Source organism: Mus caroli, chromosome 14 (assembly GCF_900094665.2).
Source record: "Mus caroli chromosome 14, CAROLI_EIJ_v1.1, whole genome shotgun sequence".
Lineage (NCBI taxonomy): Eukaryota > Metazoa > Chordata > Mammalia > Rodentia > Muridae > Mus > Mus caroli.
The window spans coordinates 23,795,855-23,858,524 of NC_034583.1; the positions used below are offsets into that span (position 1 = coordinate 23,795,855).

The 62,670-nt window shown below is 46.0% G+C and overlaps 3 protein-coding genes across 9 annotated transcripts in view; 1 reads left to right on the forward strand and 2 right to left on the reverse strand.

Annotated features, from left to right (window-relative positions):
• Nucleotides 1-7,976: 7,976 nt before the first annotated feature.
• Nucleotides 7,977-26,295, reverse strand: Mettl6 (methyltransferase like 6). 5 transcript variants are annotated; one of them, XM_029469034.1, is made up of 6 exons: nt 26,156-26,293; nt 24,850-25,211; nt 23,570-23,704; nt 18,927-19,097; nt 14,003-14,144; nt 7,977-8,053 (listed from the first exon to the last, which is right to left on the reverse strand). In XM_029469034.1, the coding sequence occupies exons 2-6, from the start codon at nt 25,072-25,074 to the stop codon at nt 7,992-7,994; spliced, it is 735 nt and encodes a 244-aa protein (XP_029324894.1). In that variant the 5' UTR covers nt 25,075-25,211; nt 26,156-26,293; the 3' UTR covers nt 7,977-7,991. The 5 variants fall into 5 exon arrangements, with proteins under 5 accessions (XP_029324894.1, XP_029324893.1, XP_021037693.1 ...); XM_029469033.1 differs by lacking the exon at nt 7,977-8,053 and adding an exon at nt 10,350-10,528 and having other exon boundaries at nt 26,156-26,294; XM_021182034.2 differs by lacking the exon at nt 7,977-8,053 and adding an exon at nt 10,630-11,106 and having other exon boundaries at nt 26,156-26,294.
• Eaf1 (ELL associated factor 1) lies at nt 26,243-39,513 on the forward strand. The gene is made up of 6 exons (XM_021182036.2): nt 26,243-26,634; nt 28,978-29,072; nt 31,364-31,500; nt 33,485-33,675; nt 35,523-35,756; nt 37,816-39,513. The coding sequence occupies exons 1-6, from the start codon at nt 26,271-26,273 to the stop codon at nt 37,860-37,862; spliced, it is 1,068 nt and encodes a 355-aa protein (XP_021037695.1). The 5' UTR covers nt 26,243-26,270; the 3' UTR covers nt 37,863-39,513.
• A 15,422-nt stretch (nt 39,514-54,935) lies between these two features.
• Colq (collagen like tail subunit of asymmetric acetylcholinesterase) overlaps nt 54,936-62,670 on the reverse strand; it is a 54,468-nt gene continuing 46,733 nt past the window's right edge. Inside the window, exons 13-17 of one of the 3 annotated variants that reach the window (XM_021182123.1) lie at nt 61,678-61,817; nt 60,954-61,073; nt 60,464-60,584; nt 57,815-57,917; nt 54,936-56,331 (exon numbers count right to left, since the gene is read on the reverse strand). In XM_021182123.1, the coding sequence (XP_021037782.1) occupies nt 56,262-56,331; nt 57,815-57,917; nt 60,464-60,584; nt 60,954-61,073; nt 61,678-61,817 (554 nt within the window). In that variant the 3' untranslated portion in view covers nt 54,936-56,261. The remainder of the gene's footprint in view (nt 56,332-57,814; nt 57,918-60,463; nt 60,585-60,953; nt 61,074-61,677; nt 61,818-62,670) is intronic. The other 2 variants (XM_029469126.1, XM_029469125.1) reach the window with 2 other exon arrangements.

The window sequence follows — 62,670 nt, forward strand, 5'->3', positions numbered from 1 at the left end:
TTTATTTCTGATCATGAGTTATCGAAGTTGCCAAAGAAAGACTCTCTCTCTCTCTCTCTCTCTCTCTCTCTCTCTCTCTCTCTCTCTCTCTCTCTTCCTTCCTCCCTCCCTCCCTCCCTCCCTGCCTTCCTTCCTTCCTTCCTTCCTTCCTTCCTTCCTTCCTTCCCTTCCTCCTTTCTCTTTTGTTTTGTTTGTTTTGAGACAGGGTCTCACTATGTATCTTGGTTCCAGCTTTCCTTATAACTCAGTCTGTAGACCAGGCTGGACTCACAAGAGACCCACCTACCTCTGCCTCTCAAGTGCTGGGATTAAAGATGTGCACCACCACACTGGGCTTGGAGGCGTTTTCTTTATTGAAGTTCCCTCCCCTCAGGTGACCTTAGCTTGTGTCAAGTTTACATAAAATTAGGCAGCACACTCCTGTCCGGGTGCTTGTGTTTGAGCCCCTGCTCTGCTACTCCATGAAGCCAGAGATGATGCTATCCCTATCCCCCAGCCTGTACCCACACTGCCATCTCTTCCAGCCTTGTGACCCAGCTACAGTGACTGCACAGGGCCCTGGACCCTCATGGCACCCACTGAACACGGAACAAAATCACACATTTGAAAAGAGTAGATAGAAAGGAAAACTGAAGAAGTGTCTTAACTTTATTTGGTTTTGTTTTCGAGACAGGGTTTCTCTGTGTAATCCCTGGCTGCCTTGGAACTCACTCTGAAGACCAGGCCTGCCTCTGCCTCCTGACTGCTGGGATTAAAGGCATGTGCCTCCACTACCCAGCCTAACTTCATTTCTAATAAAAGGTTTGGCCTTAGAAAGAGAATGTGTGTGTGTGTCTGTCTGTGTGTAGGGACTACTTTCTCTCAAACAGAAAACATGGTTCTTCAGCGTGCCCTCTGCTTTCCCCCTTTCCCATTTCCCTTCCTTCTGTGGCAACTGTGGAGTAGGAAACCAGCTGCTATGAAAGGCTACTGGGGCAAGGAGAGAGCTCAGCTCATCAAGGCGTTACCATCAAGTCTGAGGGTCTGAGTTCCATCCTGAGATTCACATGGTGGAGAGAACCAGCTCTTGGAAGTGGGTTCTTATGATTCCAGTCTGTGTACCCTTTACCACCCCCACTCAACACACAAAAGAGCACTATGACGTGTGAGGCAGACCTATATCCAAGACAGCCCTGACCTTGCTTTACCTTAATCTCAAGTACAGCATGTCACAGAGCCATTCAGAAGAAAAGAGGACTATGGAGTATATTATATTTATCCACATGGAAAAGTTTCAGATTGTTCATTAGGTCCCTCAGATACCACGTTCTACAGTGTGCCTCCCTCAGACACCATGTTCTACAGTGTGCCTGGAGGCCTTGCAGACAGCAGAGAGATTGCCTAGGAAGGTGAAACGTTAGTTGAAAGCAAACTGACCTTAGGAGACAGAAGTGGACTGAATGATGGGTAAAAAGTGGTTGCATTTTGTTTTGTCTAGTGAAGCACAAATTATTCTTGCCAGCTGACATTCAAAAAAATGTTCCCTGTATACTATGTACTATAATTAAGAAGGCGGTAGAGTCGCTGCTGTGGTAGCACACAGCTTTAATCCCAGCCCAGAGAGGCAGGAGGATCTCTGAGTTCAAGACCAGCACCAAGTTAGCCATAGGAGCAAAAAAAAAAAAAAAAAAAAAAAAAAAGTCAATTTGAACATTGAGCATCTATCGCCACCTTGTGGTTGCCCAGATATTTGCAAGGATTCCAAAAATTAAGCCTTCTTGAAGAGGAGCTGGTTTGTGAGCTGTTTGGAACATTTGGACATAATCATCATGTGGGAGGCAGGAGGCTGAAGGCTAAATATATTAGAAATACCTCGCATATGACTGAGTTTCATACTGTTTATATTTTATATGGATGGTCTCACCTAGCCCAGGTGGCAGCCCTAGGTTCAGGGACATGGCTGATTGCATGGGGCAAGTCCTCTACTTGCTCCTGGATGGTCAAACCCAAAGCCTGTTGTGTTTTGTTAGTATTCACGTGTGCAGTCTGTTTAACTGTAGTATGAAGCATCTGTTACATGTGCACATAGGGTCTTGTAGAGACCGGAATTTATATTGTGAGGTATATTTTACACATAACACCTCCAACTCTGACTCGAACTGTGGGCACAGCATCTTCTGAAGTGGTGTTAGGCAGAATTCAGTACGACTCTGGGCTCTGTTTTGTATGTATAAGGCAATGCCATACAAGTTGACCCTTCTGTGATGGCTCAGTATAGAGGTGCTTGCTGCCAAGCCTCATGATCTGAGTTCAATTCCTGAGACTCACATGGTAGAAGGCGAGCACCATTTCCAACAACTTGTCCTCTCACCTCCACGTGTGCACCATGATGTGTGCACCATCCACATATATACATTTAATTAAGTAAGTGCAACTTTAAAATCCTTGCTAAAACCTTTATGGTCTAGGTTCTTTCACCTGTTTGACAACTGTACTTTATTCCTGGGTTAAGTTAAGGTATATGTGTGCTGAGAGCCAACATTGCTCACTGTCAGACATGCCACTAAACTAGATTGAAATATTCCAAAATTTGCAGCCTAGTTTTACTTTGTAAAAATCTGGGGTGTAGCCTAGAGACAGGGCTCTGCAGCACTCTGTCTGCTCTCCCAGAGACCCCAGGACTACCTGCACCCACCTGGTGGAACTGTCTGTAATTCCTGTCCCATGGGGATCCAGTGCCCTCTTCTGGCCTCTGGGGCACCAGGCATGCATGTGGTGTGCAACATTAATGAAGACAAATCACCATACACATAAGCTAATTATTTTCTTTAATAAATTAAAGAATCTTGTAATATTGTGGAACCCCTTTTGGGTATATGCCCAGGAGTGAGTGGTATAGCTGGGTCTTCAGGTAGATCTATTTCCAATTTTCTGAGGAACCACCAGATTGATTTCCAGACTGGTTGCACCAGTTTTCAATCCCACCAGCAATGGAGGAGTGTTCCTCTTTCTCCACATCCTCACCAGCATCTGCTGTCACTTGAGGTTTTGATCTTAGACATTCTGCATTTTTGCATTTTTGTTTGCATTTTGTTTTGATTTGCATTTCCTTGATGACTAAGGATGTTGAATATTTCTTTATATATTTAAATATATATATATATATATTTCTTTATTAATATTAAGGATGTTGAATAAGTGCTTCTTGGCATTCAAGATTCCTCTGTTGAGAATTCTGTTTAGCTTTGTAACATCCTCCCCCCTCTTTTCTTTTAAAGATTTACTTTAAGTATATAAGTACAGTATTGCTGTCTTCGACACACCAGAAGAGGGTATGAGATCCCATTACAGATGGTTGTGAGCTACCATGTGGTTGCTGGGAATTGAACTCAGGACCTATGGAAGAGGAGTCAGTGCTCTTAACCGCTGAGCCATCTCTCCAGCTCCTGTACCCCATTTTTAAAATTGGGATATTTGGTTTTTTGGAGTATAACTTCTTGAGTTCTTTATATATTGTGGATATTAGCTGTAGGCATATGTTTTTCACAGCCTACTTTAATAAGGGTCCCACCTCCCCTCTAGCTCACCACCTGCCAAGTGATAGTGGAAAAGAAAGGCTATCAGGATATGGGGGGAGTGGACCTGTTTTAGAAATAGTTCTTTGGGGGCAATTTCAAGCTTCCTTGTTCTCAGTCCAGTCCACTATCAAACACCAAACACGAACCAGCAGCTGGAATCAGCAAGAATCAGCAAGAATCAGCAAGGGCAGTGCAATCTAAAACAACACAAGGCTTGCCAACAGGTAGCAAGAAATTGCAGGAACCTCACGAGTTCTTTGGTGAGTTTCTTTCTATGAAGTGCCCACAAGTGAACTTCAACAACATAGTGTAAGGTAAACCAATACATGCATGCAGTCATCCAAGAATGTCGAGGTGGAGCAAAGCAAACCAATGCTTGAGCTCCTACTGTCTATGAGGTCATATCTATATTCCTTCTGAATATCATGCATCCTTTCACGTGTTTGCTATAGCAAAATATGCTTTCACCTATGTGCCCTAGAAAAACATCATTTGACATAACTGACTTTCTAAGGAAACCAGAAGTTTCCATTTCAGTTAGCTCTCTATAGGATATAGGGTTAGTGAAGATCTTTCCCTAATCTGTAGGCTGCTGTTCTGTCCTATTGACAGTGTCCTTTGCCTTACAGAAGCTTTTCAGTTTCAAGAGGTCCCATTTATCAATTGTTATCTTACAGCCTGAGCCACTGGAGTTCTATTCAGGAAAATTTTTCCTGTGCCAATGCATTCAAGGCAATTTCCCACGTTCTCTTCTATTAGATTCATTATATTTGGTTTTTTTTTTTTTTTAAGATTTNTTTNTTTATTTATTTAATGTAAGTACACTGTAGCTGTCTTCAGACACTCCAGAAGAGGGAGTCAGATCTCGTTACGGATGGTTGTGAGCCACCATGTGGTTGCTGGGATTTGAACTCCAGACCTTAGGAAGAGCAGTCGGGTGCTCTTACCCACTGAGCCATCTCACCAGCCCTATATTTGGTTTTAAGGTCCTTGATCCACTTGGACTTGAGCTTTGTGCAAGGTGATAAGTATGGATCAATTTGCATTCTACATGCAGAAGACCAGTAGTTAGAACAGCACCATTTGTTGAAGATGCTTTCTTTTTTCCACTGTATGGTTTTGGCTTCTTTGTCAAAGATCAAGTGTCTATAGGTGTGTGGGTTTATTTCTTGGGTGTTTGATTCCATTCCATTGATCAGCCTGTTTGTCTCTGTGCCAATACCATGTAGTTTTCACCACTATTTTTCTGTAGTACATCTTGAGGTCAGGGATGGTGATTCTTCCAGAAGTTCTTGTTCATAATATTCATAATATTATTCATAATAGCCAGAAACTGGGAGCAACCCAGATAACCTTCAGCTAAAGAATGGATACAGAAAATGTGGTTCACTTACAATAAAATACTATTCAGCTATGAAAAACAAGGACATCATGAATTTTGCAGGCAAATGGATGGAACTAGAAAATATCCTGAGTGAGGTAACCCAGACCCAAAATGACATGCATGGTATGTACTCACTGATGGATAACCATGGTACAACTCAAAGACTATATGAAGCTTAACAAGAAGGAAGGCCCAAGTAAGGATGCTTCAATCCCACTTAGAAGGGGGAACAAAATAATCATGGGAGGCAGATGGAGAGAGGGACCTGGGTGGGATGGGGGGCAGGAAGGGAAAAGGGGGCAGGATTAGGTATGCAAGGGGGAGTTAAGAGAAATGATCAGAGGGCCAGGAGAATGAATGAAAATATGCAGTTGCTGTGTGTGGGGTGGAGGTAACCTCTAGAAAGTCCTAGAGACTTGGGATGGGGAGGTTTCTAGGATTCAGTGTGGGTAACCTTAGCCAAAGTGCCTGATAATGGGGATATGGAAACTGAAGGGACCACCTCCAGTAGTTAGACAGAACCCCCAGTGGAGGTATGGGGACACCAACCCACCTTCAAAATTTTCAACCCAAAACTGTTCCTAAAAGAAATGCAGGGCCTAGCAAACACAGGAGTGGATGTTCACAGTCAGCTATTGGATGTATCACAGGGCTCCCAATGGAGAAGCTAGAGAAAGTACCCAAGGAGCTAAAGGGATCTGCAACCCTATTGTTGGAACAACATGATGTACTAACCAGAACCCCGGAGCTCTTGTCTCTAGCTGCATATGTATCGAAAGATGGCCTAGTCGGCCATCAATGGAAAGAGAGGCCCATTGGACTTGCAAACTTTATATGCCCCAATATAGGGGAATGCCAGGGCCAAAAGAATGGGAATGGGTGGGTAGGGAAGTGGGGGGCGCTATGGGGGACTTTTGGGATAGCATTGGAAATGTAATTGAGGAAAATATGTAATAAAAATATTAAAAATAAAAAAAAAATACACACTGTTTAGTCACAGAGAAAATTTAATATGAATAAATACAAAATAGATACTTTATGATAAAAAAAATAAATAAAATAAAATAAGATTTGTAAAAAAAAAAAAAAAAAAGAAATGCAGGGACAAAAACGAAGTAGAGACTGAATGAATTGTCGACCAGTGACTGGCCCAACTTAGGACCCATCCCATGGGCGGGCATCAATCCCTGACACTATTACTGATGTTATGTTATGCTTGCAGACAGGAGCCTAGCACGGCTGTCCTCTGGGAGGTTGTACCATCAGCTGACTGACTCAGATGCAGACACTCACAGCCAAGCATTGGACTGAGGTTGGGGAGCCCTATGGAAGAGCTAGGGAAAGGATCAAAGGAGATGAAGGGGATGGCAACCCCATAGGAAGACCAACAGTGTCAACTAACCTGGACCCTGGGGAGCTCCCAAAGACTAAGCCATCAACCAAAGAGCACACACAGGCTGGTCCAAGTTCCCCAGCACATATGTAGCAGAGGACTGCCTTGCCTGGCCTCAGTGGGAGAGGATGTGCCTAATCCTGTGGACTTGATGCTCCAGGGAGGGGGGAGTACTGGGAGGGGCACCTTCTCAGAGGTGAAGGGGGATGAGAAAAGAACTCTGCAAGGGGGGGGGATGAGGAGGGGCAATATTTGGGGTATAAATAACTAATAATTAAAAAAAAAGGTCAAAGAACTGGGCCAGAATTCCCGGGTCAGCTTCCCAACCACACTGACGTTTCCACTTCCCACTTTATTCTGTCTTCACCAGGCTCAGGCACAAAATCTGAGTGACCTCTGTTAGACCTAGAGGGCAAGAACTTCCTAGAAGAGGCTTTGGACAGCATCCTGGGCTAAGCCAGCACAGGATTTCTTTGGTGGAGGCCAGGGACTGAACTGAGACCCTAGAGCCCGACAAGACCTGGGTGATTTCTTATAGGCTTCCATCCTTTACAAACCCATTTCAACAAAAACAAACAAATAAACCCCCAGAAAACAAACTTGTATGCTATCAGGTTTGTTTTTGAGCCTCCAAAGAGAGAATACACAGAGCAACTGACAGCAGGAGAAGAGGACTTCTCTCGGGTTGAAACAGATGGCCCTAAAGGTCAGCCAGCACAACTGAGCTCTGGGTCAGAGCCTCCTCTCTTCAGGACTGGGGGATTTATTCTGACTGGACAGAACCACTGTGAATATTGCCCCGCCTCGTCCCCACAAGGACCACCCCTCTTCGAGATATGGCTGAGGTTGAAAGGCCCTGGCCAGCCATGTGTTCAGGATGGGGTTCCCACCACCAACTTTCTGCCACCACAGAAAAGGCTTGCAGGGAAGAGCTTCAATTCTGTGTCATAATTTAAAAATCACATATGGCAGTGCCCAGGAGGAGATGGGTCACTGGACCAATTTAGGGAGTTCCCCATAGTCTACGAAATTAGCTTTGGGCCTTAGTAATCCTCTCTAGCCACTGCTTCCCCACGGGGAACTGGGCCCAGTCCAATGCCCTTTCACAGATGAAATGCAAACTCTGACGTAGGTAACAACTGTGTTTCTGGAGAAACTGCATTGGGCAGATGGGGAGATAGGTTTTGGCCTTCCCTTTCCCCTCCAGGGCCACTGGCCAATTACAGAGGGCATCCACAGTCAAGACAAAAGGGCTGGCAAGGATGGCTTAGCAGATGAAGCTTGAGACACTTTTGTTTTTTAGTGGTTTTGTTTTTTAAAAGGATTGGGGATTAACTCAAGAGCAGAGTATGTGCCTAGCACTTGAGGGCCTGGGTTCTAAAACAAGACACTAAATAGCTTAGCTAGGCATGGTGGTGTATGCTTTCAATCCAAGCAGAGGCCAGCCTGATCTACAGAGTGTATTCCAGGCTAACCAGGGCTAATAGCTCTAGTGACACCCTGTCTCTATAATAGCAAAATTGCTTTTAGATTTATTAATGTATATGAATATGAATTTTGCTTGCATATATGTATGTACACCATGAGTGCCTGGTACCAGAGAAAGTCAGATGAAACTGTTGGGTCTCCTGGAGCTGGAGCTGCAGATGGTCGTGAGCTACCAAATGGGTGCTGGGAATTGAACTTGGGTCCTTTCCAAGATAACCTGAGGTTGACCCCCTGAAACAGAGAGCAGAGAACTCCTAAAAGTTGTCTTATCACTTACATGTACTGCATCAGCTCCTGCCTTCAGGTTCCTGGCGTGTTTTGAGTTCCTATCCTGACTTCCTTCAATAATGGACTATGGATGTGGAAGCCTAAATCCTTTCCTCCTACCCTGCATTTGGTCTTGGCGTCTCATCATAGCTATAGTAACCCAAATTAAGACATCAAGAAACAATGGTTTAAGCCGGGCTTGGTGGCGCACGCCTTTAATCCCAGCACTTGGGAGGCAGAGGCAGGCGGATTTCTGAGTTCGAGGCCAGCCTGGTCTACAAAGTGAGTTCCAGGACAGCCAGGACTATACAGAGAAACCCTGTCTCGAAAAACCAAAAAAAAAAAAAAAAAAAGAAACAATGGTTTAATTATGCTAAGCTTTTAATAGTTTCCTACATCATTCCCCAGCATCAAATTACTATTTCTTTAAAATTGCATTGTTAGGATGATTTTTAAAATTACTGTTTAGGGGGTCTGGAGAAATGGCTCCATCTTTAATAGTTGCTGTTTCCCAGGACCTAGGTTTGGTTCCCAGCACCCATACGGTGACTCAAGACTCAGCTGTATCTTCAGTCCTAGGGACCTGACAACCCCTGGCCTCCGTGGAAACCACACATGAATATAATAGTATACAGAGATATCTGCAAACAAAATACCTATACACGTAAACAAAAATGTATTAAAGGGTTTAGTGCTTAAGGGTGAAGACACAGGACTTGGGGTCAAATTCTGAGCATCCATATAAAAAAGCAGGGCATGACCCTATAGCACCAACACTGGGAAGTGGGCACTGGGGGGGTCTCAGAGCCCAACGACAAGCTCCAGGTCAGCAAGCGACTGTCTCCAGGATAGAAGGTGGAGAGTCAAAGAGGAAGGCGCCATGTCTTCCTCAACTCATACCCACCCACGTGTTTATTCATCTCTCTCTCTCTCTCTCTCTCTCTCTCACACACACACACACACACACAAACACACACGTGAGCGGCTGACTTGAGTTTCTTAAAATGTCATTACGTTTTGGGTTAGGACTAGGACAGAATTCCCAACAATTCCTCAAACAGCCATAAACCTGCTCCTATTTTGTACTGCACATTGCAGAAAGCATCAATAACGTATGAAAGAACTGAAGATGCCCGACATCCTACTGTAGGAAGTTTCAACCACGATTCACTCCTTGGCCTTTTGTTTTGGTGCTGGAGTCTCACGTAGCCCAGCCTGACATCAAACTTGCTATGCAGCCAGGAATGGCCTTGACTTTCAGATGAAAACTTTGGAGTGGCATGGTGGCACACACCCTTAATCCCAGCCCTCAAGAAGCAGATCTCTGTGAGTCGGGGCCAGCCTGATCTATACAGCAAGTTACAGGACAGTCAGGACGACACTGTCTAAAACAAACAAACCACTCTTTTTAACACTTACTTTGTGTACATATGGGCCATGGTGCTCATATGGAGCTAAGAGAACAGTCTGTAGGAACGGATTCTCTCCTTCCGCAGAGTGGGCTCTAAGTATTGAACTGAGGCAGCAGGCTTCTTGGCAACTGCTTGTATCTACTGAGCCACATTACTGGCTCTCAACTTACTTATTTTTTTGTGTATTTCTAGACACGATGCATGTATACACATCTTCTGAGAGTGGACATGAGTGTTAGGACTCAGTAGGAGGTAGGATAAGCTCTGGGGTTAGACCTTCTACTTTGCACCAGGTTATCTCTGCTCTACGTGGTTGCATACTCCTGGCTAGGTGGCCCTCATACTTCCCACTGCTGGGATTACAGATGTATGCCATTCCCAGCTATAGGCAGATTCCTGGGATTCAACTTAGGTTCTCACTTGCATAACTCGCACCTGCTGTCTCCTCAGCCCCAGCACTGAACGTCTTTCTGCCTTTATCCTTCACGTGCTGGGGCTATGGGTGACACCACACCTGGTTAATTCAGTGCTGGGATGTAATGTCAGCAAACGTTCTACCAACTGAGCTACAGTCAGTCTGAACCCAAGACTTCATTCTTTATATAAAAACAAAACACATCCACCCGGTGTGCACATTTGCTTTAGTCTTTAATAAGTGGTAAGCCTGTATGCACACCAAAGAACGTCTTAAATGTATCATCAGCAGATGCTTGATCTGCGACCTGTTCATGTATCTCGTCGGCTCCCTTGCTTCCCTTTGTGGAGATGGATAATCATACAACACAACTAAGCCACAAGACTTTCCTTTCAGGACTTACAATTCTGTTTTTCTACAGTGTGCAAACAGATTCACTTTATTTATTTATTTGTGCCCATGTGAGGTCGAAAAACAATTCTCATTGGCTCTCACTCTCCACCTCCCTGAAGCCCCTCTCCTAGGTCTCCCACACCGTGTACTCCAGGCTGGCTGCTCCTGAGGCTTCCAGATGGTTCTTCCGTCTCTGCTTCTCATCTTGAGGTAGGAGTACTAGGATAAATTCAAATCGCCAAACCTGGATTTTTTTTTTTTTTTTTAATTTTGTAATTTGGGTGTTTGCCTGCATGTATGTCTGTGCACCACTCGCAGAGGTCAGAAGAGGGCACTCAATACCTGGGACTGGAATTACTGATGGAAGTGAGCTGCCATGTGGGTGCTGGAAACCGAACCCAGGCCCTCCCCAAGAGCAGCCAACACTCTTGACCACTGAGCCACCTCTCCGGCTCAACATAAGACTGCTGATCCACCCAGGTTGCTAAGCTTGCACAGCTAGCACCTTTACCTGCTGAGCCAACTCCCCAGTCTTCACTTGTTCTCAGTACAAAAATAACACATGCAATTTTCAAAAATTCAGAATATAAAAAAATACAAAATAGTTTAACGTCCTTTTCTTCAAAGTGAAGCAGAGTCACTGGTAGGGGCTGGGTCCTTCGGAGGCTTCCGGAACTTGCTCTGAAGGAAAACTCGAGGCACACACAGGCCCTCTTTTTTATTCACTGTCTCTCGAAACACATACTCGTTCACCACTTCTTCATAACCTGCATCCACAAAGAGCTGCGCCAGGAATTCTAGAAGGCAAGCAGGGTGAGCTCTGAGGGCTGGAAGGGTTGTTTCTGTAATGAAAACTTCAATGCTGAATTGGACTTTGTTTTTAAACTTTTCTTCTTTGATTTTCCCCTCTGAGACGGAATCTCACTTTACATCTCTGGCTGGCCCGAGCCTCTTTATGCTTCTGCCATAGCTTGCCCGGTGCTGGGACTTCAGGCCTGTGCTAGCGCGCCAGGCTTGCTTGCTTTGTTTTCATTCATTCACTCACTCATCCACTCCTTGTTTACATTTCATTAGTTCACTCTATCTTTAACACACACACACACTCCAAACATATTCCTATTTCTCATGGTCTTAGCACCCAATCAGAAACCTCCAGTTAAAGAATCAACAAAGATGTACATATCTTGGCTTACTCTTGTGTTAGCAAATACAGAAGTCTGACTAAAAGAAATAAAGCCCAAGCTAGCTATTGCAAAGGCCTGCACACACTCTACCTGTTTATAGAAAGGAAGGGCGTCTGTGACTAGAATGGGGGTTGGGGGAAGATTACCAGCTAATGCTAACTTCACCCCAGCAAAACATCACACAGGTTAAGTAAACCAAACTAGTATAATAGAGGGCTGTGGAACACAAACATAGACCCCACTAAGGGCCTTACTGTGCTGTGCGGCTGTGCTCTGGAGCACTGTGCAGACCCCACTGGAGCCTCCTGATAACTTCTAAAGCATTTATCGCCATTTCACACACCTTAAATTCATCTTCATTTCCACCTAATATGGCATATTTACTTGTAAACATTTGTTCTTTTAGTTTTAATATCTAGAATAATATCAAAAAATAGAAATATGAGACAGACACAGAACTGCTATAAGGTTAAGAATAGCCTGGACTACTGGACTGTGGTTTTATATATATATAAATAGAGTGAGCTGCAGACACCCAGCTCAGCAGTTGAGAGCACCTGTTCTTGCAGAAGATCCGGGTTTGGTTTCCATGGTGGCTCACCACTACCCATAACTTCAGTCCCAGGAACTCTGGCACCTCTGATGACTTCTGCACACACCTAACATGCACATGGCACACAAACACACATGCAGACAAAACACACACACATAAAATTAAAATTAAAAATAAAAACAACTAACCAAACAAAAAAGCCTAAGCCTGAACTAGAAGGTAAAAGATCTTGGAACACAGATTAGTGGTAGAGCACTTGGCTAGCATGCTTGACCCTGGGTACAAGACTCAGCATCGTAAAAATAAATGAAGCCCCTCCCCTCTAAGCTAAAAAGGTGACAGTCATCTGAGGTAGACTTAAAACTAATGCTTGAAACACTTAGAAACTGAAATGATGTTTGGCATTTTCTGATCCCAAATGCCTTTTAACGTCTTTTGCATTATTATCTTGTATGTGGAATATGTGTTAGGTATGTGTGTGCATAGCATGCATACATATAAAGAGGTCTCATTCTCCAAAAATATTTTTATTTCTGTTCACGGACGTCTTGCCATCATGCATGCATATGCATCACATGCATGCTTGGCACTTATGGCAGCCAAGAGGTGTTGGATGCCCTGAAATGAAGTTACAGACTTCATTTGTTAGTCACCATGTGGCTGCTGGGATTCAAATCTAGGTCCTCTGGAGGTATCCTTAACAACAGAGCCATCTTTCCAGCCCTCCACCTTACTTTCTTTTGGGGGATGATGGTGATAGGGTTTCTCTGTGTAGCACTGGCCGTCTTGGAAGCTGCTCTGTAGACCACTCTGTTCTCAAACTCAGAGCTCTGCCTGCCTCTGCCTCCCAAATGCTTGGCTTGACACTGCAACTCTTAACCAAACACAAGGGCACACTTTTTTTTTTTTTTTTTTTGAGACAGGGTCTCTTTAATATAGCCCTGGCTGTCCTGGTCAACCTTACTTTTTGAGACAGGATTTCTCACCAACATGGGCCAACAAAACTAGCCGACCATGGATCTTTCCTGTCTGTCTTCCCAGCACAGGATTACAGGTTCCTGTCACCATACCTGGCTGTTCACAGGGATGCTGAGATGCTGCAGCACACACTTTATTATTAACTGAGCCTCTTCCCAGTTACAAGCATCTAACTTTGTGACTGTTCTTTGAGACAGGGTCTCATGTAGCCCAGGAACAAGCTGAGGGTGAGAGTGACCTAGGGTTTAATTTAATTCCTGTGTAAGAGAGCTCCACCTGCGTGAGGCATTTGCACCATGAGGGTGCCTGGTGCTTACAGGGCCTGGTCAGGGGAGGTGTTTAATCCCTGGGAACTGAAGTTACAGCTGGTTAAGCCATCATGTGGGTGTAGGGAACGGAACCAGGCAAGTACAACACGCGCTTTTAACTGCTAACCATTCCTGCAGGTGGACTTTAACTCCTGAGCTTCCTGTCTCTGCCTCTGGATGGCTGGTGTCAAAGTCTTGTGTAAAACCACCCCAGTTTACGCAGGGCTGGGGACTGAATCCAGAATCTGAGCAATGCCAGGTCAGCACTACACCCTCTGAGCTACATTCCCAGTGCTCTTTGACAGCAAATTTAGTCAAGGAGTTTTGCCTGTGGGTCTGGAAAAGTGCCCTCAAGTGCCATGGTGAACTCAAGGCACTTATGTGGAAGCTGTGACTTTCTGGTCCTACTTCCCCGTTTCCAGCACAGTTCCTGTTGGCATCACATGACAGATCTGAGGACTGTCTACTCTGCGGGCCTCACTCACTAGTCACTGTCCCCACAGGCCAGGGTTGGGTCTGTGGTGTGTATCAGAACTTGCTCTAAGGACTTGGGACTTGTGTGTTAGCATGGCCACACCCCTGCCCAGGCAGCACTCCACTAATGGTGCAGTCAAGTATACAGAGCAGAGAAAGACACACTCTAAGGAGACAGACACTCCATTCCTCTTACCATCAGTAAAAAAATACGATCTGGTTCCATCTTGCCTGACATAAAAATTTTCTCCAAGTTTGCTTCCGGCTTTAAATCTAAGCATGGCGTGATCATTCAGCCCGTAGTCACGGAACAAGACACTTCTGCCTGGTTTTAATACCTACAAAAGTAATAAAGCAGGCTGTATAAACCCGGTCAACTAAAATATAATCTGATGACACTAGGAATTAAAACACAGACCCGTGGGAGTGCTGAAAGAAGGCATACAAAATATCCTTAGTATGAATGGTTGCTCTTTAAAAAAACCATGTCAGGTGTGGAGTCCATACCATAATCTCGGAGTTCAAGGGAGGCAGGAGTATCATTTTGAGTTTGAGGTTAGCCTGGCCTACACAGTACCTAGCCTACCTGGGTTTACCTAGCAAAAGGATCCTGTCTCAAAAAAACAATAAATAAATAAAATGCCTTAGAAGTCACTCTTTTTAGATATGATGGAGCATAAAACAGTTTCAAGCCCCACATAAAAGCAAGCACATAAGACACACCCTGCCTTGTGCAAGGCACGGACATCTCCTTCACTAGGCCGAGTTCCCAAACATCTGCTTCTGACAACTTAACCTCTGAAGCCGGGTGTGGTGGGGCACGCCTTTAATCCCAGCACTCGGGAGGCAGAGGCAGGCGGATTTCTGAGTTCGAGGCCAGCCTGGTCTACAAAGTGAGTTCCAGGACAGCCAGGGCTACACAGAGAATCCCTGTCTCAAAAAACAAAACAAAACAAAACAAACAAACCAACTTACCTCTGAAGGGCTCTGTGTGAGACTCTCCACTGGGTCCCAACACTGACCTCCCCCTCCCTGGGTTCTGGCCTGACATCTGCTCACGTCTGCAGCTGTGGGAAGAGTAAGGAACGCGATCCTTTCCTTTCCTCAGAGCCTTCTATCTGCGGTGTAGACAGTGCCACATATACACTTCAAGGGACACCTTAGAGATGTCCCACAGACCCACACCACCAGGCCGAGCACAGAGCACTTGCTTTACAATGAGAGAAGCCCTCTCTTGTGACAAGTTTTGCTTCCTTCGGAAAGCGTGTGGTGGCACTTGTACAGCCATATCCTCCCTCCACTCTCTGTTTTTTGGGAGACTCTTGTTGTATATGGGGAAGCCTGCCTGGCGCTGGCACCCTAGCGTGATGGGTGGAAAGCGTATGCGGTACACTGGTCACATGGGCTTCGCCTGGGCTGCTGTCCTGTCTGCAGAGCCTGCTGATGGCTTCTCTCTCTAGGACTTTGCCAACAGAGCACACACTTTTAAATTAGCCAACCAATCACTGTGATGGCAGGGAGAACGTAATCAGACTGGGCTAGGAAGTCATTGGGGCTCAGCTGACAAAGATCTGTAATGGAGATTAAAAACAGGAGGACCACCAAAATGAAGGAAAGCTCAAGAAAACTTTACAAATGTGACATGTCAAACCCACTAAAATATAGATATTCTATCATTTATGACTGCAATAGTGAGGAGAGGCTGGTCTATGAAGACAGAGTTGGGGCACTAGGACACACAGATGCTGGAAGCACTCAGCATCTAGGTGGCCCCTCTAATCCTTAAGATCAGGGCACTGATCACAGGAGTACTAAGCCTCAGGAAAGCAGAGACAACACACAGAGCTGTGGATTCTAAGTTGAGTCTGCTGCGCAGCCTAAGAGCTAAGACCCCCAGTGGACCATGACCTGCCACCAGGCTCCCGGCACCACAGATCCAAAAGGAGACAGTTGGAGCTCAGAGGGCTGTAAATCTTGTGTAGAAACTCAAGGCACGCCTCTATGTTTAGTGCTTCTCATGGGAATGTGCCATGCCTTTATGCCTTTAATACAAAAGCCGTGGAAGTGCATTGTGAAAACATCCTCCTATCATCGCACAGTTCTTTTTGTAATTAAAAAATCTGTTTTAGACAGGGTCTCACAATGTTGCTGTGGCTGGCCTGAACTCATTAAAGAGACTAGCCCCAAATGACAGAGATCTGCCTGCTTCTGAACGTTCAGTTCCTTTCAAGCTGTTCTCACAGAAACCTGCTGTCTATGTGGCCAGTTTCCCTCCAAGCCAGGCCGTGCTTTCTCCCGAGACTGTGTCACTCATGGACTGGCGTCCTCCTGCTGTGTCCCGTGTATCCTTCCTTTCTTCTCTCTCCTCCTTCTCTCTCTTCTTGTCATCAGACAAAATGCTTACTATCCTGTTAATCCCAGGGCTACTTTCCTACATTCTGCAAGGACTGTCTTACTCTGGCTTGTCTTACTCTAAATGCCATTCTATTTTGATTCTGGTCATCTCAACAGACAAGTACATTACCCTTCCAATTATACTGGTCTTGTGCACCCCTCCCCATCTCTGTGTGTTTGTGTGTTGTGTATATAGGCGTTCCTGTGTTTGATTGTAGGCATATGTGTGACTCAGATGGCAACTTTGAATGCTGTCCTCCCCTCCCTCTCTGCCTGAGGCAGGGTCTCCCACTGTTCACTACTGCCCACAGCAAGTTAGCTGGTCTTCCATTTTCCCGTGTCTGCCTTCCATCCCACCAGAGGAGCCCTGGGACTATACATATGCACTGCCAGCTTTACATAGGTTCTTGAGATCTGAACTGAGGTTCTCCTGATTGCACGGCAGGCCCTTAACTCTCTCAGCCATCTCCTCAAACCGTTCGCTGGTTTCTTTATAATGCCACCCCCAATACACTTATTTATATGAGTGTGCATGTGCGTGGATGCCATGATATGGGTGTACAGGTCAAAGGGCAGCTTGAGGGTTGGTTTTCTCCTTCAGAGATAACTCAGGTCATCAGAGTCAGTGGCAAGTGTTTTTACTCACTGAGCCATTTTGCCGGCCCTCCTCTGGCCTCTTAATGACTTGAGTTCTCTGTCTTCCACCTACGTACAGAGCACTTATTGACACAGTGAGGTTGCAATGCTCTGTCAACACTAAGTAGTATACGCTCCATACACGCAGTGCCAGGCAAGCCTACCTTTCTTAGCACATTCTCTCTCTTTTTCTCATGCCCTATTTCTAGTAACCTTCCACTCTCACTTGGGTCTGAATCAGGCAATATGCTCATCTTTTCTTTGGGGCCTCTCTTTTTTTTTTTGCTTTTCGAGACAGGGTTTCTCTGTGTAGCCCTGGCTGTCCTGGAGCTCACTTTGTAGACCAGGCTGGCCTCGAACTCAGAAATCCGCCTGCCTCTGCCTCCTGAGTGCTGGGATTAAAGGCGTGCACCACCACGCCCGGCCTTTGGGGCCTCTCTTCTGTCTAGCTTAAGTGCTATGGCCATTTGGGGGCACACTCTGAGTTCTTACCTGCTCAGACACTAGGGACAGAACAAGAGGAAACTTTGTGAAACTCGCAGGCAGAGATAAACCTATCATACAAGGGTATACTTTAAAATACACTACTGTGGAGGAGAATAATTCTCTAACAGTTTTCCAGTGCCTTTTATCTTTATTTAAAGCCAGCGTTAAGGGCTAGCGAAACAGCTCAGCGAGAAAGCCTGTTGCTTTCTCAGGACCTGGGCTAAATTCCTGGCACACACACAGTGCTTCACAACCTCCCATAATTCTAGTTCCAGAGGCCCTGACACCCTGTGCTGACCTACTTGGGTAACAGCATGCACATGCTGCACACAGACAAAACACACACATAAAAGAAACGAACAGACTGCCCAACGCAGACTCTCCCATCTTTGTTCATTGCCTTGTTTGATTACTTTGTCTTTGATCTAGAAACTAATCCTATTCCCTGCAAGTGCCTAGAGTGGTACACAAGCTGCCTGGAAAAAATAAAACCCGCCTCAGCACTGGCTGGAGTCCTGTTAGAGTGCTGTCTAATTGTCTTTGCCTTTTCAATCCTCACTCCCTCCCTTGAGACCCCGCTGACCGGCTGAGCTGGCTTGGTCCCTTGACTCAAAGTAGGCTAGGCTGCCCTTGAACTCATAGCACCCCTCTACCGCAGTCCCAAGTACTAGGATTACAGGCATGCTACAGCAGCCTCCTAGTGGCCACAGCAGTTTGGGTCCCTGTCATGCTAATAGTAGTAATGTAACAATGGCTGGCTTTGAGGCACATTTGGCAGAGCAGAGGCACTGTGCTGGGCACGTGCCACACATCTTTTTAAATCTCCCCTAAATGCTGCTGTCTCAGAAGTATTATCCCAACATTTCTCAGGTATAGAAACAAGTTTGGAGAGGTGAAGGAACTTGCCTAAGTAGTGAGCCAGCTTAGGAGCTAGGCTTTTGACCACGTTCTTGACCATTTAACTACATGTTCTCTGTTAGCACTCTAAGCTCCTCCCCACAGTTACCTGGCAACAGCTGGGTAGGCCTGGCCCAGTATAAATGAGGCTGCTTGCTCCCTCCTCCCTCTCTTGCCACCCTTTCTTGCCTCTTGTCCCTTTGTTCCCTCTCTTCCCATTCCCTTCCCCCCCTCTCTCCATGTGGTCATGGCCAGCCTCTACTTCTCTACTCTCTCTCTCTGCCTTTCTCTGTCTCTACTACCCTCCTCATGCCCTGAATAAACTCTACTCTACACTATAAGTCGTGTGGCTGGTCCCTCAGGGGAAAGGAATGCCTTGGCATGGGCCTGCTGAGGCACCCCTTCCCCCATACATCACCACACCCCCATAGAACATATTCTTATATCTCTTTATCTTTTTATAAACACATCACTCTCATCTTATGGATCCCAGGAAACTGCAACACCTTCCTTGCTCTGGGGCTGGCGATGCTCTGACGAGCAGCCACAGCACTGTCCAAATCCAGCGCTACAGGAGATGCTTCATGCCAGAGACTCCCTTCCCCTAGACTGGCTACAGTCTACCCTCTGGATATGGGAAGATGCTAGGAAAGCAGTACACAAGCCTTGCAGTGAAGGCAGGCAGGAACAAACATCTAGTCACTAACCTTGTACACGTTTAGTAAGACAAGGCGCATCTTCTCAGGGTGCACAGCTGAGAGCACAAAGATCAGTGTAACGGCATCCACAGACTCTGGTGGGACGTGGTCAAGAAGGTTGTCTCTAGTGAGGTCACACTGGAACACTTTGCATCTCTCTGCATTGTACAAAGGATGTTGCTAGAAAGGGGAAACAGAAGGAGCTTGTGATTTCAATCAGCCACCATGCTGATGCATGTGTGACCATGTATGACATGCTGATGCACGTGTGACCATACAGCACCGGAGAGAGACCCTGTTTCTACTCGTTTACTGACACACGGAATGGTCACTTGTTTCTGGGGAAGTAACAGTCATTACGGCTACAGGGAGCAGACAGCACTTCAGCAACCTTCCTTTTTTTTTTTTCTCCGAGACAGGGTTTCTCTGTGTAGCCCTGGCTGTCCTGGAACTCATTTTGTAGACCTGGCTGGCCTCAAACTCAGAAATCCGCCTGCCTCTGCCTCCCGGGTGCTGGGATTAAAGGAGTGCGCCACCACACCCGCCGAAAGTCAACTTTTAAGATGAAGGAAATAGATGTTGAGAGTGACTGTCCCCCAAACCAAGTAATTGCTATTTGGGAGAGTTCAGCTATATACCATTGCAAAAGGATTAGCCCAGCTAGGCTTGCTGATTGCTAACACCTCATCACGGAAGGGTGGGAGCTGCATAACCTCACCGGAGTATCCAGCTGCTCCCCACTTTAGGGGCATGGGGCAAAGGAAGGAATGTTCCATTTAGTTGGCTAAAGGAAAACTCTCACCCCTGCTGGGTAAAGGCCTTCCAGGTGCAGCTGCTGGGGGAGCAGCACTCAGAGCTCTGCAAGCAACCCTCCCTCCCTCTCCTATGCTCTGTAAGAAAATCCAAGAAATTCACTGGTTCCCAGAGTGAACTGTGGCAGACTGGTTTGATATGTCACTGAGATCACAGAAGGGAGCAGTGGGCATCATTAAGGCCCCCCCAAAGGAATTCCACCAATAGAAGGACATATACCACTAGACATCAAAACATACAAAATATAGTAATAAAACAATATGGTTTGAGAATGGTAGCAAACAGTTCACCAAGTCAGACGATTCCTAAATAGATCCATGTGTATGTGTGAGAATTGGGTATTTTATGACCAAAGATGGCAATGAGATAAAAAGGTCAGTAATGATAATGAATTGTGTTCTGAAAACTAGCTACTAGATTCAAAAGATCTTAGCTTAGAGACGAACACAAATGGAAAGGCATGGCTCCCATACTTACTCCCACTTAAAAAAAAAAGAAGACGAAGAAGAGGAGGAGGAAGAGGAAGAAAAAGCCACGAGGATAGAGAAACACAAGCATCTTCAGGGAGACTCAGGCCACAGCACTTGCTTACCTGAGGCAGAAGTCTACAGTTTGGAAAAACAAGTCTCCAGTTGAAAAATTAACATCGGGTGGTGGCAGTGCACAATTTTATATGAGTACACTGAAGCTACAGTGTACTCATGTACATAAAACAAGTAAATCATTTAAAACATACACACACACATACACACAACACCAAACCCTCCTCACCTCTCTTTTTAAAAAAAACCCAGCAAGTGCTCTGGGGATGAGAGGGCAGTACAGGATGAAGTCACAGGGGCTGTTTCTGCTGAACCTGCTTCCACCAGTGATACTGCCAGGATCGCACAGAGGATGCTGTTCTTTCTGGGGCTGGCTTTTCCTATTAGCAAGAAAAAGTGACTATGCAGGAATAAAGTAACTTGAAGCCAGAGCCTATGGCTACCACTGACGTGCCACGGCAGCTCTGGTTAGAGGGTAGTGGGGACTTTCTCTGCCTAAATCCAAGAATATGCTCAAGATGACAGGCAGGGCATTAGATTCTCTCACAGCTGGGAGAGAGATGGGCAAGGAAAACTGCCTTTTCAGACAAACAGAAAGTTCACGGGGCTAGAGGGACGACTCAGCACAGCTAGGAACATTGGCTGCTTTTCCAGAGGACTTGGGTTTCAGTCCCAGCACCTACACGGCAGCTCACAAATGTCTTCTGACCTCCATGGGCACCAGGCATGCATGTGGTGTACATACATACATGCAAGGAAAACATCCATGCACATAAAATAAAACCCGTCTAATAAAAAAATGAAAGGAAAATGTACAAGTCCATGCTCTGAGACATGAAGCTACTGCGCAGTTCAAATCCAGAGGGGCAAGGTAAGAAGGATTCTCACTCTTCACCCCAACAGAAAGCCCCCAGTGAGCTCCGTTATAGCCAGGAAGAGACAGGCAAGGGGCACAGAGAAGACCTAAAGCTAAGAAGACATACAAAAGTCCCCACAGGAGTTTTAAGTGTCTGGTAGGATAAGAGTAAGTGTATCATATAATACCCAACCCTTGGTTACAAATCCGTATGAACTTCAGTACCTACTGTCCTATACTACGTGCAACTTAAACAAAAAGCATATAAGGGACACCAAGAAGAAAAAAAAAAGTCTGAAGAAAGAAGGCCCAGTATCAGAGCCCAACTCAAATATGGCATCGAATGAGAGACTAAGAGTTTAGGCATTTAAAATAATAATTATCAAAATGGTATAGACACTGGGGCTAGGGAGATGACTCAGTGGGTAAGGGTACTTGTTGCTAAGTCTCACTATCTAAGTCTATCCCCAGAACCCACACCATGGAGAGAATCAACGTTAGCATGTTGTCCTCTGACTTTCACACATGTGTAATGACATGTGCATGCCCACATACATGTATATACACACACGATATAAAAACAGACAAACAATGTTTTTTAAAAAGAACACTAGGGGCTGGAGAGATGGCTCAGCAGTAAAGGCTGCTTTCTCAGAGCACCCTGGTTCGACTTCCACTAACCCTATCAGGCAGCTGCCGATAACTCCAGCTACAGGGGATCTGCAACTTCTGACCTCCGCAGGTATGCCTGTGTTTACACGCACATGCAGACATATACACACTATACATAATTAAAAACAGAAAAATAGCTGGGCGGTGGTGGCACACGCCTTTAATCCCAGCAACTTGGGAGGCAGAGGCAGGCAGATTTCTGAGTTCGAGGCCAGCCTGATCTACAGAGTGAGTTCTAGGACAACCAGGGCTACACAGAGAAACCCTGTCTCGAAAAACCAAAATAAATAAATAAATGAAAAATAAATCTCTAAAATCTAAAAGAAAACTAAAATGGTACAGATGCAAATGCAAAAGAGTTGGCTCAGCGGTTAAGAGCACTTCTGCTTTTCCAAAGCTCTGAGTTCAATCCCTAGCACCCACATGAGAGCTCACAACTCTAACTGCAGTTCTAGGGGATCCGGCCTCTCACACACACACAAGCAGGCAGAACATACATGTACATAAAATAAAAATAAATAAGTCACTAAAAACAGAGCAATGGAAACAATAAATGATTATCTAAGTACCAGGTGTAAAGATAACTTACACATGAAACCTGTTACCTCAAAAGTAAAATGCTAATAAATTTGATATGAGCCAGGAATGGTGGTGCACACATAAAATCCCAGGACTCAGGAAGGCTGAAGCAAGAGGATCAACAGTTTAACCCGCCTCAGCTTGGGCTATCTAAATCCTGCATTAGAAAAGGGCTACAATTAATAATATTAAAAAGGAAAAAAAAGAGATGCTTGTAACATATGCATGATTAACAAACATCCTTACTATATTCTAAAAATAAGAACAGAAAAATAGGCAAAAGGTCATGCACAGATGAACTCTTACCACTAGCACACAGTAAGCTCGCACTGAACACACGGAGAAGAAAGAGGTCACGGTAGGAAAAAAGGTATGTGTATTTACGAATTTTAGTCTTCAATATCTCTAGTAATGAGAAAAATAAAATGCTCAGACTTATTTTTCTTATAGATTGGTGAAAGAAAAGAAAAATAAACCTGAGGAAACAATTATTGGTAAAACTAAGAACTGTGGCCCTGACACAGAGCCACCAAGGGCCCACCAGGCACCCATCTGTGCTAAGGGCCCCAGGCTTCCAGAAGCTCCCAATGCAATAAATACAAAATCCCTTAAAAAAAAAAAAAAACCCTAAGAACCGGCATGATCCTTTGAAAGGAAATGTACCATTATCTATTAAAATGTAAACATTCACATCTCTTTTTTTTGGAGGGGCGGGGGTTGAGACAGGGTTTCTTTGTGTAGCCCTGGCTGTCCTGGAACTCACTCTGTAGACCAGGCTGGCCTCAAACTCAGAAATCCGCCTGCCTCTGCCTCCCAAGCACCGGGATCAAAGGCGTGCGCCACCACTGCCCGGCCGGCCACATCCTTCTTTCTAAGGGATTCTGTTTCCTCCATTACTCATCACAGAGGACTGTGGTGCCTATGAGTTTTGTATACAATCCTAGTCACAGTAACCTATCTTAAAAGGGCACGCAATCAATCAGACACCAACCTACAAAGTAAGCCATATGAATCAAGCACAGAGACTGTTTAGTAGTATCTCTGCTTTGCTTTGAATCAAATATTTTCATGTGCACAGGCTACAGAAAACAGCTTCCGTGGCGCTCATGGCTGGTGAGCTCCTGGAAGAGGACACGACTAGACAAAGGTGTAAGGAAACAAACAGCGGAATACATATATGGTGCACCAACCTTCACGTAGTCAACTGCCCTTGGAGAAAAATCACAGGCATAGGCAAAGAGATTCAAGTCTTCTTCTAAAAGTGGGAATAAACAGTTCCCAACCCCACAGCCAGCCTCCAACAAAGTCAATTTCTGACCTTCATACTGAGGAATGAGAACACAGAAGTTATAGCACATTACATTTGCATAATAAACACACCAAGCTAAAATGTTCAGTAGGCCTGAGATGTCTCTGACCTCAAGAGGCAGATACTAAACAATAGAGCTAGTGAGTAAAAGTTAAACACTGGCACCTCATTTATAATCATCTGACAATGGGCAGTTAGTTCAGTGTGAAAAATAAGGCAGCCATAGCACAGTGCATACACTCTGGGCTAACCTCCTCCTCAAATCCCAACTCTTCTTTTGCCCCTGGATTCTATCCTCGGGCAACTCACTTCTATAGCTCTGTGCCTCAATCTTTTTTCCTGCAAACAGGAACAACACGAAAGCACTTCAGAGAGTTGCTATGAAGAACAGATGCAAAATTCTTAGAAAACAGTACAGCAAATGTTCATTCACTACCAAGTAGCTTCAATCTGTCACTAAAGTGCGCTCTGAATATTTACTATTTCTAACTTTCATATCAGCTTTAACTAAGCAGAAAGCATTAGGGGGCTGGAGAGACGGCTCAGTGGTTAGGAGAACACGCCGCTTTTCCAGGACGCATGTTCAATTCCCTGCATTCATATGGCCACCTACAACTGCCTGTAATTCCAGTTCCGGTAGCTCTAACACCCTCTTCTGACTTCCACAGACACTAGACATGCATATGGTACATAGACATACATGCAGGCAAAACACCCATATGCATAGTAAAATAAACAAATCTAAAAAGAAAACCTTAAAGCTCTGTTTTCTATTAAACAGCCCAGACATTGCTAAGCATACTTGAAACGAATCAGAACTCTCCTTGGGTACATTCAGACAGACGTCTTAATTTTCTTTAGGGTAGCTTAGTCAGTAAAGTGCTTGCCACACAACCACTAGCACTCAGGTAAAAAACTGGACATGTGCCGAACAGTTGGAATCTCATTCTAGGAAGGCTCCCTGGGGATTACTGGCCATCTAGCCCAAGCTAATCTGTGTGCCCCAAGTCTAGTGAGAGACCCTGTTTCAAAAAACAAGACAACTCCTGAGAAATGGCACCTAAGGCTGCCATCTGGGGTCACTCTCTACATGAAATAAAGGACCTCTCTTCTAGGCATCATAAATGAAGATGGCTCGGGCCAGGAGAAACCCCAGCCTACCTCCCTACATGATCTCAACTCCTCAAACTCTCTGGTGGTCCAGTGTCTGTCCTTGAAAAAATTGGTACTGTTTCTTTTATAAAAAAGGTCCCAGTTCTTCTGAGCTTCTTTTTCCAGTTTTTGCTGTTTAAAAGCAGACACCAAAGCTTGGTCTCTTTTCAGTTTCTCCTCTTCTTCAGTGCTAAGAATCCTTGCTTGCAGTCCTTTCCTTTGGAAAGAAGCCATTGTAGTTGCTGGAAACACATTCAATGCTGCTATAGGTCCTCTGTTCTTCAACCATCTGAACAATCGATGCTGAGATTGTAGACACTGGAGTTTCTCTGATGCAGTTTCCCCAGGTGACTTTCCAGCAGAATACGATGCTACTTAGGAAAGAGAAAGGGGGGGGGATTGATTGATTGATTCTGACTAGTGATTCTCTAACAGCCTGCCAGCTTCTCTCCCCATCCTGTTCATCTGAGCCAGGGGTTGTCCCTGAAGCCCAGGCTGTCCCTTGCCTCATCCTCCCAACTCCTGTGATCAGGGCCTCATCAAGCTAGATCGTTCTTTATTACTTCCAGAGTTTGGGTTCTAAACGAGTCCAAGACTCGGGGAGAGGTTCCCCCGGAGGGCTCTTTAAGGCTCCGGGGTCAATTCACTTAACACTCCCGAGATGCTGACTCTGCCCAACAACCCTGCTGGGGTCTGGAGAGGTCATAAAGACCAAGACAGTCTCTACTGAACAGAGCTTACTCAGAGACCAGAACTCTCACGGACCGGACTCCCAATTCAAATCAGATGAGCCAAGTACTACAAGAAATAGGTTTACTTAGGGTAAAGGGACGCCTCCACGAGTTGACTGAGAAAATGTGAGAAAAAAAAAAATTCTCATCAAGGTTCAGTACACGTGGGAAACGTGACTTCAAAACAACGGCAACAACCGCCCTAACCGAAAGCGGGTAGACGATTGCCGGACAGACAAGGGATCGCGGTGGGCTAAGGAGGTGACGGAGCTGATCCGGGAGAGGCCGGGGTTTCCGATCGTACCCATAAACTGAAGGAAGCGTCGTCGGCCAAGAGAACTGAAATCCTCTCATCGCAACCATGGAGCGAAGTAGGGGGAAGGACCGAGTGACGGGTGGCTGAGGTCCCGAGAACCGTCATCGCTCTCTGGACCCTCGGATAAAGCAGGCCGCTAGGGTCTCGGGCATGTCCAGGAACACTCATACCCAAATTCAAACTCGCGTCCACTCAGTTCCCCACGCTCTGCGCTCCCAGCCATCGGTTCACAGGGTCCCCAGCAAAGAACAGGTCAGGGCGCACTCACCCGTCAGTCAAGCCCAGGCGTCCGCAGCAGAATCTTCTAGCTGAACTGGGCTCCTCCTAAGACCAGAAATCGTCCAGCAGTGTGGGCTGCAGCAGTCCTGGGGAACTCTCTCTCCATGGCACTGCCCCCGCTATTTCCGTTGGGGAGACGGAAGTCCCTCCCCAATGCCGGAAGTGCAGCGGCCTTACTTCCGCAGAGTCTCTTGAGACGCGAAGTAGATTGGTTTCCGGCCCCGGGTGGGCGCGGACTTGGTTCAGTGCGCGCTTCGGAGCGGTGTCCCGGGAGCGCGGTCCTGCGGGCCGCTTGCGCGGGGATCCGGGGAGACTGCGGCCGCGCGAGGAGAGCTCCGATCCGGGTGCGGGGCAAGTGCAAGGCCATGAACGGCACGGCGAACCCGCTGCTGGACCGGGAGGAGCACTGCTTGCGGCTCGGGGAGAGCTTCGAGAAGCGGCCGCGGGCCTCCTTCCACACGATTCGCTGTGAGTGAGCGCCCCTCCAGGTTCACTTGGGGCTCCCCGGCCGCCACGTGCCAGCCCAGACTCCCCTGGTTAATCCCGGTTCTCGAAAGCGTCGCTTTCCTTACCTCTCATCCCTGAGCCTCTGGAACTTCGATCTGCTCTTTTACTTTCAAATCGCTTCTCCCAAACCAAACCTCTGGTTGCTGCCAACTATTCTTCTACTTTACCGTCTCAAATACCACTTCAGAAAGTCATAGCCCCTTTATTTCAAATTCCCCTTCCCAGCCCTTAAGCCAAACTTTCCTCCTTTAGTAGCGATGCCCCTTTCTCCTCCCTTGTGTCCCCGTTCTCTTTGTCGAATTCTTCCATCAGGGCTCTTGCCCTGGAAAAGCCTTCCCGCTTGCTATGAGCGTCGTTTACTCCATTCCTTCCCTTGCTCTCCTTTCCCCTTGCTCTTGGTCTCCTCCACAGCCAGGGAACCTGCGTTCTTCGTGCCACCCATGAGGTTTCCTCTTCCTCTCTGCTTATGACACTGATTTTGTTGTTGTTGCTGTTCGAGACAGTCTTACGGTAGGTGATGCTGGCCTAGAAGTTACTATATAATTCAGGCCAGCGCTGAACATGCTGCAGTCCTCCTGCCTCAGCTTCTGTGGTGCTGAAAATATGGACCTGATTCCACCATACCTAGCTAGATTAATGTCACCTACATCACCTTAACTTCTGGGCCAACTCACTTGTGGGTGAAGAATAAAATTAGAGTTTATGCATCTGGCATAAATTAAAGCCTGATCTATGTTTGGAAAACGAAGAAGGCAGCATAAGGAATGTGGATAGAGTCATTATGTTGGGCCCTTTCCTACATGATTATAGACTCTGAGAGGGGTATTGCTACTGTGTGTCCTGAGTCAGGACATGGCTGACCAAACCAAGCACATCCCTGTGATTCACAGGCGTCGGGTTTCCGGTAAGCGTTAGTGTGGGTTAAGACCTGCTTTGTCATGGGAGCTAATCGATGTGACTCAACACACAGGCAGGGGGGTGTGTTAGATATTAAAGTCCCATCTCTGTGTGGCCTCTTGTCACACAGCTGCATCTGTGCTTTGCACCGACAGCAGATTCAGCTGTTGCAGAGAGACAGTACTGGGGAAACGATAAGATTGCCATTTCCCAGTTGACTAATTTGTTCCTCCACAGAAGGGCAAGTGTAAGTTTTAAGTGCGATTCTGCACATGTGCTCCTGGCCTGCAGTTTGAGTCAGGTGCGAATTAAAATGGCTCTTCCTATTGTGTACGTGTAATTTGCAAGAATAAGCAGGCTAACTTCTGGAGTTCGCCAGTCTGCTTCTGAACATAGCCAGACTTTTTTCCCCCACCAAAATGAGAACTTGAATGTGGCATGTTCTATTTTTGAACATTTCTGTGCAAAAAGAGGCCAACCTCATGTGGCCTGCTGTGTCTTATGTAGGATTTATAGTTAAGAATGTCTGCTGGAAGCAGGCAGAGGTGTCGCATGCCTTTAATCCCAGCACTTGGGAGGCAGAGGCAGGCAGATTTCTAAGTTCGAGGCCAGCCTGGTCTATGAGTTCCAGGACAGCCAGGGCTACACAGAGAAATCCCTGTCTCGACCCCCCCCCCCCCAAAAAAAAAGAATGTTTGCTATCACAGTTCTTATGTACACAGTTCTGGTAATTACCTTATTATGGATGGTGAGATGTTAATTGTGTGCCTGACACTTGGAAGAAGGGATTGTCTTGCATTAGCATAAGAGTGTAAGTTTCAGAGGGTATGTAAGTTTCAGCTCCCTGCACTAAATGATAGTATAGTTGAAGGCAGCATATATAGAGGTGTTTCTGAGTTGGTTAACTATTGGGTGAGAGCATTTGGGGCTCATTATACTATGAATGAAGTATATTAAGTTTTCTATGACAAAGTCTTTTAGAATTGTAAATGATAGGGCTGGGGAGTTGGTTCACTCTGTGAAGTACTTGCTATGAAAATATGAATATCTGGGTTGGAATCCACATAAAGGAGCCACAGGATAAACAGTTTCTATCTCAGTGCCAGGAATATTGAGACAGAAGGATTACTGGGGACCCACCGGCCAGCTGGCCTTGCCTGTTCAGTGAGTTCCAGGCTAATGAGAGACCCTGTCTCAAAAAAAAAAAAAAAAACAAGACAAATAGTACCTAAGAGATTATCTAAAGCTGTCCTCCATAGGTACCTGCAGATATTTGTACACATGTACCTATGCATATACAGGCACATAAAGGCATTCTCAACTGCTTTTATTTAATCTGAAATTAAAATGCCCAAGAAGTCTTCATTTTCAGCCACCCAGTGGGAAATATCCATTGTTTCCTTTTAGATGATTTTAAGCCAGCATCGATAGACACTTCCTGTGAAGGAGAACTCCAGGTTGGCAAAGGAGATGAAGTCACCATTACGCTGCCACACATCCCTGTAAGTTGTTTCCAATGTTGATCTAATGTAACGACCTTGTGTTTTATTTACAGTTCAGATTTCCTTCTATTTATTTTTTATTTTTTTAGATGTTTAGAGAGCTAATGTAAGTAAAAAAGGAATTTAGGAGTCAGATGGGTTCTTACTCATGTGTCTTAGGACTTGGTTTAAGGTAGTTTTTTGTCTCTATTCTTTACTCCCCATCTCCGTCCAATATATAGTATAGTAGGCAAGGTTCCGTCTAGACAGTGGCCCCTTTGCTAGTCATATATAACACTTATCCCAAGCAGTTCTGGAGAAAAGGGCCCTATGTGCCCTGCGTAGCAATAGCAGCTCCTGAACATAGAACAGCCAGAAGGCAGGCCAGGAGCCAGAGTGACATCTCTATATTTAGTAAGGGATCCGGTGCAGGCTGATGGTCCCAGGCAGGAACCAAAGTTTGGAATACTCAGCTAATTTAGGGGTGAAGAACTCAGTTAAAAGCTGCACCAAAGACTTGGAAGAGAAGACTTTGTACTGTAAGGCTCTCTTCAGGGCAGCACTGTGAGTCTGGGGTGGTAGCTCAGTGAGAGAGGGCTTGCCCTGCATGCATGAGGTCTTAGGGTCAATTCCCAGTTCAGCCAAAGGAAAACAGAAGGGAGACCTGTGTCTGCGCTCACAACACCTTGGACTGGGGAGATGGCTTGAGGAAATGAAGTACTCAAGCAGGAGGACTGGAGTTTTGGTGCCTCAGAACCCATGTAAAAAACCTAGGCAGACATGGCAGCTGTTGTGAGCCCACAGTTGCAGGCAAGGACATGCTACCCCCTGGGCACGCTGGCTAGCTGGACTTAGTTGGATTCAGCAAAGACCCTGCCTCAAAAAAGAAAAGTGGAGAGTGATTGAGGAAGGAGCCTGATGCCAGCTTTGGGCTTTTAGGTGCATGTATATACACACATGCACCTGTACATGTTTCTGTCCACACACAGAAAACATGAGAAAACATGCACACACACACAGAAGAAATAAACAGAAAACAGACTAGAAAAGCTCCTTAGTACGTGTCACAGCTCTGTCCTTAGACACAGCAAGTTCTGTAACTGGTGACAGAGTGCAGACTGCAGCAAACCTGGAAGCCCTGGAGCAGAGGAAACAGCCTTTTCATCTGAACTCCTGTTTTATTACATGTTGCCCATGGAAGATTACATCATCTCCCATTGGACCTGAGTTTCCCAAGTGAAAAACGAAGGGGTTAGGTACATGGTCCCTACGCGCCCTTCAGACTTAAGTTTCTACTGTGCAGTTAAGGGGCTGAAGAGCCAAGCAATTTAGTTTGTTGTTGTTTTGTTTTGTGCTTTTATAAATTCTGAACAACAAATTAAATCTTATATTTAACAAATATTAAATCAGTGTCCAATGTACAAGCCCATTACTGGGCTCTAAGAATTAACTTTAAACCAAATGAGTACATTTCCAGATGTTGTGCAGCTTAGGGTCTGGAATTTAAATATAGGAATATATAGTAGCTGCTGGATAGGATGCTTTCCTGTAATCCTAGCCTTTGAGAGGTGGAAGCAAGGTGGTTGAGAGTATAAGGCTAGCATGGGCTACGTGAGACCCTGGTTCAAAACCAAACCAAAATAAACACTTGGGGCAAACCAGAGAAGGGTTATTTGAACTTAACAGAAGGTTAATTTAGGAATTTAGATAGTGTCAAAATATAGCAGGCAGAAGGCCAGTTTCAGCCCTGAGGCAGGAACAAGAGCCTCTTACTTGCTAAAGACCTCAGAGCCCTGAGATGGTTGGTGGGGTCAGGCCCTGCCTTAAATACGACATCCTTTGGCTTGCAAGCAGCATGGGAGCTGTTGAAAGGCTTGGGGTGATGACTAAGTAACTTGGGCTCGCTTCCACTCCCTCACCGGGCTGATGGGCTGGCCACCCTTGGAGAAAGCTGCCTTGGTTATTTGCATGAGGGGGAAGCCCTGGGCTCTTCCATTACAAAGAAATACAAAGATCACTCCCTCCTCTAACCAGTTAGTCATAGCTCTGTGTAGTGTAGGGCAAGGTTAATTGTCCTCAGTTTGGGCATTGCTATTCTTTGAACTAGTTGCCTAGTAGCTTAAAGTTTTTATGCTCTATTTCTCGATTCCCTAAAACCAGGTGCTTACTATATATAACTGCTCCTTTCTTTTGCCTGGAAAGCTAGGGGAGTCAGACAGAGATCAGCCATCTGCCCCTTCTGCGCGGTCTGATGAAGGATTAGCGCACCGTGCATAATTGGTGTACTTATATTAGACTTTTGTGGCAAACAGGGGTCCACGCCGCCAATGACGGTGTTCAAAGGGAACAAGCGGCCCTATCAGAAAGACTGTGTGCTCATTATTAACCACGACACTGGCGAGTATGTGCTGGAGAAGCTGAGCAGCAGCATTCAGGTCAAGAAGACAAGGTATGGCCGACCTCCGCCTCCTCCCTTCCTCTTGTACGGTAGGGATCGAAACCGGGGTCTCCTGTGCCGGCAGATGCCCGCTCTCCTAAAGAATAGCCTTAAGTGTTGAGAAATCTTTGTGGCATTCAGTCCGGTTTTATAAGAGTGAACATCTCCTTGCTCATTAGTGTTCAATCGGTAATATTAGCCACTCCTGTCTCAGACACATCAATAATAAAATGTACATTTTTTTCTCAAATACAATAAAAAGAAATAATGCTTTTGAAAGCTAAAACATGAAGTCTTTGGGGAGAACAGGGTATTTATAATTGAGCCAATTTTGTCAGACTCATAACTGCTCTTATACTATCAAGTAGGGCATTCAGCTTATATGTATAGACTGAAAATTACAAAATAATAATTGCATGACTTTATTAAATTACTGCTTGTAAATTAGGATATATTTGATGTGCCTATACTATCAAAATAAAACGTCGTCTACTACGTATGGTGGGTCCTACTGTAAGTGCAGTACTTGAGAGTTGGAGCACCAGGATCAAGAGTTCAAGGCCCTCTGCAGCTGCAGAGTAACTTTGAAGCTAGTCTGAATTGCAGGAGACCCTGTCTCAAAACAAAAACAAATAACAGTGGTCTTGCAAGATTGCTAAGTGAATAAAGGCGTTTGCCACCAAGTCTAATGACTTGAGTTCAGTCTTCAGGACTCACGTGGTAGAAGGCCTAGCATAAATACAGCTTTAATTTAAAAAACTTAAAAACAATAACAAAAAAAAAACCAAAACTTTCCTAACTTTTAAAATAGTGAACTTTTGGGATCATTCAATATTAGAGTTTATTTGAAAGTCAATACATTCTATAACTGGAATACAATAATTATTGTAAGATAATGATTAAGGTTCTCGTCGGGGAGGGCACTAGGCATCAAATGCAGAGAGAGAGCTTTGTACATGATAGGCGAGTGCCTTCACCACTGAGCAAAATCACAAGTCCACTAAAGAAAGGGGGTTTTCTTCATTAATATATTTATATGTGTGTGTGTGTGTATGTATTTTTTTTTAACATCCCAGTCACAGTTTCCCTCCCTCCTCTCCTCTCATTCCTCCCCCTCCCCCTCCTTCTCACAGAACACTAATTAAGAGACTATATTGCAGCTTGATGTCTGTTTGTTTTTCTTTCCCTCATTTCTCTAGAAAAGGAAACAGCTCCCATTCATTGAGATTATCATGGGCCAGTATGTTGTAGGTGTAGCACACCTAAACTTTACCAGTAATCGTAGCAAAGTGCTATTCTTTTGGGTTACAGAAGTTGTGATTTATGTAATTTGACTTCGAGATCTAAGCCCTCACCTCAGGCGAAGTGCCCATGGTACCCGTTCCTGTCCTTTCCTTTGTTGGTTTGTATCAAGGCCTGTTTTAAACGTGCTCCTTCTGGGATATCCGTTGGTGCTCCGTCCTCTACTCTGTGATTGGGGACTATCACCATACCTCCTGGGTATTTGTTATGCTCACAGAATCTCAAGACTTACTAGGTCAGAACCTGCAGAGACGTCTAGGGAATTTGTGTAGATGCTTAGCTAAGAAACATTAGGCTAATTCATAATCCAGTTTATCCAGAAACTTGTATATTTATTATAACAACTTTATATTGAATTTAAGTCTGTAAAAATGCTTAATCACATTGTTTTATCTCCTTGCTGAGCTTAGATGTGGCACATCTGAAATCTTAGCTCTTGGAAGGCTGTAGCTAAAGGATCTTGAATTCTAGGGTGAGCGCCTTGCAAGCAGAGTCATTTCACTGACTCTGCATCACTGATGCATAGTTCAGTTCTGGGATGCAGTAGACATGGACATTGAGTTCATTCTTGTGGTGAAATTAAACAGTTAGATTTTCAGTCACCTGGAAAGAACATTGGTTCTGCAAACGCTGCCTGTGTGCTTGGTCATCCTGAGCAATACTGCTTTACCTCTTGATGTGATATCTATTTCAGAGCTGAGGGAAGCAGTAAAATCCAAGCTCGAATGGAGCAGCAGCCCGCTCGTCCCCCACAGCCGTCACAGCCACCCCCTCCACCTCCACCCATGCCGTTCCGAGCCCCAACGAAGCCTCCAGCTGGACCCAAAACTTCTCCCCTGAAGGATAACCCCTCACCTGAGCCCCAGTTGGATGACATCAAAAGAGGTAGAGAGCCAGAGCTGGGCCAGCGTGTGGGGTGGGCAAGGTGCTCTCGGAGCTCGCTACCATACAGAGTTCTAACAGAGTTCCCTGCTCTGGAGCTTGTGAGGACTGAGACTTTATTGTGGACATCATTGGACAAGAATGAGTCCAGGTGTGGTGGCTCGAGTGTGACTGTCTTCTTAGAAACTTAGGGTTTAAATACGCGTTACCGTCAACCAAAGCTTTACAGGGCTGTAGAGTCCAAAAAGAATATTCTAGGTGTGTTGCTTCTGGGCTCATCTACTGATGAGTATGTGCAAATATAAGCGCTTTACTAAGGGAACTTGCACAAGCGCCAGGGTTAGATGCTCTTTTGCTGACTGCATGTAATCCTGAAAGGCCGAGGCCAATTGACAAATCTGGTCCAGAAGGACTTAGAGGTCTGCCATGAGCCTTTTGCTCTTTTGCGAACTTCAGACAAGCTTACCTTGGTTTTTGTCTCACATGGTAGAGTGTTCTAGTCCTCCAGACTCTTAGGTATTATGGGGCTAAGCATATTTCACATTTATAAGTTTAATGGAACAGTTGCAATCCCTAATAGCAGAAAAGAGGAGTTGAAGGTTGGTTCCTGGGAGTTTGCCTTTCTTACTCTGTAGAAATCTGCCTTCTCATAGGCACAGTCACCCTGAGTTTTAAACAGCTGTGGCACCTCTTGACTATTTTCCCTCTCTGATTCTAGAACGCTATTGTGTAAGTTTCCACTGTAGTATAACGGGAGTTAGGCCAAGAGTGGGCCGGAGTCACGTAAGGCCATGGTGATGTTTGGACAGGAAAAATCTATGGCTGTATTGTTAGCCCCACACGTATTCAGGGACATTGGATTGATTAGGGAAAACATGTTTTTTTCACTTCTGGTAGACATCCACAAAGAATGCAGGACAAGCGAAGCCATGATCAAATGTGTGAGAGTCAAAAAGAGGGTGTGGCATCTCACCATTTGTCTCCTGTGCCAGGGCTATTTACAGGCTTCTTTGGGGGTCAGAAAGGACTGGGGTGACTCTGGCTGCCCAGCCTTGGCGTAGAGAGTCCATCGTTGACATTGATCTCGTTGTTGAGCAGCTGTGGTGTTCAGTGCTGTCAACTTGCAGGATCTGAAGCCCCTAGGGACTCGCCTATTGGCACTCCTATGAAGGCTCACTTAGCCTCTGGGCATGCTCTGAGGGGTTGTCTAACTTAGACTGAGGAAGGTGCACACAAGCGCGCAGCAACGGTCCCTGGGACTGCGTCCCTGGCATGAGCAGAAGCTTCAGCTGCCTCTGCTCAGCGTCAAGCCCCTGCCTCGGTGACGTCCCTTATAGGCTGGACCTGGAACTGTGAGCCAGAATAAATCCTTTCTTCTGCCAGAGTTTTTAATCTCAGTGACAGAGAGAGAAACAAAGACAGGAGGATCCTTAGACTTGCAATGGCTAGATGAATGCTTTTCTATTCTTTTTCTCTTGGGGTTTTACACAATAATTCACGTTTTTTTTTTTGTGTGTGTGACAAGATCTTGCTCTGTAGCCCAGTCTGGTCTTGAACTCAAAATCTTCCTAGCTCCAGTGCCCAACTGCTAGGTTATAGCACACATCACACCCAGATCAAAGTGTTTATTTAAGGGATTGATGATAATGAATAACCCTGATGTGTTTCTTACACCGAAGAGTCATTCTAAAACAGGCCTTTTGTTTATTTTGGTGAATTCAGTATTACCATCAATTCTGGAGACAGAGTAGGTACTCTTATTGGTTTGGGGGTTCATTGTGCTTCCTCGGGAAGCAGGGAGGATAGAAGTCCCCTGCGGCAGTTGGGTCATCTCAGCTGTGTCCTTGCAGAGCTGAGGGCCGAGGTGGACATCATTGAGCAGATGAGCAGCAGCAGTGGGAGCAGCTCCTCCGACTCCGAGAGCTCCTCGGGAAGTGACGACGACAGCTCCAGCAGCGCAGGCGAGGACAATGGCCCAGCCTCACCTCCCCAGCCCTCACACCAGCAGCCCTACAACAGCAGGCCTGCGGTGGCCAATGGAACCAGCCGGCCCCAAGGAAGCTCTCAGCTCATGAACACGCTCAGTAAGTGTGCCCTCCTTTGGGGGCTGAGATAGGGAGGGCCATATGCAACTTCTTTGCCTTGTGCCAGAACCTATCAACTATAGGCAGGTGGGCACAAGAAAGGTCTTGATGAAGACAAACTGGGGAAGCCCAAAACTCCCAGTCTTTTCTTTTTCCTCTTACTTGTGGCTATGACTTCTGCAAAATGCTTAAACTTAATTGTGTAGGCTCTTTGGTTTTCCATATACCAGGTTTAAGATATGCCTCCATTGCCTTCCTCCTGGCCTTTAAAAGTTAATTACCTTCTTTGGACACCTCCTACGCTTTGGCAAGAGAAGAGAAGGAGTGTTGTCATATTTGGGTAGCTGTTCCTCCAATCGATATAAACCAGGAAAGCCAGAATAAAGTTGGCTTTGTTTGAGAGTGGGGAGTTCTGCTCTCTCCCTGGAATCTTACCTGGTGACTAGTCTCCCTCCTGGTAATCTTCCTTTGAGGGACTTGGAAGGCCTGGCAGCAGAAGTGGGATTGCAGACCTGGTTAACCCTGCAGTGTTGCCCAGACAGCCATTAATAGTCTCAGCACCATGGACATTCCAGGCTGGGTAATTCCTTCCTGCCATGCAGTGCCTTGGTGTATGTGTAGGCCATGTCTGAGCTCCACCCACTCAGGCCACTGCCGACCCCTCCAGCTGCCGACCTCAGGCACCTTGGCATTGTGCCTGGTGTGCCCTATCTGCGGTACAAGTGAGGCCCGGGTAGAAAGTCTGTCCTCACAGTCACAAAGTAAGTCCTTGGGATGGGGATGGGACCTCTGGAAGGGTTCCAGGAACAGAAAAGCTAGGCTAGAAGTTAGAAATACAGACCTTCACTTTCATCCAGCTGATACCAGCTGTGGCTCTTTTGTACACATTTCTGTTTTGTGAGCTTACAGTGTCGAGTCCTCTTACATCCTAGGTACCTACATACTAAATAAGAAACTAGAGTTTCCTGAGAGCTGACTGGTTCAAACTTGAGATTTAAAGTAATATAAATACCTTGGACAGAGATGGGCAGAGAGGACGTTAGACTAGTGTACGGCAGATGTAATAGCACTCAGCTTCCAGAATGGAAGCCTCTCCTTAGCTCTTTTGGTGTTTGGGATGGTGGTGTAGAACCAGGCTGGCCTTGAGTTTGTCATCCTCCTGCCTCAGCCTCCTTGGTGCTTAGCTTTTTTTAAAAAGAACTTAATGAAGCTGCAGAGATGGCTTAGGGGTTACAAGCACTTGTCCTTCCCGATGACCTGGGTTCAGTTCCCAGCACACACATGGCAGCTCACAACCACTCCAGTTCCAGGGGATCCAACTCCCTCTTCTTACCTCCAAGGGTACCAGACACCCACATGGTGTACAGACGTGCATCCAAGCCAAATTCTGATGTACATAAAATAATCTAATTATAAATCAACGTAATGTGAACCCGTCTGACAAGTGCTGTATGTTACTTGCATTTTTTGCTATTTATTAACACATTTAAACATGTTTTGCTGCTCCTCTTCAGTACTAATAAGCAGTACCAAACTGTATTTTTCACATGATAAAAATAGTGTTTCTTTCAAAAGTGCGACTGCACCAGCCTTTTCTGTGAGCCAAAGAGATTTTCCTGCCTAATAAATTGGATTAGCAAAGTTTTTGGTTTTTTGGTTTTTTTTTCATTTGTTTCCTTTTTAATTTTTAAATTATATTTATTCTTTTTATCTTTTATGTGTTTTGCCTGCCTATATGTGTTGCTCCACATGCACTGATGCCTGAGGAGGCCAGAAAGGGCACTGAACCCCCTGGAAATGGAGTTACAGATGTCTGTGCTAGGAATTGAACCTCGATCCTCTGCAAGAGCAGCAAGTGCCATCTCTTACTGTGATGATAGCTGAGCCAGCCAAAGAATCTTAAGGAAGTCTTGGTATTTTAAGTGAAGGCAAAATAAAACATTAAAGTGCAGTGAGCTATGCTGCAGGTAAAGCACGAGGAAGTGGAGAGGCAGCGGAGCCACGGAAGTCGCTAATGACCAGTGCTGTGCTTTCATTTTGATTTTGTTTTCTTCCCTAGGAAATGACCTGCAGCTAAGTGAGTCTGGCAGTGACAGTGATGACTAGCACCAGGCTTTTGAAATCTGCTTTCTGGAACTCAAACATGCTGCAAGACCCAGCTCCACCTGCCAGGACCACATGTCACAGGAGGATGTTGCAGATCAGAGCCAATAGGAGTTAAGGCCTGGAAGCACTCAGATACTCAGTCTTTAACTTGGTGGTGGTGGGTAATTTTCTCATGTAATTTTTAAACAATCTCTTGATTCAGAGTTTATTTATAGGAGAACTAACAGCTTTTATTTGGTTAACATTGTTAATGAAAAGCAGACCAATGTACCCTGGTCTAGGATACTCAAAATCCATATTTTCATAGGTCAGTGATTGAGCAGCTCAGTTAGGCTGGGTGATCTCTATCAGTAAAATACAAGTCTTTTAAGGGCACGGAAAGAAAAGAGATCCTCAAATTGTGTCATAGAAATACATTAAGACCACTTTACAGTGTTGATACAAAGTGGTAAGGAAGTTTGTGACCTAGTTTGACCAGACCATAGAAGTTGGCCTTGGCAGAGTCTTTGGGTCAGTTGGGGTGTGTGTGTGTGTGTGTGTGTGTGTGTGGCGCGCGCTGGAGATCCAATAGCTCAGTCCAGCACAGCTAGGAAAAGGGACGCACACAGCAGGGAACTGCCAGTCACTGTCCCTGGGCGAGCTTGCTCGCGACTTCCTCTTTTGCATTACACTTGCTGGCTTCAGATTCTTTGGCATGGAACTTTCTATTGGATTCCGAAAGACAAAAGCATTGCTGGCATTCAGCTTGGGTTCAGACTCAGAATGTGCTGGGCAGTTCCAGCACATTCAAGGCAGAGTGAGCAGATAGCACAGCTGCCGTCAGTCGTGCTGACACACACCCTCAGCTCATCTGAGGAGTTTGCTTCTGTGCAGATCCATCCCTAGGTTGTTCTTCATTCCCAGGATGTTAGCAGAGGGTAGGAATCAAAGAGGGATGTGGTGAAGAACCTCTGAGCACATTAGCCAGCAGCAAGGCTCCACAGGTGAGAATCCAGACAGGAGTTGGGCAGTATGGAACAGTCTTTAGAAGCTGTTTGCTTTGTGCCGCTGTTGGTGCCTGACTCCCAGTCTCGTGGGTTATTTTTATAGAAGAGAATCACAAGATTGCCTTTTGCTGTGTGCCATTTCCAAATAAATGTTCTTGCTGGAAACTGGTCACTAGTCAGTGTTGCACATTGAGGAAGTATGTGGTGACTTATGTGTCTGCCCATCTTTGTGGTCTGAATGAATATATCCTAGGAAATCCCTATCTTTTCGCTTTAAGACATTAACAATGCTGTTCTTTCCTCCTGCATAGTGGAGGAAGGTGGTCTGGACCTGGTGGGGCCTTAGGTCATATAGATTAGCTTTGTGGTCGACACACCATACAGATCAGCTGATCCTCTCAGAGACTGAAGTGAACTGAGATGGGTGGGGCCGTTGCCCAGCAGCACACCTACCCCTCTCTGCACAAGCTCAGATGTCGAGTGTGCACCCATACTCTCTGCTCAGTCTCAGCCCACTGGGAGATGCTCTGTGGATCCATGGCAGGTGGAACCTATTTATAGCAAATAATTGCTTTAATAATTCTTTGGTAATGCCGGGCGTGGTGGTGCACGCCTTTAATCCCAGCACTCGGGAGGCAGAGGCAGGTGGATTTCTGAGTTCGAGGCCAGCCTGGTCTACAAAGTGAGTTCCAGGACAGCCAGGGCTACACAGAGAAACTCTGTCTCGAAAAACCAAACAAAACCTCTTTGGTACTGATAGCTCAGGGAAGATGAGGGCTGTGACTGGGTGACTGAGTTGTCACCAGATGTGGGGATTGAACTGTTTTACTGCTCTTCACCTGTTCAAACTGTGGCAGGTTCCAGGAACTTGAACTAAAGATGCCTATTTAAGTCTCCCCTTGCCCCGCTTTTCTCCAAAAGCCTTGGTTTGTGTAGACAGAACTGTGGTGTTGGCATTCTAGTTGGGGACTGTTGCCATAGGAAGTACTTGCATGTGGCACTGGGCTTGATAAATTGAGCTTTCTGTGCCTCAGACTATCTAGTCACCCGCTTACCCAGCACCACAGGTCCTTCTGTAGATGGCTCCAGGTTTTGCTCTCTGCACAAATCCTCTGGTGGTTCTTTCTGCTTCCCTCACCAGAGTAAGAAAGCTATTTTTGGAAATCCAGAATGTAGCCTCCCAGATGGCTTCTCAGGGGTATCCTTGTGCCAACCAAAGGACTCCTTCCTGTCGCTGTGCCTTTGCTGTCCCCTCCTCTTCGCCCACTCTAAACCTCTCTCTAGAGCGCCTATCTCACAAACTCTTCATTTCTTTCCTGGTGTACATACAAACTACCATTCTACCTGGTCTTGGTTGGTATTAGTGCCTCAAAAACAGGGGCTGTCATCACGGAACTAGACATGCAGGTGCTCCTACTCTGCTTAGGAAAGAGATGGAGACAACTACTGGTGAAGGGTGGAGGGTAAACAGGGAAACATTCCAGGCATTGAGACAAAGCTGGAAATCTGTACGCAGTGCCCATGCAGGTCTCTACCGAATCTGTCAATGACCTTTTATTTGCTCTATGCAATGTTCACTTGGGCAAGGTGGAAGGACTAATTCTGCAGAGATGCCATGGCAATCTTTGAAAACCATTGGGAAAATGCAATACAGATAAACTAGAGATTTGTATAATGCCGCGTGTTAGCTTGTTTCTGTAGCAGAATAACTCTCTGTGGTGACGTGCTGGAGTAATAGGGAAACTTGAAATTCCAAAGTCCTTCCCTTTTTTGAGAGACTGGTTGTGTGTGTGTGATATTTATTAATTATTTTAAAAGAGAATTGTTTTGTAGATAGATATGTATTAAGAACAGCCAAACTGGATCTTTCCACTTGGCAAGGAACATAAACTTTTTGAAACTCAGGCCTTAACCAGTAGCTTGGAAGAACGACTCAAGCGTTAGGAACTGTGTGTTTCTGTTTCCTGTTATTCTTGTCTTAGATCCTTTGTGTCCTTTAATGATATTTAAAATCTTGTGCCTAAAAATTTATTTTGCTTAATTCTGATATAGACATGCATGTTTACATTTATATAAAATATTTTCTGTATAGTTTACTCTCTTTCAAGATGAATATATTTAAATAAAAATGAAGGTCAGCAATATATTTAATGCCTTGTTTTATTTTAAACTGAACATCTATGTGAAATAGAGTTAAGAATCCTTTGTGGCTCTTTAAGCTTTCGCCTTTCTTACTCCCATCTCTAGCCCTCCTTCTCTCTCTCCCTCTTTCTACCTCTCTCTTTCTCCCTGCCATTCTACAATAAAGCTCTAAAACCATTTAAAAAAAATCCTTTATGCATAAGTCTAATGCATTAACTTGGTTCTTTTTCATTTTTGTGTCATGAAGTTCCCCTCAGCTTTAAGAAGATCTAACATTCTAAAGTAAAACATGAATTTTGGTTTTAAAAAGGTATGAAGATCAGGGCCCAGAACTGTTCTGTCTAAAAGAACTGCAGGGACAAAAATGGAGAAAAGACTGAGGGAAAGGCAGTCCAGTGACCAAGCCAACCTGGGATCCATCTCAAGGGAAGGCTCCAAGGCCTGACACTATTACTGAGCTATGGTGTGCTTACAGACAGGAGCCTAGCATGGCTGCCCTCTGAGAGGCCCAACAAGCAGCTGAGACAGACACAGATACACCTGACCAATGGACTGACTTGAAGTCTGGGACCGTTGTGGGTGAATTAGGGGAAGGATTTAAGAAGCTGAGGAGGAGCGTGACCCCACAGGAAAACCAGCAGACTCAACTAACCCAGACCCCTGAGATCTCCCAGACACTGAGCCACCAACCAGGCAGCATACATGAACTGGTCCGAGGCCCCCCAACACATATACAGCAGAGGACTGCCTGGTTGGGCCTCAGTGGGAGAAGATGTGCATAACTCTGGAGAGACTTGAGGCCCCAGGGAGTGGGAAGGTCTTCCGGGGGTGGCAGGGGGTTGCATCCTCAGTTGGAGACAGGAGGAAGGAGGAATGGGAGGAAGAACTGTAGAAGGGGAGATGGGGGTGGGGAGGCAACGACTGGACTGTAAAAAATTAAAATTAAAAAAAAAAGGTATGAGAGTCAGGGGACTGGAGAGATGGCTCAGCCATTAAGAGTGTAGCTACGGATGATCAAACACTTCCTTTTGGTCCTGATCTACACTGTGTACATGTGATATATAGACATATGTGTACATGAAAGCAAAACACTCATAACTTCAAAAAAATGAAGTTTTGGGGTTGTATGAAGATGGTGGCTAAGATCGTCTGGTAGTCAGTCTCTTTCCCCTATACACATCAAATTGAACAACTAGTCACACACCAACATGTCTTCACAGAGCTGAGAAAGTCAGGAGAGACCATGGTGCCTACAGTTACTGTAACAACATGATCTGTCCATGTGGGAAGGGTTGCCCACAGCAGCTGGCTCTCAACTCCAGGGAGGAATGGAGGAAGGCATGTCCTACTAAAATGAGGGAAATGCGACACTGTAGACTTGAAACCTGTCCCCAAAGCTCCCACACCCCTGGAAAACCCAGTACACTGCAAAACCCCTTGACAACTGCTGGACTAATATTTGCAGAAGAAATGTCTAAAACTAGGTTAGATCAGGCATCAAAGAGAACACCCCACCCCCCAAGAGCAGCGCTCCTTAACTTGTGGCCTGAAACCCCTTTGGGAGTCAAAACAATTCATAGGAATTGCCTAAGACCATCAGAAAACACAGATTTTTTTTTACAATACAATTCATAACAACAAAATTATAATTATGAAGTAACAACAAAAATAATTTACATGAGGAACCATGTTAAAGGATTGCAGCATTAGGAAGGTTGAAAACCACTGGAGACTCAGCAGCAGAGGCCAGGCAGAATTGACTTCACTCTGGGGAGCAGGATGCCAAAACACAGGGCTTCCATGGAGCAGAAAATTGCACTGTGCAGAGGCCAAAGCTCAGCCTCAAGACCTGCTTGGGCACCAGGTGGCTTCCTGTGCACCCACAGGACAGACTTGTTTTCAGCTACATTAGGCCTTGAGTGGGAATACCTGCTCCCTCCCAAGGTGTTAAGTCATTATGACTAGACTCAGATAAGACCCAGGTTTTTGCTGGTTAAGGCACCTTTTCTACAAGCTGCCCCCAGCCCAGTGGTTGCTGATGGTGTTCTCCATTGTCTTTCACTCCGCAGAATAGACTTCTATCTGAGCATGGGTGTCACCAGGAGTGACATGAGCCTTAGAGCTGGACTATGTAGGGCCTTCCTTTTTGATTTTTATTTTTTCTTACTTAAAATAATTGTTAAATATATTTTGATCATATTTCCCCTGCCCCAAATCTTTCCAGATCCTCTCCCTATGCACCCTACTTCAAGTTCTTTTGCAAAAACCCAATACAACCCCCCAACCCTGCTAAAAACAAAATAATGCCCAAAAAGGAAGAAACAAAACCCCACTAAATTGACCAAGCCCCTACACACACACAAACACACACAAAGTGTGTAGTCTGTCATACATTGGTCAACTACCTAATGTGAGGCCGTTCTGGAGTGGTTGATAGACCAGTGTGTATCAACTCTATTGGAGAAAATGAATTTTCCCTCTCCCAGCAAGCATAAAGGACAGCTCAGTTGTTAACCCTTACCCTAATAAAGTTATAACAAAATATAAATATATTAACATAAAACAAAAAAATCACTTCAGAGTTGTACAAAACAAACCAACAGAAGGAAGGAAGCTCAGGAAAAGGCACGGGAGGGTCAGGAATGGCGCGAAGACAAGATGTACCTACTGGTATTTCCTGGCTTATGGCGAATGCGCCAGGATTCGCCACTGGAGAAATTAGATTTAATAAGGTTTACAAGATTAGGATCCTAGTTGTTGCACCCAGAGATTGAGTTGCCATTGTTTCTGAACTAAGTTTGTGTGGTGTATTTCTTCTCACAGCGATTCGACTGGGTTCCAGAGAGAAAGGTGAACCTGTAGCTAAAAGAAAAGGAAAAAGGAAAGGAAAGGAAAAAGAAAGAAAAGGAAAGGAAAATAGAAGTGTGAATCAATTGTTTTAAACATGGTATGGTAAAGTCTGCAGGAGACTCATATTCTGTCTAACATGGGCTCCACGGGAATTTTGGGTTAATATCCTGACATGACAAATTAGAAAGACCTAAATAGGCTAAAAATGTGTGTGACTTTTGGGTATTGTGGTTATTTTATTGTCCTCTGGGACAGAGGGCAAGCTGCAGGTTTTCCTGGTTACGGCTGAAGGATTTGCTGATCTGGGGGAAAGGTTTGTCTTTGTGGTTTTGGACAAGGTGACTGAGGTAGTCACACCTTCCAGAGTTCTGTGGATCAGATTTGGTAGACGGAGACCCCTGAGAACTAGATTCCAGAGAATCAAACAAAAAGGTTATCTTGATGATACTAAAATTTTGTTTTGAGATTTATATATTACAGAATATACAGCATTGGTGACTTTCATCATCAGGCATGCTGAACTGACCTGCCTGAATTCTTGATGTCTTGGGTTTTCATCCGGATCCAGTCAGGGCACAGATATCAGAGACAATCATTGGTGTGGACTTCTTAAGGCCAACTAACTCGCCCATTTCCCTACCCTTCCCTCTCCCTTCAAAAATATCTCAACGCCCATATTCAGCTTGAAGAAATTATGAAGAGTCGTCGTCCCAGCTCCCCAGGCTTTGGGGCTGGGGGTGGTTATTATAGGTTGTCTTTGATACTAAAAATATTTAAGTACAGGGCTTGGACCCAGTCCTTCTATTGCTGTTGTTATAAACCGATATGAGATGTTTAAGCCTGTGAGTGAAGGGCCAAATAGGGAATTCATGGCTCTGAGTTTATTGTTAGGGTGTTTTCAGTTATTTTAATTAGAAATGGCTGAGAGTAGTTTCTAGAAAGAGTCTAGATTACTTCACGTAGATAGTTGGTTTTCAAAAACGTCAGAAGTCCACAGAACGTGACGTTTAATGTTATTTATTCATTTGTTGTTGAGACCAGTCTGCTCCTGACAGCTTTTCCTGTCTTGGATTCAAAGAAGAAATTGAGCATCTTTGAGTTACTCCAGTTGTGGCGAAACAGCCACTAGGCAAGAATTGCCTCATTTCATCTGCAGACATAATACTGTCCAAAGAAAGGACACAATTACAGGTTAGGACAGCTTGATTCTGCCAAGACAGAGTAGGCTAGTCCTTAATATTCCTGTTTCTCTAAGTCTGTCAGATAACCCTGGCCAGTAGGCTGAAGACCGATGCTCCAACTGTTGAAGTAAGGGACTGTCCAGGTGATCAGCAGTCTCTATGGATTGTCTAAGTTTTGGAAGCTGTTTTAGACTTCCTATATATTTTCAGCTACTATCAGTCATTCTTGGATTTCTGATGGGGTTGAAAAACTACATAGTTTCCTAGCCAATCCAGGCTTTTTACTTTGAGAGGAACAGTTTTGAGAGGATAGTTTTCAGATGGCATTCAATCTAAAGCCAAGACCTAGCCAGAAGTAGAATTATAAGTCTTTAAAGTAAGGCTAGATGACAGAGGTTCTATTTAATTAACAAAGATGATGGACTGGGTGTTAGGTCTCTTGTACTTTATAGATTACAAAATATAGTTATATTCAATTATATCTGAGATAAGCTAGTATTTAATTGAACAGAAAGGGGGGAAATGTTGTGGATAGCCCTGGGGCTAATTAGATTTGATGTTAATTCTGTTCTCCTGTGAGTGGTTGTGAACAAGGAATGCATCTGCACTCAGGTGATTTCCTGTAAACCTACTTCCCACCTTAATTTGTAAAATAAAGGTGAGTTGCTGATTGGGCAGATAAAAGGGAAGGTGGAGCCAAAGGTGGGGAGAGAGAAGCAGGAGAAAATGCAAGAGGGAGAAGACACAGAGGAGGAGGAGGAAGAAGAAAAGAGGGGAAAAAAAGCACGAGGCCTGGAGAAACTGCAAGTTCTAAGGGTCTCATAGATGTGGAAAATGGTAGCGTAGTTGTAGATATGCCCAATCTAGGCGCACAGCATGTATTTATATTAACTGAGTTGTGTTTTCATTGCCGGGCATATTTGGGTTGGAGATTTACCGCAACCAGATGATGCCGGTGTTCAACTAGCTTTCTCATAGTTACATACAACAGGAGACCTGCCCATGGGATGTGTGGTACTGTCCCCACTTAGGGTGGGTCTTCCCACCTCAGTTTAACATAATCTGGAAAATCCCTCACAGACATGGTCAGTTGTCTCCAAAGTGGTTCTGGATCCTGTCAAGTTGATGATCAATTATAAACTATCACAGCCTCTTCATAGAACTAAAGCAAAATTCTAAAATGTAAATGGCATCACAAAAATCCCTAAACGGCCTAAGAAACTGTGAACAAAACGAACAGATTAGAAAACTTCAAAATATATGACAAAGCTATAGTAATCAAAACAGCCTGGCAGCTTCCACACTAGGGAGCTAGGCAGGACAACCACAAGTTCAAAAACATAGTGAGAACTTGTCTCAAAAACTAAACAATATTCCCTCCCCCACCTCCAAAACCAACCCTCACTAGAATATATCAGTATAAAATAGATGCATAAGTAAGACCAGAATAGAGAGCCTACAAGGAAACCCAGCCTTCGACATATGATTGATTTCAACAGAAGGGCTGAAAACATGCTTTGGAGAAGGGGAAGAATTTTTAATAAATACTGTTGGGAAAACTGGGTCTCCGCACATGTAAGAATGAAGCTAGGTTCCCCATCTCTCACTAGTTACAAAATCATCAATGACAACAGAATGTATTAAGACTGAAATGTAAGACCTGGACGTACTAGAAGAAAACATCAAGGAGCTAGCTTGGTGGTAAAGCCTGTAATCTCAAAACAGGGTGGATGGTGCTTGTTTGTTTGTTTGTTCGTTTGTTCATTTTGACAATACCCCAAAGGCATAGGAAATGAAAGCAAAGTAATCAAACAGGACTATGCAAAGCTGTTAGGGATTTGATTTGTGCTTACATGGGAATTTAGATGTCTGCTACAGGTCCCTGCCAACAGTTGGTTTTTTGACTGGTCAATAAAGAGCCAGTGGCCAATGGCTGGGCTGGGGGATAGAGGTGGGGCTTTTAGGATTCCTAGGCAAGAAATGCAGACCGGAAGAGAGATTCCACCATTAGGAGAACACAGGAAAAGGTGCAGGAGGGAGAGAAGTGCAAAAATTGGGGAAAGTGGGCCTAGGGGCCACTCCCCCATTGGGTCTGGGGTAGCAGAGATGAAATATAGATTTAGCAAGTATTAACTCAGGAATTTGAGAGGTGAATGTGTTAGCCACATGGAGGAAGGTTCAGGAGTGGGCCAACCATTGAGCTAGCTAAGGCATATCATAAAGGTTTTGTGTGTGTGTGTGTGTGTGTGTGTGTGTGTGTGTGTGTATTGTGCGTGTGCATCATGCGTGCCTTTCATTCGTGAAACCAGAGCTCTTGGGCAAGTGCAGAGACAGGTGCGCACCTGCCTGAAGCACAGAGCTGATTAATAATTTACTGTGTCACAAAGCTAAAAGGCTTCTAAATAGCAAAGGGAACAATCAATACTAGCAGAGTATGAGAGAATATTGGCAATATATGCAGAACACACCAAGAACTCTGAGAACATTTTATTTTAAAATATTATCTAAATGGACAGTTCTCAAAAGAAGACATACAGTTAGGAGCTGGGGAGGTGACTCAGTGAGGAAGACTTGCTGTGCAAGTATGAAGACCTGAGATAAGATCTCCAGCACCTATTTCAAAACAAGCAAGGCAGAAGTATAGTGCACATATAAAAAAGTGTGTGCACACACCCTGCTTGTAATCCCAGTGTGAAGGAGGCAATGCTGAGATCCCAGGGGCAAGCTGGCTATATAGATGAGCCAGGATTGGTGAGAGAGTCTGCCTCAATAAATAGGGCAGAGAGCAATAGAGGATGTTAACTTTAGGCCCCCACATACATGTGTGCATGCACATGTGAACAGGTATGCATAATGAATGCCTACCATGCGTGCACACACCAGACAAAGATATTAAAATGGGTACATGAAAATATGTTCAACGTCACTATCAAGAAATCACAATCCAAGAGCCACAAAGAGATCTCTCTTCACCCTAGTATGAATGACTAATGCCAAAAGACTGAAAAAACAACTGTTAGCAAGAACATGGAAAAAAAATCCTTGCACTTTAATGATGGAAATATAATACATTCACTATTAAAAAAAAAAAAAAAACCAATATGGGGGCTGGAGAGATGGCTCAGCAGTTAAGAGCACTGGGCAATTTTCCAGAAGACCTGGGTTCGATTCTCAGCACCTACCTACAAGGCAGCTCACAATTGTCTGTAATTCTAGTTCCAGGAGATCTGACACCCTCACACCAATGTACATAAAATAAAATGAAATAATTTTTGAAAACAGTATGGAGACCCATCAAAAATTTAAACTTAGACCTGCCACATGAGCAACGATCCTAGTACTGTATGTGTTCAAAGGAAAGGAAGTCAGTGTGTTCAAGGGACATCTGCTTTCTCATTCCAACATTATTCTCAAGAGCTAAGAACCAGAGAGGGCCTAAGGGTTTATCAACTGATAAAGGAAATGTGTATACACACAATAGAATAATATTCAGCCATTAAAATCAACATCATTTCTTACAGAATATCTTGAAATTTTCGCTGTGAAGAAATGGTGAATATTTGAGGACATGTTTATCCTAATTTAAACATACAAGTTCCAGGCAAGGTGGTATTCCAACACACCAGCACTACTGACTCCAGCACCGAGGAGGTAGAGACAGGGGTATTAAAGGTTCAAGGCCAGCCTGGCTTGCCTAGGAAGACTCTGTCAGAAATAAAATTTGTACAGGTATCACATGGCAAAGAATAAAATTCTGGAGTCCAAAATGTACACAGACACCTGAGCCCATGATCTTGGTGTGGCAAGAGGCTTAGTTAGCATCGGATCTGAGGGTTAAGCTGGATCCCTGTATGTGTCATCCGGCCACTTTAACTCGCCCACTTCCACCTGAAATGCCTGCCACACATATGCACAGATCTGGGACATCCACTCGACAGTCAGCTGGCAGTGATTTCGCCTTCCTGCATCGGTTCACACAACTGCTTCATCCGAGCTTGTCTCTGGCTTGAGCCCGTTGAGCTCCAAGTCAGCTCATGAAAAGACAGGTTCAGACACAAGGCAAGACACACAGTAAAAATAACAACAGAAAACAAAAGGCAATAACATCAGCAATTGTCCTTCCGAGGTCCTGACCAAGAGAAAGTCTCTTAACAAATAGTAGGCTACTCTTTAAAAAAAAAAAAAAAGTTGCCTCCCTGAACAACCTAGATGCTCGGAACCCACCAGAGATCGGGCCTCTCTGAGTTCTCTTCAGCTCCTGGAATGCTTGACATTCCAAGGCTGGGCCTTTCCAAACTCAAGGCTTGGCCCCCAGTGTTGTGGGATGTCCTTATGGTTCCCCAACTCTGTTGTGCTGCTTAGACAGTGAAAGCCTGTTAACGGGTGTCCAGGTGCCTGGCCTTTCCAAGTTCTTCAGATTTTCACCTCACCAGGGTGTCCTCAGGGCTCCAAGGTAGGTCAGAAGAGAAAAACACCTGTGGCTCTGGATGGACTCTCAAGTTAACCTGAAACTACCAGTGGACCAAAGTGTGTCTCCCTTTGCCCTGGATAAAAGATTGTAGGGCCTCATTAGACCCCTTATGTTTCCAGAGCAGGATCCCCCAGAAGCAAAATTTAGAAACTTCCTGGGGGTGGGGGAAAGAACAATGCTTGCTGTTTTCCTTTCGAGTCCAGCTGTTCACCTGGGATGTTTACAGAATAGAAAGCATAGACCCAGAATGAAGAGCCCAGTTTCAACCGAATTTGGGTGGTCCATCTCCGTGGGGCCTCCAGTTGTTAAACCTGAAAATAGTGAGAGGAAAAAAACAGTTTCTCAATTTTGAGAAAAATTTTGAATCAAACTTTAATTAATGGACTCTGGCCAAGTCCATTCTGGGGTTCCCAGGAAAAGGTGAGGAGGCATATTTTGAAGAGGTCGAAAAAGGCAGTAGGGCCAGTGCATTTCCCATTAGGTCCAATCAGGGACAGGCATATATCCTGACATAGTTCCTGCCTTTTAACTCGCAAACCCGAGGATAAATGGCTGAGGTGTGCCTATTTAACAGATCAAAGTGGACCTGGCTGCCAGGTGCTCCCAGTATTTTTCAGTCCTGACCTGTTACAGATTATGACTGGCATACTCTGCCCCCTACCTTAAACTTCTCCAGGCCAGAGGCTGCCCTTCCCTTATAATCCAATTATTCTGGTTACCCACCCTCTTTGGGCCTCTTGGATGTTGTACTGATTCCCCTCTCTCCCCTCTCCTTTCCCCTCCCCCTCTCCTAGCTCAGAGCCATGACCACAGTGAACTCTCCCAGATATGCCTGCTTCTGGCTCTGCTCTCCCTTATATCTACAATGAACTTTCTCTTCCACCATATCTAGGAGCAGCCATGTCCTTTCCTTTTCATTTCTTCTTTACACTCACCATTCACAGCCAATCAAGCACATCTAGTGCAAACAAACTTATCTAGGCGAGCAAAAGCATGTGGCTTGTTCTTTCCAAAGCACCACACCCCCCAGCGTTCCTGTTACCTGTCCTTGGACAAGTGAGGCTTACAGGTTAACGCTGGCTTTTACAGCCTACTCTTGGAAAGAGTGCAGACATGGAGAGGACTGTTAAAAAGATCAGTCTACCATGGCTACAGACCCCATTTCTCCACTATGGTTGAAAATAGAGGGTAATAGGTCTCCAAAGCCTGTGGGGATTTGCCGTTGTGTATCGGACTCTCAGATAGGAAATCCCAGTAGGAGCAAAGTTTCTAAGATACTAACTTCTGGTTCCTGCAGAGGGCACCAAATGCAAGTGAGCAGCTCCTGTTGGTCATTTCCACACACAAACACACACACACACACACACACACACGCACACACACGCACACACATGCACACACATGCACACACACACACGCACACACATGCACACACACACACACGCACACACACGNACACGCACACACATGCACACACACACACACGCACACACTCGCGCACACACACACACACATGCACACACACACGCACACACACACACACACACACGCACAAACACACGCCCCTCTGATCTGTAGTTTGCTTCCTTTCCCTCCTCTGTTCTAAAAGAAACTTGATGCAGGAAAAGGATTGTTTGGCTTATGGGTTAAAGTCCATCACCCAGGGAAGCCAGTATAGAAACTCCCAGCAGGAGCTTGAAGCAGTAAGCACGGAGGAACACTTCTCCCTCCCTCTGGTTGCCTCCGCTGCCTTCTCACATGGGTGAGGGCCAGCTGCTCAGGAGTACCATTACCTACAGTACCTCCCACACTAGTTAGCAATCAAGAAAATTCCCTCACAGACACGCCTACAGGCCAATCTGATAGAGCCAATCCCTTAATTGAGGCTCCCTCTTTCCAGGTGTGTCAAGTTGATAATCGAAGCTATGACATCTTCCTTATCCCAATGGTATTCCAGATTCCAATTACCCTAACAAGCCACCCAAAATTTAGTAGATGAAACAACCACTTTATACCATGGAATTCGTTGACTAAGGTTCGGGATCACATTTGGCTGGGCAGGTCTATTTTTGCGGCGTCATTCACCTGTCTGGCACCTGGATGAAAAGGCTAGGAGGCATTGGTGAACTCTGGGCCCATCAGGCACTGGACCGACATGGCTTTGCACAGCCATCTTCACATAGCTTTCTTCTGGAAGAAGTGGCTCCCTCTGGATATATTCTGACCTATGACCTATCTATGACCTATTTATGACCTATGACCTTACCTGAGGAAATCATAGTATTCTATTGGTCAAGGCAGGCCTTCTCCCATTCAAAAGGAGGAAGCCTAGACTTCAGAGATGTAATGGATGCATATTTAAAGCCCTGCCCCAACCCCCACTTTTCACTCACTCCTGCCTCACCTACTGCTCCCAGTTGCACCTTGGGAAATTGGAGACATCAGGGCTTGCAAGACAAAGCGTCATAAATGACTCCACAAAAGTTAGGAGAGGTGAGACGGAACCACTACCATTTCCTTTGAGTGGACCCTCAGATGGAAGCCGCTAAGATAAAGGCAACGTGGACTCACTCCCTCCGTAGCTCAGTGGAGTGGGTGTCAGGTCTCAAGCCTAGGACAAGCTGCTGTGTTGACTATTTAATATATCAAAGCAGACCTGGCTGATAGGTTCTCCCAGCATCCCCAGGTATGCCTAGCATACCCTACCCCTTACCCTAAACTTCCCCCAGCTACCCTTTCCTAGGTAATGCAGCCATTTTGGTTGCCTGGTCTTTGGTCTACCCTTTACTCCTTCGGCCAGTCTCCTGGCCAAGGCCAGGGCTATTCGTGGGTGACTTCCCTATCCTTCCCCCTTCCCCCAATCTGGCCCAGCTCAGTTTGGCCACATTCACTCTGGATTGTCCCAGATGTGTCTGCCTCTGGCTATGCTCTCCCTTTTATCTACAAAACAAAACAAAACAAAACAACAACCAAAAACCTTCTTCTCTGCATACCTAGAAGTAGTCATGTCCTTTTTTAATTTTTTCATTTATGAAACAAGGTCTCACTGTGTTGATCTGGGTGGCTTTGAACTTGCTATGTAGCATCAGCTGGCCTGAACTCATGGTCCTCTTGTGTTAGCCTCCAAGTCCTGAGATCATAGGTGACAACTACCACGCCCAGCTTCACTCTATGACATTTGCCAAGGAACCTTTGCTCCTGAGACCTCTTGTACACATATAATTAATGTTGAAGTGAGATCCTTGGTCAGTGGTCAAGGGCCTTGACCCAGGAGCTGATCTCACCACACAAGTGGGAGAACGGGATTTCACTGATGATTTAAACTGGCTTTCTCTACTACACAAGATGGAAGGAGTTAGATTCAGTCACTGAGGCATAGGCTGACCCAGCAATCATGATAAGCTTTGGAAGGAAGTTCTCCATCGATATGCCCAGTGTGCATTCTGTGTTGCTCTTAGGGTGATAGATACTTGTGTGTTGCAGGAAATACTCTGTCCCACCATGGTCCCTAAGTACTGGTTCTAGGCATTCTCCAGAGGTCATATTTTGTTTACGCGTACATCATGTGACTTCACAGCTGGATAGTGAGGAGCCCTAGCCTGACCTCTGACAGATTGTGTCTCTGGGAGTAAATTGGGTAGAACACAGACCTCTCTTACTGATGAAACCATCAAAAAAGGCAGTTCAGTAACGGAAGTGTAAAACCTTAGCCAAGAAGGAATCAAAGGCACGGATGCCCCTGCCATTTGCCAGATTGCCTTAGCAGACACTACAGAGTCAGCTTAAAGCGACATCAACCGGCTGGCTGTTGTCACTGCAGTTTAAAGTGGCCTCTCCTCTCTGGAAAGCAGTTTCAACTTCTAGCCTAAACACAGAATAGCCTCTCTCTCCTCTTTCTCTTCTTCTTCTTCTCCTCCTCTCTCTCCCCACTTTTTCTCTCCTCTCTCCCTCCCTCTCCCCTTTCCCTTCTCTCCTGTTTCATTTCCCTTCTTCTCTCTACATGTATGTATGTGTGCAGGTACATGTGTATGCATGTTAGAGGACAACCTCTGGTGGATGCTGTTCTTCTCCTTCTTCTCCTTCTCCTCCTCCTCCTTCCCCCTCCTCCTNCTTCTTCTCCTCCTCTTTCTTCTTCTTCTTCTTCTTCTTCTTCTTCTTCTTCTTCTTCTTCTTCTTCTTCGTCTTCTTCCTTTTCTCCCCCCGCCCCCCACAGTGGTCATCCAGGTAGCCATTATGTTTCTAGAGAATTCTCAGATAGGCTAAATGTAATATTATGTGCTTTGCCAGCATGTGTTTAGGAACCTAGTTCTAATTGACTCAGCAGACATCATGTTTCTGACTGTTTAAAAACAGGCTGAGGACTCAAAACAGGCCAAGTAGTCTAAAGGCAAGATTTAACTGGAGGCTTTGAGGTTGAGAACCTGTGAATGGTAGTTTTCTATTTCTTTGAGCAGATAGAGCTTGAAGCCACACTGTAGTCAGCTCACACTAGCAGAAGAGACCCTGGCCACAGAGAGGATATGGAGAAATGAAGCAGGGCCCTTCACTGAACTCTGCCTACCCACCACTGGACATTTCATTTGTGACTCAATAAATACCACCCTGTGGCTGGCATAACCTCGTTTGGTTGCTAATCGTATCTCTGAAGACCTACTCATAATCTCGGCCATTCGTGGGACAGCCTCAGGGGCAGCTGAGAGAATCCCTTGCCATCTCTGGGGAGTGCCCTGACAGAGTTACAGAGCATCATCTACACAGACAAGCTAGTCTAGACAGCCCTTGGCTAACTCTTCCTACTGAGGCTAGGAGGAGTGCTTCAGGAAGTGTGAACTTAGGGAGTGTCCATCCATGTTCTCACCACACTGTAGCTCCTCATCTATCTCCATTCTGGCCATCAAGTTACCTCAGGGGACATTTTAATTTTTATTTATTTATTTATTTATTTATTTATTTTTTGGTTTTTCGAGACAGGATTTCTTTGTATAGCCCTGGCTGCCCTGGAACTCACTCTGTAGACCAGGCTGACCTCGAACTCAGAAATCTGCCTGCCTCTGCCTCCCGAGTGCTGGGATTAAAGGTGTGTGCCACCACGCCCGGCTTTTCAGGGGACATTTACCTGGCACATGTGTACTCTGTGGCTGTCTGTGAAGAGGGTCAGGCCACCCAAAACCTCAAGTGCTGCTCCCCAAGGTGTGGGACTCAGGACAGAAGGCCTCTGAGTTAGATCTACAGGTGGCACTAAGTCTCCACCCATCTCAAACAGGCCCTCAAGCAGTGTTAGAGCCAGGACTGTGCTGGCAAGCCTCAGTACCCTAGTGGACATCAGTTTCCTCCTGTACCCTCAAGGAAGCTGGGTGCTCTGTGAATCCAGACATCTGAATCTGAGAAGTAGAACTGAACCCAGTCTTTCCACTCCATCCAGGATTAGTCAGCACCCAAGGGAGAGTGGGCCACAGCCAAGAATCACCTTTATTCCTTGTTTGCCCACCCAGAAGCCCTGGAAGAGGAAGCAGGATAGATGTCTGCCTGTGAAGACAGCCTCAGGCTGATTTCTCTCACGAACTACAGTTCACAGCTCTGACTTGCTGCGTGAGAAGGTGCCGCCTGCTGAGTTCCCAAGACTTAGGCTCAGGGAAGAGCTTCTAACAGCCCAGAGGCAGCCTATGTAGTGGCAAAGGCAGGTGTGCATATTGGGGAGGGGGACCAAAAGCAATGTTTTCCCCAAATAGAGTCAAACCCCATTCAGGAAATATGAGAAAGGCGGTTCTCAGATATGCAGGCTTTAGGATAAAGAATCCCAGGAAAAAGGAAGAGGTTGGGCACACAGTGAGGGAACAGGGGGTGTGCAAGTTGTGCATGGAAGAGGGTCACAAGGTCCTTCCCTCAGCCAACAAGGAATTGTCCGTGGAGCCCCAAACCAGAGAAACCAGCGTGAGGAAACACCAGCACGTGCCCTGGGGAAGGCGTGTGGGGTGAGTCTCCCACACAGGACACAGTTGTGGAGGGCACTGTCAAGACAGAGGTCAAGATGCAGAGAGAACCACAAGGTCAAGATAGTGCCCTCAGAGAACTTCAAGAGGAGGAAGGTTTCTGTTCTGGTAGGGGTCACACACAAGTGACTCAGCCGAGTCTTCACCCTCTTCTTGGGACTAAGCTTGGATCTAGTGGCTTTCTCAGTCCCTCTGACTGATCAACATGAAATTGACCCAGGCTCTGGCCGGTTGAAGGGTCCCTCAGCAGGTCTGAAGCCGGGAGCTGCACCAAGAGAATATGCTCACCTCCTGCTTTGTGGTTCTCAAATCTTGAGAGACCCAACAGCCTTGGATCAGATCAGCTGTGCTTGGAGGTGCAGAAGCCTGTGCAGGAGCACCCCTAAACCTGGATGTGACCAGAACAAGCCACACCAGGCCTGTAGATACCTGTAATGCTTAACAGTGCTAAGCCAAATCCACGGTCTGAGCCAGCGTCTTTCCAGAAGAAACAAGGCATTACAGCCAGCTGTTTAGCCAGATTCGGGGAGGGGGAACAGTTTCCAGGGTGGGCATATAGAAGGTTTCTGGTTCTTTTAATTAAGACAGGATTCAGTGGTCCAAAACTCTTCCAGTCATACTGAGTCAAAAGCATGTCGTAGCAGCAAGAATATATCCTTGTTTTGTCACGTGAAGGTTAACAGGCACTGTCCCGGGAGAGGGCAAGGCCAGCTTGATGTGAAGGGTAGAGAAACAGCCACCTGTTCCATGGGCGGCAGCCCACCTGTTCCTGTAGCCTCTCACGTGAAGTAGCGGCAGGGTGTGGAGTCGATGGAGCAGTACTGGGTGCACCGAAGGTCTCCGTATGATCTGCAGGAGGCAAAGATACTGCTCAGGGCAGGGGCAGCAGACAGCACAGTGGGCAGGGAAAAGTACAATCTAAAGAATGATCCAACTGCATTGGACTACTACAACCCTCACAAGGGCCAACGTCAAGGAAGTCTTTGCTATTTGGGGTGTGGGTCTCTGGAGTTTCCACTTTAAACTCTAGCAGAGGGACTAAGGTGGGAGGAATGATTAGCCCTGATGTTAACACATCCTCTAGGAGACACCCACCCCCTTCTCAAGGTCCATGGGTGTCCCATGCTGTTTATGATATCGCTCTCTACTAATTAATGCAAATGTCTTCTTGTGCCCATGGACAGCATCGGCTTGGTACAAGCTCACAAACTCTTGAAATTTGTCTAGTGTGACTGAAGAACTGAATTTAAAAATTCTAATGATTTTTAAAACTGAATAGCTACATGGAATAGAGGCCGCCAAGTCAGACAGTGTAGTCTACACATCTGCAAATCCAAATGATAACCCTTAAACAGTGTCTTACCCACACACTTTCACAACAGTCTCTGGTGTTTTCTAGAGATCAAAGTAACAGCTCTGGTGAGATAGTGAAAGAGCCCCAGGTTCTATTCAGCAGTTAGCTCCCTGTCAGAGGACACTGCAGGACTCTATGGAGCTATTAAACAGCCCAGTCTGGGTAGATCGGGTAGGTGGCTGGGAGGAGACTTCCTTAGTTCAGGCAGCATTACCGGATAGAGGTAACTGGGAAAGGTGATGTCTACTTCCTGGCCTGCTGAAGGCCTGCCAGAGCTGTTAAGGCTGAGTATGTAGCACTCATGAGAGACTAAGAGAGGTAGAAATTCAGCTGCTGCAGGATATTTGATCACACCGTGAAGCCCCGAAATCGAGTTGTTTACTGGAAAAACCTGTTTCTAGTTGTAGTGTGGCTCAGCCCTTAGCACACACCTTTAATCCCTTTGGCTAGAATACAGACACGCCCTTAGTACACACTTTTAATCCCAAACAATGGGAGTAAAGTTAGTTTGTAGAAGGAAGCACCCATGCTTGGAAATGATGTCTAATTGAGTGGCAGGAAGATTTGACAGAATGAGTCAGAGGTAGGATGTCCCCAACTCTCAAGAGAAGAAAAGGAAAAAATTATGTGTATGTGTCTATTTGTCTAATTCTGGTTTGATCTTATCTAGATTTGTGGAAGTGGGTAGTGTGCTCTGGGAATACAGCTGGGTAGACAGAGGCTGTGAAATGCCCTTATGCTGCCTGCTGTCATCTCGCCTTGTCCCCCCAGGCCACAACCCAGTCAACACTGTGGCCAGGCTGGAGGCTGCTGCTCTGCCCTGGCCCAGCATGCCACGGATGGCCTCTGGGGCATTGTGGTAACTAGGGGAGACTGAACTCTACCCCACCTCAGTGTTTACAAAGACCAGGAACACAAAGGATCCTTGAAGGGAAGCAGGGAGGGGAGATGCTGTAAGAGTGCAGGAGGCCTCCCTACCCAGGGAGATAGGTCTCGCATGTCAGGTAGCCAAAGTCAGAGCCGTCACAGTCCTCCACACCCTGGTGCCGGTAACCATCTCCACAATAGGCCCGATGACAGTCTAGAGGGACAGAAAGTATTGTTCTGAGAAGGGGCAGGATAGGACAGGCTAGTTTACATAGTGAGGACAGGGTGGCCCAGAGAAATCCCAAGAGCACTGCACCCACTTCAGAACCAACTTCCATAAGGCCTCAGACTCACCCGAGACTAAGAGTCACACTAACATACCCTGAAGTAAGAACACTGAGATGAAGGTTCTATATAACCAGCCTACTGGGGACAAGAACCTTCATGTCATCTGTAAAACTAAGATGGTGGCACTGCCTCCCCTTCACAGAACCACTGTGGAGCATTGGTACAGTAAGGCATAGGAGACTGGAACAGCAGAACCCAGTAAGAGAGTGTGGTGAAGCCTCTGTCAGCACAGAGCTCTGGGGAGGCAAGCTACCACTAGGCTCAGCCTGGGCTCCTGAGGGACCATGGAGCCTCCACAAAGACTTTTGTTTTCCTACAAGGAAAATCCACCCACCCACCCATCCATCCATCCACCCACCAATCCACCTACCCACCCATCCATCCATTCATCCATCTACCCATTCATCCATCCATCCACCCACCCACCCATCTATCCATTCATTCATCCATCCATCCACCTACCACCCACCCATCTACCCATCCATCCATCTACCCACTTACCCATCTATCTATCTATCCATCCATCCATCCATCCATCTACTCACCCACCCATCTACCCATCCATCCATCCACCCACCCACCCATCCATCCATCCACCCACCAATCCACCTACCCACCCATTCATCCATCCATCCATCCATCCATCTACCCATTCATCCATCCATCCACCCACCCACCCATCTATCCATTCATTCATCCATCTATCCACCTACCACCCACCTATCTACCCATCCATCCATCCACCCACTCAGCCATCTATCTATCCATCCATCCATCCATCCATCTACTCACCCACCCATCTATGCATCCATCCATCCATCCACCCACCCACCCATCCATCCATCCATCCACCCACCCACCCACCCATCCATCCATCCATCCACCCACCAATCCGCCTGCCCATCCATCCACCCACCCACCCATTCAACCATCCATCCATCCATCTATCCATCCACCCCCATCTATCCATCCATCCATCCATCCACCCACCCACCCATCCATCCATCCACCCACTCACCAATCCACCTGCCCATCCATCCATCCACCCATTCATCCATCCATCTATCCACCCATCCACCCACCCATCTATCTATCCATTCATCCATCCATCTATCCACCCACCCACCCATCCATCCACCCACCTACCCATCCACCTATCTAGCTATTTACCCACCCATTCATTCATCCATCCATCCACCCATCCACCCACCCACCCACCCACCCATTCATCCATCTACCCATCCACCCATCTATCCATCTGCCTACCCACATACCTACTATACAGGGTCTAGTTATGTAGTCCATACTGGCCTTTGATTTTTGGTGATCTTCCTGCCTCAGCTTTCCAAAAGCTGGGATTATAGGTATATGCTACAATGCCTGACCCATCCTCATTTTTAAAGGGCAAGGAGACCCCACTACTTTCTTTTGATTATGATAATGCCTGTGGAAGGGACCCTTAGGAAAGTCAGCACCCCATAGATGGCCATCCAAAAGTTGTCAAGAGGTCTGATGCAGCTACACTGAGAGAGAGTAACAATCTCCCCCTGCCTTTCAATCCTACTCTAGTTGGATCTTCCTCTCAGTGTCTGCCATCTGTCCCCTGAGCTCCTAGAAAGCAAGGACAGCAATGGTGTCCACACACTTCCAGTTCCGACCTCAGCAAACGGAGTCATGGATGGACATACTGACCCCAAGCAGCCTCCTCTTTATACATCAGCTGGAGGGATCTCTGAAGACATGAACCATTGTTATATAAAACCTCTCTTACGGTCAAGAGAGACATGAGCTGGGATCCAGCTGTTGAACTCTGTCCTGATTCTGAAAACTACTTCCATCTCACCTCCTGCCCTTATGTAAAAAACACACAACAACACAACACAACACAGCAAAACCCCCGATCATTGCAAATCCTCCAGAGCCAGGTCTTAGCACTGTCCAAGAGTCTGGAGGCAGTGTTAGCCGACCCACTGCTCCGCTGACAGCTGACAGGGCTTGCACCTAGTGTTCATTAGAAAAGGAGTTCTGATTCAGCCTTGGCTTCTCCTGGCTTTCTCCCTAGTGTACAAAGTGGGGGCTATTACTTCCTCCTCCTGAGCTTGCATTATGGGTTTGCCAAGAAGTCAGGTTTGGACGAAAGAGGGTCAAGGGCAAGGGAGGCCACTCTGGAGACATGACCCTGAACACCTCTCCTATTGACATGCTTGGATGGGGTAAGAATTAACAGGTGGCCAGGGACTCCAGCCTCTGCCCCCAGGTATATTGTCCCTTGCCTTTGCCTAAAACCATCACAGCTAGTAGCCAGAGCTTATGGGCTTATTCCCCTTCCCTCCCCCTCCCCCTCTCGCTCTCCTTCCTCCTCTTCCTCCCCTGCCTCCTCTGGCTAGGCCTCCCAGGCTGGGCCCCACTCACCGATGCAGCCATCACTCACATCGGGATTACCATCATCACACTCTTCCCCAGGCTGCAGGACTCCATCCCCGCAGGTGCCAGGCTGCTTCACCGTGTAACCCACAGGGTAGAAAGGGGTGAGCTGGCCAAAGGAACACAAAAACATTAAGGATGGTGGCATACCTAGGCAGCCACAAGGTAGGAGAGTCTCTGGTCCTGGAGCAGATGCCCTGGGTCTAGGAGGTGTCTCTCATCTTCCTCCGGGGAGGGGGATGAGAGAGATCATCTTTCCCAAAGGGATCCTGGCTCAGGGTGAGCTTCTGTTTGGGCATGGGACTGTGGAGGGCTGCACAGAAGATGAAGGAGGGAGGATGTTCGGCCCTCTCCTACAGACACACAGCAAAAGCTCCGTCCTGCTTCGATTGTCTAGCTTTCCTCCCTTCTAGTGGGAGCATCTCTCTCCTGGCTAAGGGCAGGGGGATCACAGCCTAAGTGTCCAGCCCCAGAGTACCTGGATGGGGAGCCAGCCAAGGCTATCTTTGAAGTACAAAGATCGCTGGTCTCTTCGAAAGGCAATGGCATTCTGAGTGTTCAGCTTCTCAAGCTCCTCCTGGTTGTTGACCACAAAAATCTGCCAGAGAACATAGTGGTCAGGGTCCAGAGATGCTTCCCTGCAGAACAGGGAAAGCCAGAGAAACCGACTCTCTGCCTGCTTCTCAGGGAGGAATGTTGAGCCAGTCCTGAATGTCTGAGTTGAAACCACAGCTATCCGCCTTGATTTAACATATTTAAAATGTTTTTAAAATCAGGCTACCAAGGCTTAGAAGATGATGCGACAGACATAGGTAAGCAATTTGTCTGGAGATGACTCTTCGACAGTGATGGATCACACAGTGATGATCGTTGCATCCGGCACTGTGTGTTGAACTCAGAGCACACGAGCAAGCACTCAACCACTGAGCTCCATCCTCAGGCCAAGCACAATATAATCTCAACCACATCAAAGTTAGGCTTGAAAGTAAAGCGTGTGGAAAATGTCCCTTAATGACCTCACATTCAAAGTGACAGTTTGCCTGTTTTCCTTTGATTTTGTCCCCATTTTGCACTTTCCCATAGTGAGTGGGTAGCCATTGCAACAAAGCAAAGGGAATTTTCCCAAAGTACATCATGAAGGTCCAGGATCAGGTTGAGAGCATCCAAGACACCCACCCAGACCACGCCCCGAAGAGTCTTACCGCAGGAACTCGAGGGGAGCCACGCCCATACATGGAGTCCCCGTAGGAGGGGTTATTCACATTCACGGGGGGTCCGCAAAGGCATCTTCCTGGAGGCCCTGGAAATCCTCTTTCCCCTTTGAGTCCCATTACAAGTTGTCCTAGGAAGCAACAGACTGTTGTGTAACTAGAGCCAAGCAGGTCAGGTGATACGAGCAACCTGTGTAAGGAAGAGAAGTTGAGAGCTGGAGGCAGGACAGGCAGAGGGAGAGGCTCCCAACCAAGATGTGGCAGTATAAGGGAGAACCAATCAGTGAGGAATGGGGCCTCATCCTCAACCTACTATCGGATCCCATAGAACCCTTAGTTTGACCACTAAGAAACAACCTGTAAGAAAGATGAGGGGTTTGCAGGTCCTCCAGCCCAGAGAGCAGCACCTGGAGGCTGAACCAAGCTAATAGCTCATCTGTTGATTTGCTCTAGATTTCCTTGTTGGAGGACATGCCTTATTTGTGGCCATTATTGAAAAGGTCATCTTGTAGATGGATATGCAGTGGATGGAAAACTTTTATTGTTTTTTTTTTTTTTAATGATTGCTATTTATTTGGGGGAGGAGGGAAGTTATACACACCAGGGCAAATGGATGGAGGTCAGAGGACGAGCCTTGGGAGTTAGGTCTCTCCTCCCACCATACAGGACCTGTAGATGGAACTCAGGCCATCAGGTGTAGCGACAAGTGCCTTTGCCCATGGAGCCATCTTGCCAGTTCAACTGACACTGTCTTTTAAGTATCTTACATATTTACAGAGGAATGTCTGAGTGTGCGTTTCTTTTATTTCTCCTGGAAGAAAATAGAACATTTTCTCCCCCAACCCCGTCTCCATCTGGGTGCTAAGAAAAGTCAAGATACATCCTGGAAGAGTGTGGTTAGGAAATTCACTATGAGCCGGGTGTGGTGGCGCACGCCTTTAATCCCAGCACTCGGGAGGCAGAGGCAGGCGGATTTCTGAGTTC

Excerpts from the sequence above, each read along its gene's own strand:
- Mettl6 (XM_029469032.1), bottom strand. The coding sequence starts at position 25,074 with ATGGCTTCTTTCCAAAGGAAAGGACTGCAAGCAAGGATTCTTAGCACT. Across the intron at positions 23,705-24,849 it reads AGTTGAGATCATGTAGGGAG|TATGAAGGTCAGAAATTGAC; the intron begins GTAGGCTGGGGT and ends CTCATTCCTCAG. Across the intron at positions 14,145-18,926 it reads TCTTACTAAACGTGTACAAG|GTATTAAAACCAGGCAGAAG; the intron begins GTTAGTGACTAG and ends TTACTTTTGTAG.
- Eaf1 (XM_021182036.2), top strand. The coding sequence starts at position 26,271 with ATGGCACTGCCCCCGCTATTTCCGTTGGGGAGACGGAAGTCCCTCCCC. Across the intron at positions 31,501-33,484 it reads ATTCAGGTCAAGAAGACAAG|AGCTGAGGGAAGCAGTAAAA; the intron begins GTATGGCCGACC and ends TATCTATTTCAG. Across the intron at positions 35,757-37,815 it reads TCAGCTCATGAACACGCTCA|GAAATGACCTGCAGCTAAGT; the intron begins GTAAGTGTGCCC and ends TTTCTTCCCTAG.